Source organism: Clytia hemisphaerica, unplaced genomic scaffold (assembly GCF_902728285.1).
Source record: "Clytia hemisphaerica strain Z4C2 unplaced genomic scaffold, Clytia hemisphaerica genome assembly, whole genome shotgun sequence".
Taxonomy (NCBI): domain Eukaryota; kingdom Metazoa; phylum Cnidaria; class Hydrozoa; order Leptothecata; family Clytiidae; genus Clytia; species Clytia hemisphaerica.
In genome coordinates, this window is record NW_027103359.1 from 1,305,574 (window position 1) to 1,367,420 (window position 61,847).

At 33.9% G+C, this 61,847-nt stretch overlaps 3 protein-coding genes across 3 annotated transcripts; 2 read left to right on the plus strand and 1 right to left on the minus strand.

Moving 5' to 3' along the window:
- Window positions 1-17,436: 17,436 nt before the first annotated feature.
- On the plus strand, window positions 17,437-19,454 carry LOC136821503 (transcription factor ces-2-like). The gene has a single exon (XM_067077736.1). The coding sequence runs from the start codon at window positions 17,749-17,751 to the stop codon at window positions 18,685-18,687; it is 939 nt and encodes a 312-aa protein (XP_066933837.1). The 5' UTR covers window positions 17,437-17,748; the 3' UTR covers window positions 18,688-19,454.
- Window positions 19,455-23,670: 4,216 nt separating this feature from the next.
- Window positions 23,671-44,268, minus strand: LOC136822336 (kinesin-like protein KIF6). Its single transcript, XM_067078577.1, has 26 exons — window positions 44,169-44,268; window positions 43,824-43,936; window positions 43,048-43,122; window positions 42,658-42,700; window positions 42,285-42,389; window positions 41,444-41,553; window positions 41,153-41,235; window positions 40,919-40,965; window positions 37,963-38,081; window positions 37,455-37,542; window positions 36,855-36,934; window positions 36,507-36,570; window positions 33,238-33,324; window positions 32,823-32,926; window positions 32,238-32,343; window positions 31,825-31,883; window positions 31,348-31,502; window positions 30,793-30,956; window positions 30,012-30,090; window positions 29,573-29,672; window positions 28,971-29,026; window positions 28,336-28,386; window positions 27,661-27,742; window positions 27,205-27,355; window positions 26,280-26,820; window positions 23,671-23,750 (listed from the first exon to the last, which is right to left on the minus strand). The coding sequence occupies exons 1-26, from the start codon at window positions 44,226-44,228 to the stop codon at window positions 23,740-23,742; spliced, it is 2,733 nt and encodes a 910-aa protein (XP_066934678.1). The 5' UTR covers window positions 44,229-44,268; the 3' UTR covers window positions 23,671-23,739.
- Window positions 44,269-51,519: 7,251 nt separating this feature from the next.
- LOC136822442 (maleylacetoacetate isomerase-like) lies at window positions 51,520-58,843 on the plus strand. Its single transcript, XM_067078707.1, has 7 exons — window positions 51,520-51,579; window positions 54,509-54,570; window positions 54,670-54,882; window positions 55,254-55,332; window positions 55,689-55,741; window positions 57,266-57,315; window positions 58,583-58,843. Exons 1-7 carry the CDS (start codon window positions 51,528-51,530, stop codon window positions 58,707-58,709), a joined length of 636 nt encoding a protein of 211 aa, XP_066934808.1. The 5' UTR covers window positions 51,520-51,527; the 3' UTR covers window positions 58,710-58,843.
- Window positions 58,844-61,847: the final 3,004 nt, after the last annotated feature.

Below are 61,847 nucleotides of genomic sequence, written 5' to 3' on the forward strand. Positions count from 1 at the left end.
AGGGTTTTTAAAAACTTTTGCTTAATATCTCTCGCATTGCTTATAAGTAATAGAAAAAAATCAAATCATGAGCAATTTCTTTTTACAAAAATTCCTATGTACTCAAGTTTGATTCAATGTAACATAGTAAAAAAGATTGAGCAACATGGCTTTTTCCGATATATGGGGATGGAGTTGAAACTAAAATTGATTTTATCATCATGACTATTAATAAATATTACCAAAATACAATGACTGCTACTAAAGGGATGAGAAGCATCGAGAAATATAGGTCAGTGAAATCAAGGTCACTCTACATGACGTAGGCCTAAAAACTTGAAATCTAAAGGATAACATTATGAAAGTGATATTACTTGCTAATCATGACATTTGAAGATTTTAAATAACGTTAAAGTCTAGCTTCCAAAACAAAATTCATTGTTTATTTTAATTATGCTGATATCGCTATAATAAAATCTCAATCAATGAATTCAATTTCAGTTTGTTTTTTTAATAAACTTATTTATTAGATACATACATTTTTGGTACTATTTTAGCATAAATTCATTTTAAAAACTAAACTATTCCTAGAAAAAAAACTAGATTATTCAATTAGACCCTCTACCTTCACTCATATATCACTCTCTCTCAATCCAGCTGATGATCAAAGTATTGTTTACATCAAAAAGAGCTTAGTAAAGCTCAAATTTCAGATGGTGATAGACCCTCTACCTTCACTCATATATCACTCCAGGTCATTTTTCATACCCTTTAAGAGTTAGTTTATCAGACGCTGTCCCTCTTGAAATTACTAAAATATTGGTAAATCAGGGGTGATTTATTGGTTCACAATGTTTCTAGACACTTATGCAAACTGACAATCAAACTGTTGCCACAGCTTGTGTTGACAAATCCAATTAGATTTTCTCAATAAAGGACAATTTCCCTTTCTGATTGCTTTGAAACCATTAGGGTAGGTGGGCCCGCTGGCGGACAGGGCTAGTTGGCAGATGCATGATTTTGAATCCAGAAAAAAAGAGAAATACAAACTTTAAAGAAAAACCGTTTTGCTCCTTTCTTTATTAAACCTTTATTCTATCATCTGTGAAAATATTGCATTTTTAAGTGACCTGTCAAATTAGAAAAATACACATTTTCCTAGGGGTGATCAAAAAAGTCTGGCAGACAATTTTTTGCCAGGGCCATTCTAGTGTCACCAAAGCTTTGGAACCAAATTATTGAGTTGACGTTATTTTGTATGAAGACGTTGCATAGAACGCATCTTTTGATGAAAAATATACGCGAGCAATAGTGACGAATTTTTCCAAAATTACTGTATCTCACCTAAAGTCAGATTCTGATAAAAGTAAGTTTCTTGAGTGGAAGAAAAGACTATCTTTTTGGCTGAATATTCTACCCCTTCGCCAAAGTTGATTAGGATTTTTTCCTCTCTAAAATTTAAAAATCATCCAACGACTACCCGAGTGTCTGCCAATCATTTAAACAGAATCTTTTTCCAAAAATCCGGCTCGGACAAATATGAAAAACATCAAAATAACCCACAGAATGGCATAAATAAGTTTTATCTAAAATTTCATATTTCTTGAGAAATTGGCCTGCATACCAAACTTATCTTATTGAAAATATTCAAAATTTGTTGATACCAGCAGAAATTTAAGTGTAAAACATGCCTTGAAAGTATCCATATTAAAAGTTATGAAGGTTGAAAGTTTGACTGTAAAATGACAGCAATATAACATTATTGTAGCAATAAAGATATTTTAAACCCTTCATTGCTGTTTTGTCAGCCATTTTTACTTTTTCTAACGCTTTCATATTTTCTAAGCCCAGGCGATCTGAATAAAAGGAAATTTGATTGTCAAACGCAATTGAATTGTTTGACTGTATTCGATTGTAGAATCTCACCCTACATAACACCTCCTTTATTTGTTTCAATCAGTGATCCTAAGGTGTAGACTATTTCTCACCTCCAATTCTTTGAAGAAAGCGGAAATTTGATGCAAAAGTTAGATTGTCAACAAAGAGCCGTAAAAAATCATTGAATAAAAGAAGAACTTAAAATCTTAAATATATTCATTTTGAAAGAATTGGTACAAAAAAGTGAAACATGGAAAATGTTCAGTTTGGATTTTTGCACAAACCATTTACAGCTCTAGCCTAAATGATCCCCGACAATCATTGGATTAGAAGAAAAGAGCTGTTTTAGAACACCCTGAACACATTGAACATCAATCTAACTAATCTAACTTTACCAGAACTTCTTGGTTTGATGACTGTTTGATTTGGTTTGGTAATTTAAAAACACATTCGATGAAGTTCGATCGAGTTAGATTAGTTTGGTAACCAATCAGTTCAATTAACATCCCCTGGCAGTATAGTCCTAACTCTTCATATTGGACTTTGCTGCACGCAAGCATTTAAAAGCTAAACACCCGCAATAGCGGGATAAAAATCAGTTTTTTGAAGTTTGCAAAAAAGAACCCAGATTGTTCAAATTAAGTATATATAGCAGTAAAAAATACAACTTTTATATTCTCCTTTTTTTGCCAAAGTTATATTATATTTTCTTTTTCAAATTTCAAAAAGTCAAGTTGGTATTGATACCAAAATGAGGGGGTGGGTCCTCTTTTTTTAATTTTTGCTAAATTTGAAATTGGTATCTGACTTAAAATGTTGTATAATGTAAGTAAAGTCTGTTCAGGATATAAGTGTGCCTTCTTTTTTTACCTATAACATTTGATGGAATTCTTCAATCTTTATAAATTTGGTATCGTTGGAGAGATATTTGTGAGTGGAACAATTTGAAATAAAAGTCTTTAAAATTCCAAAAACGAATATGAAGCAAAAATTAAAAAAAAGAGGACCCACCCCCTCATTTTGGTATCAATACCAACTTGACTTTTTGAAATTTGAAAAAGAAAATATAATATAACTTTGGCACACTTATTGTGAATAGACTTTAGTATCCTATGCATATAAACTTCTTGCATTTTTACTGATTGCCAATTTAGGGGGGGGGGGTGGCTCCCCCTTTTTCAGAAAAATTGGGATTTTCAAGTTCGTATCGATACCAATTTAGGGGGGTGGGTCCCCCCTTTTTCAGAAAACAAAGATTTTCATGTTGGAATCGATACCAATTTAGGGGGGGTCCCCCCTTTTTTAGAAAATTGGGGTTTTCAAAGTTGGTATTGATACCAATTTAAGGGGTGGTGGTGTCTACTACTTTCAAATCTTGAAAAGTCAGGTTTTTGGGCCCTGGGTTGGTATCCTGCACCCTGACCCCCCCTGAAATTATTCCAGATTCTGTAACAGGTACCGTAAGTTGGTCTAATATCAACATCTTCTAATTTCGACACCCTTTTTAAAGATATGAATAGTAGGAAGGTTGGGATCCCTGATCGCTAAGCAAAAAAGATAGTTTCCATCAGCCATTCAGACCTTCATATTATTCCTATCTCTAAAAAGGGTGTCGAAATTAGAAGAGGGATGTCGATACTAGACCAACTTACGGTAAGTGTGGAAATGATGCAAAGACCACGCTGAATGTTGTTTGTTAAAACTGAGGTCTACACCAAAAAAAGTTCCTTGGGAGCGTTGTAAGCTTGGGGGCGTTGTAAGCCAGTGCCCCAATTGTGTTCGTGTTTAGGGGGCGAAGCCTCCGAAAGCCCTGGGATATTTGATTTTCTCACCCCTAAAAGTTGCTCATAAGCTTTATATTCTATTTATACTCTACGTCGTTATATGATGGTCGAGGGAGTGGCGACAAGCGAGGTGGATGCGCCCTACCATCATGAAATAGAGCGTTAGAATGTGCTTCTATTCTCTCTTGTCTTGAAAAGCTTTGACTTACAGCAGCCCCAATATCTTAATTTGTATTGGCTCCTTTTACGCCAATACGCCAAAAGCAATTACTGCCTCACTCCAGAATATATTCGCTGTACTGTGCACCATTTCCAGCCTGAGTACCAGTAACATGGCGGGACGACACCACAGGATTTCCGAGGCGCGAGGGGGGCGAGGTGAGGGCAATTAATTAAGTTTTCACCAAAATTTAAAATTTCCAAGAGTGGAATATCTGACACATTTTGCAAAAGTGCAAGGATTTTCATCAGAAATTCTGACCACCACTGGAGAAAAAAATTTGCTAGCTAAGCTTCTAGCTTTTTAGTTTTAGTAGACCTATGGCTAAAGCCTGAGAAAAGGAGCCTGGGCAATGAATGACACATCATAGTGTCCTCCTGGGTTGGTTCCCCCCACTAAAAATCAAAATTTTTCTCCATTCCCCCCTCTTTTATTTCCCCCACCATATTTCAAAATTTTTCGGTTCCCCCCTCTTTTTGGATTCCCCCAGCTATTTGAAGATTTTGCGGTTCCCCCATTATGGTTAACATAAAAATGCCTTAAATCAAGTTTGAAATTTTGGAAAGCTTGAAAAAATAGCCTTGAAAGTGCTGGAAAAATGAAATTGTATTGAAAAGTTGGTTTATCCCAAAAGATTTGCTGATTATATTGCTTAAACAGGTTTTGCAACAAGATCACCTTGAGATCAGTGAAGTTCCCCCAGTCAAAATCTCCTAAGTTTATGGTTTTCCCCCCTCTTTATTTTCCCCCAGCAAATTTCAAATTTTTCATTTTCCCCCATACTTTAAAAAAAGGGCCAAAATCAGAATCCCCCCCTTTATAAAGGGGGGGAGGACACTATGCACATCAATGTATACCTGATTTTTCCAAAGTGACCTCCCAGGCAGAAGTGAGGACAGATACAACTGCTTCTATTCCTAAGCGGTACAGTTGAAATCAACCCAGGACCGACTTCAAAATTAAAATATCCTTGTGGCCAATGTTTAAAAGCTGTAAAGAATTCTCAGAAAGCAATTGCATGTGATATTTGTAATCAATGGTACCACTGTGAATGTGTATCAATGGGGGACCAGGTTTTTGACTGCTATGTTGACGATGAAACCCTTGAATGGACATGCTCTCTATGTGTACTTAAAGACGTTACACCCAGTGTTTTTGACACCTCGATATCTACAATATCATCAGACGAAACATTCAACTCGGAAAACAATCGTTCATTTGATGTACCTCCGAAAAAATCCAAATCAAAAAGACTCTGCATTTGCATTTGTAACTTTCAAAGCATCTATAATAAAGGTAAACTTTTGCAGAATACTTTATTGGAAAATGACATTGATATCATGCTAGGATCCGAATCGCACTTATCATGTAACATCTTCAATTCAGAATTTCTACCAGAGCACTACACAGCCTCAAGGCAAGATAGAGCAGACGGAAAAGGAGGTGTTATTATTATCTACAAAGTCAGCTTGTTGGTTGAAGAAATTAAACAAAAATCAGGTGAAATCATTTCCATCAAAGTAAAAACATTTGAAAAGCCGATATTACTGACAGCATGTTATAAGGCGTGGTTACAGATGCTAATCAAAAATAGTGTGACATTGGAAAAAATGGCCAAAAACAACTTTTTGAAATAACTCCCCAGGTATTTTGAATCTAGCCTTCAAATCTCAGAGGCTTATAGAACTCAAGACGAGGATATGATTGAAAAAAAAAATTTTGTTAATTGAGCCAAAATTGTGGCTGCAAATCAAAAAATGTCGATTTTTTTAGAATGTAAGCCACATCAAAACTAGAGATGATACAAAAAAGAAACCTTCAACTCTTGACGGTAGAAAGATTGAATTTTACGAAAAGCATTAAATGTACATGATATTCCACTGTTAAACGTTCTATTTTGTGGCTTACATTAAATGGATATTTTTGTCAGAAATTAAGCGTTTAACCTGCTCCATACGCTTCTAAAACATTTGTAGCTACTCAAAATGATCTAAAATCCAATTTAAAATCACCAGAATACTTTCAAAATGTTGTGAAGTCGTAATTTGAGCACAAAATGTGGCTTACTTGGAGGTAAATGCAAGATAATACCGTTAACATGACAATACAGATAATTGATCCATTAAGAATGCAGGGTTGGTATTTTATATCAAATTTGAAAGGAAACCATCAATAGTAGTCTTTTCATGATTAGATGAGCAATTTTTGTGGCTGATAGACAAAATTAAGTTACACTAGGTACTGTTCTAGCTTCATAAACCACCACTGAAATCGATTTGAATCACATTGTTTGATAGATGCTTTACAGTCATGTTTTTTGATCTGTAAGCCACAATAATGTGCATTTATAATTACAAAATATAAGGCTATTCTCTTTATATTTGATAAATAATCAAAGAAATAGTTTAAGGCTTGATAGTCAATGGACTTCCAGCCTGTATAATTTCTGATTATCTCCCCCGCTGTAAGCCACATTTTTTACTCACAGAAGGGCAGTAAGCCACGATTTAATACAAAAAGTAATAAATAAATAAACATTCGGCTATCCATTACTTGGATAATCTTAATAAAATCTTTGTCAAAGATCTATAATGTATTTATATCCATTTTAATAGAGCTTCTTATCGAGTCCGTAAGCCACCAAAATGTACTTTATTTTACTTTTTTCCTTGATATTCAGCCATAAATTGATGGTTTTCCTAATCAAAGTGAAAGAAAATATTGAAACAAAAAAATCACAGCACTTTTATGATGTAAGCCACATTTTCTCTCAATTAACAATATGTAAGCCACATTTTTGGATTGAATATGAGAAATCCAAACCTTTTCTGAGAACTTGCAGAAGGAACTAATGTCATATCTAATTCCATTGCTGAGAAATAGCTTCTCAAAGATTGCAGGTAGGGTAAGCCACTCGGCATGTCAGCCACAGAATTTACTCACACTTTAGACAGCTATAGATCAATTTTGAGTCAGCCACAAAATTTCATTCTTTTTGCAACGGAAAGCTGAACTATTCAGCTTAACAACAGATGCATTTACAAATGTAAGCCACAAAATGGTTTCACTCTATGAGCAAAGTTGTGGCTGACTGTAAAAATGTCACAAAACAGGGGTTAATTTTTGATTAGCATCTACATTACATTAATTTATTTCAAAATTTCTGAAATTTTTTAATCAAGTCTTTATGATTAAAAAATTTACAAGTGTAACAGTCCTCTTTTAAAGAATATAAAGACCTATAAATTCTTGAAAAAGAAATCATTTCTTGCGATTCTTTACCATTTTTTTGGTAAAGAGTTTAAAGTTTTTTTCTTCACTTCTCTCGAGATCAAAGGCACCGACATGATAGTTCTGTACATTTTTTTGATGAATGGATTTTCTAGCGTTTGGAATTTTCAAACCGTAGTAATAGTATGGCTAAATATGAGATAGGGGTGAAAGATAGGATAAGAGAAAGATTTTGCATGATGGATGGATATCAGCCACGAGTTTCTGTGTTCATCCTGAGATATAAAATTCTTCTTTTCTTCTTGGTCACGTAGACGAAGAAGTTCAGCAAATATGTTGTTGTAGGCACTTTTTTCGTTCCTCAACTTTAACCACTTGCGTACCCAGCAAGACCTTTTAAGCTCGACATTTTCGAATATTTCCTCTCAAATTTCCGTTACAAAAGAATTAGCACAATACGTGCTGCAGCCTTCCTCCTTTAACTCATGTCGTTTGTTGAGTGAGAAAATGAGTTGAGAAAAACGATTGAAGATTTGATACAACATACAAAAATATCGAAAAGACTTTAAAGAAAATAGTTAATTTCTTTAATGTATTTTTGATTAAAAAATTTCAAAAATTTTAAAGATATTAATGTAGTGTAACCACGGCTATAGATCAACGCAAAGCACAAAAGAACAAGATCAACTACTTATAAACAGTTTGGAGCAAATAATCTCTAAACACAAAAACATACCAGTATGGATTGGTGGAGACTTTAATTTGCCAGATATCAACTGGGATTCAAAAGAAATCGGTACAAATCACTACTCAAAAGAGACAAATGAAATTTTTTAAATCTCTTTGATACCTTACCCAACACGTAAACTTTACCACACGTAAAAAATCAGTACTTGATCTCTTCCTAACCAACCGTCCAGGTTTGATCGAACGTTGTGAACCGCTACCCGGCTTTGGAGATCACGATACAGCAGTTATATCAGATATTTTATGTCACCCTACCAAAATTAAACCTATTCAACGCAAAATATATATTTGGAAGAGGGCAAACTTAACAGCTTTAAAAGACCAAGTACAGAATAAGATAAACAGACTTATTAAAATTGAATCAACCGCAACATCAATAAACACTTTATGGTTTCAATTCAAAGACATTCTTCAGACAGCTCAAGATGCACATGTTCCAACAAAAATGTCATCTTCAAGATACACCCAACCTTGGTTCAATAGAGATTGTAAACGTGCTACCCGAAAGAAAAAAAGACGTTACCGAGTATACAAACGTACAAAACTTGATAAGGACTATGATAAATACATTCTTGCAGAAAAGGAAGCTAGAAAGACATGCGACAACGCCTACAACAATTACATCCGAGACAAAGTACTCAGTGATAAAAAGAACATTAAAAGATTCTTCTCCTTTATAAAAGCAAAAAAGACAAACATTGTTGGAGTCAGTCCGCTGTTAGACAATAACGGGCAAAGTCAAACAGAAGATCTTAGCATTGCAGAGACACTGGATAAACAGTTTTCTAGTGTTTTCTCTGCCGATGATGGAATATCACCCGAAATTAACGACCCACAAGGCCCCCCAATTGGAAAAATTACCTTTACCAAAAACGGCATCACCAAACTCTTAAAAGACCTTGATCCAAATAAAGCGAGCGGACCAGATGGAATATCAACAAGGATCTTAAAAGAATGTGCTGACGAGATTTCAGACTTTCTCGTCTTATTCTCTGTTTATGTTGGGTATAGATTTGTTACTTTTAGCCTTTGTATATATATTATGATTTAATGTTATTTATGTAATATGAAGATGTTATATGTACATAATATGCTTGTTACATGTATTATATATTTTATATTATGGTATTATGTTACCCTCTACAATGGAGATCTCATGTTTGCATGTTGAAGAGTCTTGATCTCCATTGTCCCCAGTGCACTCCTTCTTTATGTCCTTGCTGGAAGAATGGGCCTGAGTGAGCTCTCCTCCTTGTCATGTGGTTTTATAAGAGCCTGTTCTCTCCAGCAAGGATGAGTGGAAGCCTGACCATCGACAAGACCAGATGAAGGTACTTTGATATTGATATATTAACATGAAGATCCTAGGTTATATATTAGGATTTATTCAGGACAAATGTCTTACAATGTAAATATATTCAGTCAAGTCATGTTAATACCTTTGGTCTCTCATCATATTAAAAGTTCAAAACAGCCACCCAACATTTACAGCATCATTACACCAAGGAAAAGTACCAAATGATTGGAAACAAGCTAATATCACCCCGCTATACAAAGGTGGAAACAAAAATCGTTCAAAGCCTGAGAACTATCGACCCGTTAGTTTGACTTCTACAACTTGTAAAATCATGGAACACATCATACATAGTCACGTAATGTCTCATTTTGACCGAACAAAGATACTCTCCAATAGCCAGCACGGATTCAGAAAACATAGATCTTGTGAAACCCAACTGATCCAAACAGTTCATGACATTGCTAAAGCAATTAATGACAAAGAACAAATTGATTCCATCTTGCTTGATTTTAGCAAGGCCTTTGACAAGGTTGGGCACAGGAAACTCATACTGAAATTGAAACATTACGGTATAAACGGTGACATTCTAAACTGGATATCTCCATGATAGAACTCAATGTGTCGTTGTTCGGGGAACTTCATCTAAACATTCAGCAGCCATTTCAGGTGTCCCCCAAGGTACCATTCTCGGCCCCCTCCTGTTTCTCGCCTATATCAATGATATGCCATTAGAAACGGATTCAAAACTTGCTTTATTCGCTGACGATTCCTATCTGTACCGGAAAATAATGTCATCCAAAGACGCAGAACAACTGCAAAATGATTTAAATAAACTCGTTCTTTGGGAGCAAAAATGGTCAATGGAATTTCATCCAGAAAAGTGCAAGCTGCTGAGGATAACAAACAAACGTAAGATCATCAACGCTGATTATCAAATCCATGGAAAAGAGATTGAGAAAGTTAATAAAGCGAAATACCTTGGTGTGACATTGCAAAAAGGTCTGTTGTGGAATACACATGTATCAAATATCTGTGCAAAAGCAAACAATACCAGGTTCTTCCTACAGCGAAATCTTGTCAAGAGTAACCCAGAAATGCGGCTTAAATGCTTTAAAATCTTCGTAAGACCAACATTAGAGTATGTATCAACTGTTTGGGACCCAGCTGGAAATGAAACTTTAAAAGCTAAAATTGAAATGGCTCAGAGAAAGAGTTTGCGCTGGATCTACAGCTCGTAGCAACAGACTGTAAGCCCAACAATGTTAAGAAGAAAAGCTGACCTTGAAACTCTAGACGAACGTAGATGCAGAGCTCGGGTAAAAATGCTACACGAAATATATCATTCAACAAAACAGGTAAATAGAGAAATGATACCAATAAAGCAAAGATGTGCTAATACAAAGTTTAACCCTATCCAAAGCAGGATAAAGATATACGCAAACTCTTTTACACCAAATACGGTGGGGCTCTGGAACAAATTACCAACAAAATTGACAAACATAAAAGACCTGGATATTTTTAAGAAAGAAATGGATAAAATATCAATTAGCGATTTTTAATCATATTAAAATATTCAAAATTTTAAACATTATCTTATTTATTTTTACCCACAATTGCGAATATAAACCTTTGTCAAGCTCTAACAAATTCACAACTCACTTCAGCTTTTCTCAACTTCTCGATTTTACTTTCCTTCGACCAACTATCAATGCCAGATTACACCCTTTCCAATATACTGAGCCACAGAGGTAATGTTTTTAGATTAGAGGCTAATATTTTTATCTAAATCTTTATATGTACATAATAAATTGATTTTTACTATTTATTACTTATTATTTTATTATTTCTATATCTTATATATTATAAATTTAGGCTATATACATTCTTAATATTTTTCATTTTATTAATCATATTTTTTGTTACATTGGCGAGAATAACTTTGTATAAAGTTTTTGCTAATCAAATAATAAGAATAGAAATAGAAATAAAAATACTGCAGGAGAAAAGAAAAAACACATCTGGTGAATGAAAACAGAACTTCAGACAGTCAGAAATAATTTTGGAATATAAGTTTGATAAAAGTTATTGATGAATACATTTTGAGACTTTGAGAACAATCTGATAGTCGAGAATACAAAATTGAAATCTTACACTTTACTTTAATGATCTACTACAACCCAGCCCAAACCGATAAACTATGAAAATCTTGAAAACACTTTCGATTTTTTCTGATTTTACACGCACACCTCATTTCGCCATTTTGAAAAGTAAACAAACAAACTCGTTCCGTCGGTTCCGTCGTTTTTGCCCCTTCAGGAGCGCAGCGACGAGGAGGCACTCATAGCTTCACGCATATATATTGGACTGGAATCTCGATTTTTTGCGAATTGTTTGTGCGTCGTAATCGGCTTTCCGGCCAATTAAGTGTTCCGCAAAAATATGGCGGTAAATTATACAGCGGTAAATGTTATACATATTTTCATATTACGTTATATGCTATTACCATTATTGCGTATTACATTTTATTAGTTTTGATTTAGCATTGAAAAGCTGAAGCGAGTGTTATAAATGCAAATTATAGAAAAAGTATAGTCATTACACCATAACACGAATTACAATATTACTTGTGCAAATCACATTTTGTTTCTTGTCTTTGAAACTGAATACTAAATACAGCACCTTACCCCGAGAATGTAGTAAACCCCGAGAATGTAGGTTTCTCATTTTTTAGCATGGTAGCCCTAACGATAGTTCAACTTCATAAAAAGTTGTTTCAGAGCATACTGTTACATATTACTGATTATTTCTAGACATAAAATTTTAACTTGAATTGATTTTTTCAGGCGAAAATCTGAATCGAAGTTGATTGGATACTACTCGAATTGAGACATTTTTTAAATAAATCCTCTCTAAATCGAAATCTATTGGAATTAAGTCATGATGATAGGGTATTTTCTTATTCCTAATGAACTAAGGAAATGTGGAAAATAGTCCATTTCAATATTTATTGTTCTAAGTTAGATATTTTAACGAAAATGTTTGACCTACCTATTGGGGTTAGTTGACCTACAATTTGGGAGCCTTCTTAACCCGACATAAAAAGTCTGTCAAATTATATAAAACTTTTTTTTTTTTTGAGAGAGAGATTATTAATGTTGGCGTTTTAAGCTTTTACGACGTGTCCCAGACCCGCTGGGACCCCAGCCCAATCAGAAAATTTGCCTAAGTTTGGAACAATAGAACTTCTATCCCCATTGGGAATTTAGTAGAAATTTTTTGACCCGATGTGGGAAAAGTTCCACCGGGGCTGTGAGGCAGGGGTGTTGTTACATTATTCACATATTTTAACATAGAATCTTCAACCTACAAAATAAAAACAACTTTCTTGTCTCTTCTTTTCGTCCTTTCTTTTACTTTTCATCATTTGTAGCACGATAAAATTAATACCTTTTTATTTTTTGTCAGAGTATATTTCTAAAGTATGAATTTCACTTAGAGAACAAAAATTCCGATGAATACTGAAATTTTGCTCTCAGCAACCGAATCTTTTCACCTACATTCTGGGGGTTAAAAAGCGAAAAATTCCAATTTTCAGAATAACAAAAGCTCTTTAGAATATTGTTTTGGCATAAAATATTTCTAAAATTTCCTGTTATAATTAATTCAATCGAAAAAAATATCAACATTTTACTATTACTAGATTTAAAGCCATAAAACCAAACCTACATTCTGGGGGTTATAACGAAAATGGGAGTCAACTTCAAGGACCAAAAAAATTAGCCTATCTATCAAAAGTAATGAAAGTAACCCCTGGGAAAGGATTTTGGGAGTTCAAAATTTCGTTTAAAACATTCAATATTTTTTTAAATGCAAATCTACATCTCTCAGGTCTGATTCAAATTTCAGCCACATTCTCGGGGTCAGGTGCTGTACTGTAATTTAGTCAGAAGTTCATTTCAGCAATGATTTCAATTCTTTTTATGGAATCTTTAAAGAAGTTTGCTCGAGTTTTCAAATGTACATTTGATATTTTTGTTCAAACTGTAATTTATCTTTGTCTGTTATTATATTAATAACTAGCTTTATTGTTTATAGAGCTTCTTGAGCTTTAAAGACCATCATATGGTCGTAGCTCGAGAAAGTCCTTCTTAACTTGGTAAAACAAGATACCTGCAAAGTACAAAAAAGTTGACTGTACACATAAGTAAAGTTGAATCCAAAAGTGGTTGAATGTGTTGAATGTCAATCAAAGTTTTTTTTTTTGGTCTTCAAAATAGATTTACCTCACTTAGAGTGTTTTCACTGTTTGTTCAGTGTGGTAAATCTATTTCAAAAACCTGAAAAAAGTTTGTTTACATTCGTTTAATTTTGCATGCGCACGTTCAACTTTTTCATGCAGTTGTGATAGCGTAAATAACTTACGCTCCAGGGGTTTGGTGAAATAACTCCAACTCTAGCTTTCCAAGTTAAGGCATTTAATTTTAATGGTGCTTTAGACTAGGCACACAGACAGTAATAGTCCGTAATACAGGAACACCATAAAGTGAGAGTATATAGCTAAAAACTCAAAAAGTCTAGTTTCCTAAAGGCCCGTCTCTTCATTGTCTGCAATCATATCTTAATGGCTTCAAATCTTTCAGCTTGGAGAAAAGATTTCATCTACTATGCACTTGAAAAAAAATTAGGCACATTTTAAGTTTTCGACTGTACGTCTGAATGGACCACAATGACATTCCTATATTTTTCTTTTGACTGTAATCACAGCCCCGGGGGGGGGGGTACTTAGGCAAAAATAGGTGCTGGGTATGTGCGGACGGTAAGGGTCGGGTTTTTCACCTTTCAAAGTCTCTCTAAGGGTTGCAAAAATCAGGAAATTTCAAAGTAGTCTCTCTAAGGGTGGGAAAAATAACGATTTTTAGAAAAAAATTTTGATTTTGAGAGAAAAAATTACAAAAAAGTCTCACTAAGGGTAGGAAATTTTTGAAAATCAGAGAAAATTTTTCAAAAAAGTCTCCCTAAGGGTCACTTTTTCACTAAAATTTGATCTCTCTAAGGGTCAGTTTTCGGAGGTCCCGTCCGCACATACCCCTCATTCACCAACCCTAGTACCCCCCCCCCCCCCGGGATCACAGCGCACGCAAGTGGAGCCTGGGCCTTAACTAGGATTGGTCTATTTCAGATGGCGCAGAACTTTTTGATAAATTTTATCATCTTATCATCTTACAACTGTTTATTAGGCAAAGTAGCAAAGAGAATTGTTGAAAAATATAGAAGCCAATGAAAAATAAGCAAGCTATTTCTGATTGGTTACCTTGTTGATTTATTCACCGCTATATATTTTGCCTACAATCTTAAATGTCTGCAGCATTATCGGAAAAGGTCTATTTAGTGAATGATCATGACATATATTGTTGTAAGAAAAAACAAACAAACAAGGAGATGTGAAAGTCAGTAAGATAATGACACCATGATTTTCGAAATATGTTTTTGAGAAGCTTTTCCAGCTTTTCCTTGAATTTTATTAAATTGTCAAGCTGCGAATTCTTCAAGTATTTTGTTAATGGAATATGATTTTTTTTTCAACCAATCAGTAAATAATTTAATCAATCAATTATTCCTGATTATTTTTTATGCTTTAATTTTTAAGACTGAGGATGAGTGAATGTCATAAAAAATTGTCAGCATTCAGAGTTCATTCATAAGTAGAATCTAGTCTAGTTTCAAACAAGTACCACCACCAGCATCATCACCAACATCGATCAAGGATGAAGAAGTGATCGATGAAGAGGTATAAAAAGAGGTGAAAATAATTCGTGGAATAAATTATAAAAAAATCACCATACAAAAAAAAAGGTGAAATGACAATTCTACATTCGTTCCTCTAAGAATAGACAAACTTGATATTGTGCTGGTGCAATATGGCAAGACCTTCATTAAAGCGTATAAACTTTATACTATTTTTGTAAACAAATTCTCAATGACATACAATTTTTCAGTAAAATTTATACATATTTTATACACACTGACAGAAACAGCTGTTTTGTCCAGTTTTTGCGCTTTTTTGCGCTCAATATCTCGAGTTAGGTACTGAAATCACCTATACTCGCAATATATCTCTAATCTTAACTTTTTGAGAGGTATAATAGGTCTCCGTTTTTTAAGCTAAAAATTTTATTAATCTTTGACCCTATGATTTTTGCCTGAGACCGTCATATTTGTCCGAAAATCACACTAAAGTGTCCGAAAAAGAAAGTTGGCACCCAAGTTATTTTGATTCCCCTACCTCTTAGCTTTTCAAAAATGTATAACAAGTGCTTTGACTAAAAGAATCCAGCGATTTTACTAATTTCCCCCTACTATATGGTTTCGGTGATCCCGATGAGGCCAGTTAGCGTGGTGGCAGGGGGACAACTGCCCCCCCCCCCCCCCAGGGGCCAGTTTTTTTTTTGGGGGGGGGGCGCCGAAAGACAACGGTTGGATAAAGGCTCCTCTGAATACTAATTTTGGCAGCTCTTTGCCTTTTATACCTTAGAATTAGCATTTTTCCGACTAAAAAAAGGAAAAATATCCAAAAAATTTCGTGCTCGCTTCCCTCGCGCCATTTCAACAAAAATATTTACTTTTGAAGGGTGCACCAAAATTCCAACTTTCGAAAGAATTGCCTCCCAAAACGGTCTGAAGAGCTTGTGAAACTAAATGATTTAAAGAATTTTGTGAAACAGAACTTTTGCGAAAATAGATATTTTGTAGAAGTTGTGGAACTAAATGGTTTGTAGAAGTTGTGGAACTAAATGGTTTGTAGAAGTTGTGGAACTAAAAGGTTTGTAGAAGTTGTGGAACTAAATGGTTTGTAGAAGTTGTGGAACTAAATGGTCTGAAGAACTTGTGGAACTAAATGGTCTGAAGAACTTGTGGAACTAAATGGTTTGTAGAAGTTGTTGAACTAAATTGTTTGAAGAACTTGTGGAACTACATGGTTTGTAGAAGTTGTGGAACTAAATGGTTTGTAGAAGTTGTGGAACTAAATGGTCTGAGGAACTTGTGGAACTAAATGGTCTGAGGAACTTGTGGAACTAAATGGTTTGAAGAACTTGTGGAACTAAATTGTTTGAAGATCTTGTGGAACTACATGGTTTGAAGAAGTTGTGGAACTAAATGGTTTGTAGAAGTTGTGGAACTAAATGGTCTGAGGAACTTGTGGAACTAAATGGTCTGAAGAACTTGTGGAACTAAATGGTCTGAAGAACTTGTGGAACTAAATGGTTTGTAGAAGTTGTGGAACTGAAGAAATGTGGGAACTAAATGGTCTGAAGAACTTGTGGAACTAAATGGTTTGTAGAAGTTGTGGAACTAAATGGTCTGAGGAACTTGTGGAACTAAATGGTCTGAGGAACTTGTGGAACTAAATGGTTTGAAGAACTTGTGGAAATGGTTTGAAGATCTTGTGGAACTAAAAGGTTTGAACTAGATGATTTGAAAAAAATAGCGAAGCTTTAATATTTATCAGGAAATTAGTGAAATCGAGAAACCTTCTTAAACAGACGGTTTTGGAGTATCTTGTGAAACTGACGATTATCAAGAAGTTGATTGCTGAAATGACATCTTTGTGGTTATGGTAAAAAATCCTTTGCTGGAAGATTGTCTATAAAATAAGATAGATTCACAATATACGGTGAGTATAGAAAGAACTGTAAAAATATTCGGTTGTATGTAAAGACTGGTTCATTGGCCGTTACAGGACCGTAATATTTTGACCTTATCTAACACATAGTCGCATGACGTGTCATTACGTCATCAACATGAACAAAAGGACAGACCAAGAAAGCGGAACTAAAAATGTTGGCAACTAATTCTTTTTTACTACGTCGTGTTTGACATTTCAAAGAAAACCATACTTAAATTATGATGAGCCATAGAGAAGTAAATGGGAAATTAAAAAAACAAAGAATAAAGAAAAATGAAAATTGAAACAATATCTATGATTTGATGAATAAACAAACAGCTAACCCAAAAGAGCGGTATAGGAAACTAACGTCGTCGGGTTTTTTCAATACGGCTTAACTGTAAACGACGGAAAAATGTCAAGAAATTATTTCTCCTTTTAATGCTAAAAGCCAAAACTCGATCATCCAAAAACAATTCCACCATACTTGACTAATCGAGGTACAACAACAGCAATTTTGAAACAATAGCAATTAGTAATTAAAGAGATCCGGTCCTCTATTATCAAAGAAGCTCATTAAGGTATCATTTTCAGAAAATGTTCTTTTTGTAATTAATTAATCAATGAAGAAATTGAACAGTGTCAACATACATACAAAGTAAAGGGGATTTTTTTATAGATAGATATCACATCAGTATCATTCTATTGCAATTAACGTAACTCGAGTACTTTCGAAAGAGAGAGAGAGAAAACTATCAAAATTTTATTGAAGAAAAATTGAAAACAACAGACTAAATGTAACGAACTTGGAAAACTCTACATTACTGTATCTTAACTGGATTTGAACACTTGTATAAGTTTTGCATTGTCATCCACTACAAAAAGAGGGCGTGTGAATCATCATTAAAAATCTTCAGAAATAAAATACAGAGAAGAATCAACAGTAACGATGATGTCTCAACCTATGTTAGCGACGACCAGTCACCCACAGCACTTACACCACCCACAACAAACACAACAGCAACAACAACAACAACAACAACAGCAACGTGATAACAATGACATTGAAGATTTTCTTAACATTCTCATCGACGATAACACACACAAACACAACAACAATAAATCTCCACAACAATTATCCCCATGCAACCAACAACCATCACCGTCATTCAACATCCCACAACAACAGCAACAACGCCAGCCACAACATTTCGGTGGTGGCTCACCCATAAATAACGGACAAATGCAATTAGCCACAAGTCCACCAACGAATGTCCCAGAGGTGAAAATCAAATGCGAAGATAACAGCGCCTCAGATTATCCACTCAGTGATGGAGATGGTTTTATTGACGATATGTCTCCTTTCCATAGCGGTGTCTCTTCTCCTGGGAGCTCTTGTAGTGCAATGAGTGGACCAGGCAGTCCCATCTTAATGGACTCAAACAGCCAACAACCTTTTAATCAGAATTACTTAACACCTGAAAGTGCTTTCTACATGCAGCCAGGTAGCCCAACACACAGTGGAGGGGACAGTGCTGGCTCCTCGTATAAATACGACCCGAGACCGTTGGGACGAAAGAAGCGCCGTACCTTGGTGCCAGATGATAAGAAAAATACAGAGTATTGGGAAAAACGAAAACGTAATAATTTGGCCGCCCGTCGATCACGTGAAGAGAGGCGTACAAAAGAGTTGCAAACTTTTGAAACAATGAAACATCTACAACAAGAGAATAATGCTTTAAAACAAACAGTTAAAATGTTGATGGAAAGTCAAAATGAACTTCAAAAAGAAATCTTCAGTTTGAGACATTGTTTAGAAGTCTCACAGGCTATGCTGAATAATAAACAAATCCCACAGCCTAATAACCACCATCCTAATCCATTATAAACATATTGCTGATTACACAGATGATGGTATAGCCTTTATGGTGGCTGAGTTTCAAGGGGAAATATGGAGTTATAGACCTAGTAGTATAAGAACCTAAGAGTATAGGACTATTTAATCTTAGATGGACATATGCAGGCCACATGTATAAATCTCTTAAAAATTGTAAGTAAAAAAACCATTCTTCTTTTATATGAAGCTTGTACAGGATTTTTGAAGCAGTTTGTCAAAATGGGTTTTAACTTTTTTTAAATGGTATGTCTTAAATACTCACATCATTTCACCAATTAGCGAGAAAAATCTGAACCCTTTTCGGCATTCCTTAATGATTAGTACATAGTGTATATATTTAATAAGCTTTTAAAAAAACAACAAAATTAATAGCCTTTCTATTGTTTTCCATGAAAACATTCCGAATTCCGCATCGGATTAGACTACTTACCGGCTTTCAAAAAATTCGGGAAAATCCCGGGTTGTCCTTTTTATTGTTTTAGATTTCTTCTTTCGGCATTCTTTTCTGTTTCATTTTTGTTTTTTCCTTTCTATATTGTTTTAAATTTCTTGTTTTTATCAAATATATGATATGTTTTAGTTTTGTTAAGTTTTCTGAAAGTATTTTCTGACATTGATTTTAATTTAGGGTATAAAGAATTTTATATAAATATTAGAGGCCATTAGACAGTAAAAAGTTTTATATGACAATATCATACATTTTAAACTGAAAAGCTAAATTATTCAGTAAAAACCATAGATGATTTTGTTTGTACTTATAGCAGCATTTTTTAAGAATCCAAATTTTGGATAAATTCTATATTTATCAATACATAAATTTCATAAAAAGGTTGATTTTTTTAGATAAAAGTTCGATTATTCACTAGATAGACAATAGAGCCCTACTTTTCTACACCCCTGTCTCACAGCCCCGTTGGAACCTTTTTCCTCAGTGGGGACAAAAATCCCTATTGAAATCCCAATGGAGATAGAAATTCCTTTGTTCCAAGGTTAAAAAATTCAGTGGTAATGGTTTTGAAGTACAATTTTTAAACATTGAATTTCGAATGGGGATAAAATAAAAAGTTAATTTCTTAAAAAGCACTTCCCTAAAAACAATACATTCTATAAAAGGCACAGCTGATTAACTGACACCTTCCTCACTCACATATGTAGTCCAATTGGAGATTCAGTTTGTGATCCCTTTTGATAAAGAGATTAAGTCAATAGGTGAGCCCACGGATCTTTAATCAAACAACGAAAACTAAACACGCCCTTTAACCATAGTTTGCTCAGTTCTCGTTTGAAAGAGCGTCAATATTGATTAAATGATTTCTTTTGGGCACCAATCAATCACTTGCTCGGGTAATACTGCACCTAAATAATGGGCTGGTGTGAAGAATATCCGGCGTCTGAGAGGTAATAAGTAAAGGGTTTGGAATAAAAATGTCATAAGTGGGACATTTTTGTAAAGGAGGCTATCAAAAAGAAACTTTCGACAAAATTAGCGAGTGTAAGAATGAGAATGTCTTACGTGGAAAATTTTCAAATATTAGGCTTTAATTCACGTGACATGCGATGAAATCAAAAAATCAATAAAATGAAAAGATTTTCAACGCAAAGATGAAAATTTACCAAAAACTAACAAAATTATATATTCAATGTCAAAATCATCAAAAATCATCAAAATCAAAAATTCCTCGCACATTTTTCGTCGAGTGACTATACCACTCAGGTGTGGCGCTGAAAAGAGGATTACACGATGATATGCACTTTAGATTTTTTTGTTCCACTGAAACCAAATTGGGCATATATTATGATATTTACAAGGCATATGATCAATCAATGAAGAAAAAATGCACCAAAAAAAATATTGAAAAGTACATGCAAACAGAGGGAAGGAAATCATTTTTCGATGTGTACCAACATTGAGCGGAAAATTAAGAACAAAAAATACGGATAACGGTCGAAGGATACTCAACTCTTTCCGTATGGAAATATTCTTTATGTTAAAAATAAATTTCTAAAACAATAACAAATACATTAAAAAGATTTCTTTGTCGGAAATGATGACGGTAATGAAAAATGATGAATATTTATAATTAATGAATTAATGAAGTATAATGATTTGAAAAGTGCCTGACCATAAATAGTCAAAAATGGAATTAATTAATACAGAAATACATGTTTCCATGGTAACAAACATTAAGTAAAACGTTATCAGGTTTCGTTACTTTGATATATGTATTTGAATAGTTTAAATGACGTATAATGACGATTATGATTTCATTGATTCTTTTTTCAAGTAGAATGGAATTTTCCAATATTCTGCTCTATTCTACAGTCTGCTCAATGCAAATCAAATTCCCTGTAAAAATTATACAAGGGATTCAAATTTTTGCCATTCTCGGATTTTCAGCTCTACATAAACAATAGAATTCGAAGTTTTCCATCGTAATTTGATTTAATTTTCCAGCCTCTTTTTAATCTTTTTTTACAACGAAAAAAAAGTTCTCACTTGGTCAATTTTCCAAATACAATTTCTTAGTTATAAAAAATATCAATGTTTGACAATATTTAACATTACTACAATTTTACAATAATCATTTCATAGGAAAGTTGATTTTTAGGGGTTTCGACCTCCCACATAATCTAATTACTTCCATTGCGGTAATTATCTGGTATTGTTAATAGTTCCTTATAATGATTCGAGTCGGTTTTTAATTTGAGTTGATATTGTTTCATGTGTGTAAAATGTGAGTGTAATAGCATAACACTTTTCATATTATATTGTTATAAATATGCATAGAACTCTCTAGCTAAGGATATACACTTTTTTTTTAAGAATAGTTTTAAAAGAACAATCAGACTCAAAATCGTCAAAAATAAGAACAATTTAAGAACAATTCTTAGCCTGGAATTACTCAATTTCAAGCAATTTAGGGGTCAAAGTAGTAAAAATTGGGTATGAATCCTAGAATACTTCAATTTCAGAACAATTTGAGGCTCACAGTATAAAAAAATTAGAACAATCGAGCCTTATCAAAAATTTATTGGTTCTTAGAAAAAAAGTGTACAACCTGATACATTCTTTTTTTGCAGGAACCGGTAAATGCTGCTTGAGGCTCGGGCTGTTGACTTTTTTTGAAGCACTTTAAGCCACAAGTTCTTATCCCTTTTTTTATTTTTAGGGTATAAGTGATGTAATTTCGGCTGACTAATTTTCCGACCCTTAAAATTTCCTTAAAAATAGGATCTAAACATCAGCCTGAGCCCTTTTTAAGTGTGTGAAGTACTAAAATAATAGGATAATTTTTACAAAGTTTTGGGTCTTTAAAAATCAGTACAGCATTAATGCTAAGAGGTCAGAAATAACGCCGATAAAAAATACTTTAGGAACCCTGCTATTGTCAATACAGTAAAAAAATTGATCGGCACAATGGTGTAGTACCTTTGTGTAATGTAGAATTCGGCGAGGGAGAAAGAATACATACCAGCTGTTTGACGCCCCCATCTTTCCTTGATGTTATTGGTGGTTTCATCTAAAGAAAAAATAGCCAGTAGTAAGAATACAGGTTATTGTTGAGCAGGTGTTTTTATTAATTACCATTAATTGTTGTTTAAGCACAATTTATTTGGTCGAGGTCTCTAGTTTTGGAGACTAACAGGAACAACTAGTCTAGTTTCTATAGTAAAGAGAATACCGCCTTCTTTAACTCCTGCTGAATTTCAGGAAATCAAATTATTAAAACAATCAACAAGGGAGAATTTGATATTTCAATCTAATGGAATGAAAAAGTTAAACATTTACCACATTTTAGGACTTACCGGGAAACTTTCTTCCATTCGCTGAGATTTTAATTTTCGTGTTTTTTTTTTTTTACTTTATAATCTGAAATATAAGAAAGTCAATGTCACTGAACTTTACTACAATCACTGCAATAATATTTGGCAGTAAACACCGATTTTTCTTATTTCCCCTCCCCCCAAGCTACAATGGTCGAGTCTGCAGCCCTGTTGCCTTCTTCAACCATTGAAATTAAGGGGGGGGTTTAGGAGAGGGAAGTGAGTAAATCCAGTGTTTTTTTGAGGCTGGTGCCAATATATTATTGCACTGATTGTAGCTAGCGTCAATACCGAATGGAAATCAAATACATATTTCGAGAAAAAATGAAAACAATAGGTATTTGATGACTGTTATGGCGCTACCTTGGTTAAAATTGAATCATTGAACAGCTCAAAGATTTTTTTAAGACTCGATGAACAAAATAATTAATGTGAATAGTTATGATTTATAATTATTTGCAATAAATTATTAAATTATATGTAATATATCTGTAAGATTTTGAAATAAAAATCTAATTTAATGTATTTGTACAATGAAATCTCATAGGTTAAGGAAAGTATATAATGTCTTGTCATGCCACAACTTATCGTATTTACAATTTTCCAAAATAATCAATGAGAATCTTAATGTAATAAAAAATGTTTTCTGGGTTCAAATTGAGAAATACATCAAACTAATGGTGCAGGTTTAGGTTATCAAAATTTAACGAGGTTTACAATTATCCGAAATTAAAAAATACCTAACATCGTTTTGACATACATACTGGGTATCTTAAAAACGCCTTATTCTTCAATTTTTGTCACGTGATTCTCTATTCAACTAAAGTTAATTAAAGGTCCATGTGAATCTTGTACATTTCATCTCCCATTTTTTCTCGAATTTTTGGCAAAACTACCTCAAATGCTCAAATGAATGGACGTTAAATGGACCTTGTGACTTTATGAACGTTAGAACGGCGTTATTATGACGTTAAAAGTGCTCAGCTAGGGATTGTAATAGCAGGTTGGTTATCATTCAATAAAAATAATACTAATGCATTATGGCACCATTCAAGTGAGATTTCAGCCAACAAGGAAATATACTTGATGATTTGAATCGGAAATATTAATCGATTCTACGTCATCATCTTTTAATGTAATGACAAATATTTCTTCGTGTCATGTTTGCTGTCTCTTGGATCCATTTGTGCTCGATTGCTCAATTATGAATGCCCTCTATCACCTTTGACCTGCAGAAAAATCAAAATTTACGCAATGTTTATGGCATCGTGATTAAAATGACGTCACAGAGACGTGACGATGACTGCCACTCCATGAGTCAGTAATACAGAAATTGTTGTATTAGTTTTTCAACTTGTATACTCAACCATAGTTTTCTACAATCATGGACAAAACATTTGACACAAAGGGGATTTCCCTGCGAAAATTTAAACACCACAAATGATTTTTAAGCGCGTTAAACTGAAGTTGGAGAGTTTTAACATGAGACTTAAGACTTAGAAACTTAGGATCTCAGGATTTAAAAGCTCAAATTTGCTCCAATAAGGCTTGGAATATAGCCTAGAAGCCACCGAACCCCTCCAAAATCAAAATATTCGATAAAAGAAAGTGGAAGTGCTAAAATATCAAATCTCACCCGAACTTTAAATTCTGAAAAACGTTTAAATACACTAAAATCTCAATATGTTTCGACCATGATTGTAGGTGGTTCAAACCCCCTATATAATCAACCCCCATAAAGGCCAACCCCCAACCCATATATAGATTTTTCAGACCCCCTATAATAACCGAGGTCTTAGTCTATCAAAGCGAAATGTAACTTTTTTTCTTCAATGGTTGCTTGATATTCAAACGGTGACAGCGCAGGTTAATGAATTCAGATCAGACTTTTGACCGAGAATGACACTTAAAATGATAAATCTATTTGATAGAAAAATTTGAACCCCCCTAATGCACGATAAAATTGACACTTAAATTCGACTCTGAAGGGACTACCACACATCATTACACGCTTTTCTTATAAAATATCTTAATTTCCGCTAAGCCTGATTTTATTGATAATTTTGAGCCTCAAATGTTCTTATTAGCGGTCTTGAAATTGATTAACTCAAAATATACAAAGTTACCTTGGATGATAAATATCGGCCCTCAAGTCGAACAATTCTGCTCTAAAGTCTAATCACGATAAGTGTGCACTCTTTTTTCTTTTACCTATAACTTTTGAAGGAATTCTTCAATCTTTATAAATTTGGTATCATTGGAAAGATATTAGTGAGTGGAACAATTTGAAATAAAAAGATCTTTAAAAAAATTCTAAAAATGAAGATGAAAATAAAGAAGAAAAAAACGAAGATCTTGTTGAAAAGTGCTATAACTATCATTTTCACTGAAGTGAATCCTTAATCATCGAACGTCATCAATGTGAAAAGATTTCTCAAAAATAATCATTCAGTCGAAAGATATCAAACAAAGTTATAAGCTGATTGACGTCTAAAAACGCTGTTTTCTGCTGTTTTCTGCTGTTTTTTGGAGTCAATCACTTATTAACTTTGTATCGTAACTTTATATTGAATAAATATTTTAGTGAAATTTCTTCACAGTGATGACCTTCTAAGATCAAAGAATTTCTCCAGCGAAAATTAAAGTTATAGCACTTTTCTACAAGATCTTCATTTTTTTCTTCTTTATTTTCATCTTCGTTTTTAGAATTTTTTTTAAAACTTTTTTATTTCAAATTGTTCCACTCACTAATATCTCTCCAACGATACCAAATTTATAAAGATTGAAGATTTCCTTCAAAAGTTATAGGTAAAAGAAAAAAGAGTGCACACTTATCGTGAATAGACTTTAGTTTAAAGTTGAAAAGTAAAAGCATCACTGCGATTACGAAAATTTCTTATAATTCAGATAATTTTGACCAAATTTGGAAATTTGGTAATGTTCTTAAGATGTTCTAATTTTTCCTAAAATTTCAGTCTCAATGTTCTCATAATCTTAGACCAAATAAAAAACGTGTATTGTTTTGCAGGAGTCTTTTGTATGAAAGGGGGCAACCGTTTTATTGATTCGAATTAAAGGCAACTTTACAATTACTAATCATCGACAGTCGAGACAAAAGGTAATTCACGTCCAAAATGTCATAAATCATATGGAAAATTGTCGACTTTGATGGGTTGAATTAGTTTGTTTACGTTTATATGAAGTGGTTTTTGACAGTGTAAAGTACAACCAATTATTTCGATGAAAATAGACCTACTTGATTTTTATAATTTGATTAAACATTGGTTCATTTTAGATTTTCAATCAATCTGTAGCATGAGCCCCTTAGACTATAAAATACACTTTTTATAAGAGCCTGTAAGTTAAGAAGTTCGGCTGGTCTTATTTTTTTGGTACTTTTATGATGAGTGTGCTAATGATATCACAAGATAATAATAGCCCACGGTCTAAGAAATCTTTCAACTATAACCGCTGCTAATGGAGTGTAATCCCCAAACACTAAAGGAAAGACTGGACTCTTCACAGCAACTTCAGCTACAACCTGAAGCTTCCATTTCCATGTGTCTCAAAACGGTACTAATGAAATTGCACTGTGTTATGTTACTGATTATGGATTATCAAGTATGTTGGCTAATTTTTCACCTTCACAAAATCAGTCTTAGCTTTAAAGTTCCTCTCATCGAACTCTAAAGCTAAGGCTGATTTTGCGAAGGTAAAAAAATTGCCAATATACTGCCGACATACCATGTAATACTTACTTCTCTTTAATATTTCTTGACGTGCTTTCATGAAAGCCATTATATCGTCATCAGTGTCCGGATCACCTGTCAAACGTAAACCTGACGATTTCGGACGTTCTCCATTACCAGACACACTTGAATCACGTGATTGCATTTGATTGGTTGATGATGCTGCTGTTATTGAATGTTTTTGTTGTATACTTGAGAGTACAGAATTTCGAGAATTATTCTTCGAATTTTGCTGACTTGATAGTATTGAGTTTCGTGAATGTTCTTTAATATTACTGGATGGATTCGAGTCATATTTAGTGTCATATCCAGGTGCTAGTCTTTCTTTGCTTCCGTTGTAATTTGGGTTACAATTATCGTTATTTATGGATGAATGACTTTGTCTGTATTGTTCATTATTACTTAGTGAAGAACTGCCTGATTTTTCACTTTTCCTTAAAGAATGTCTCTCTCCTTTCCTCGTTTCGTCATTGGGCGCAAAGGGTGTTGATTCGAGTGGTGTCAAGGGCGGAGGTGTACGCCACGCTTTACGAACGCCAATATCGAGTGGCTGTTAAAATCAAGAAAGGATTTTTTGAAATGATCCTCTTAACGGAAAAGGCAATACCGATAGAAAAATAAATCACATATTTTTGAGATGTCCATTTTAGAACCTTGCTCCTTTAAAAGATGTTGTTTTATTTTCAATCCTTCTTAGATCTTGGAGAAACCATATGGCTTTTTTAACCGGCTGATAAGCTAAAAGTCCGTCCAGTTAAAGGCGGTTATTTTCGGACTAGCTGAAGATGACAAAAAATCAGCATTCTTACCACCCTCGGTTTGGCGGGTCAAAACTACGGGTTGTTCCACATCACTACATTCACTATCCCTATCCGCAAAAGCGGTGTTTTATAAACTCGCTAATGACGAATATTTATAAATAACAGAATTATACGTTTTGTATGATTTCGTCTTGAGATATCGTTTGCTCGTTCCACCACGTTTCAAAATCATTCTGCAGTTTCACTTTCGATTTCTCTAACAGATATTGCATGTGTTCGATTTCTGTCTTCAAAGCTTTCAATTGGTTGAACGATTGTTTGTACCTGAAAATCGTGAATATGAAAGTCTTCAACAAATTTGCATATTAGTCAGTGATGCACTGGCAGTGGCGCTTCTGGACAGATAACATTGCAAAAGACCTAATTTAGTCGGCCTTTGGTCAGACTTCAGAATTCAAATTTAATTTGACAGTAGCTATCCTACCAAAATCTAGGAGGAGCCAACATTAAATTTGAAGAATATTTTTGTTCTGGTTTTTCTCGATTTTTTTAAACGTTCTAAAAGAGCCGAAATGAAATTGAAAGATATAATGATACCAAATACAAAGAACATTTGATAATCAAAATACTTTTGTTTTTGTTGATCGAGGTTTTGTCTTATTTCATTTTCTTCTTCATCTTCTTCTGACATGTTCTTCTTACCACTCGCCGCTGAAACGGAAAAAAAAGTGAGATTAAATTATATACTAGTTTCACCTAGGACCAAAAAATTAAGTTGAAAACAAGCTCGGTGTCGAAATTACAAACAAACAGGTGAAAAATATTCTTTATCGACAAATTTTACAAAGTAAAAATACTCAGTCTTTGAATTAAGAAAATATAAAAATATCTTTTAAAAGCTTTTGTAACATTGCTTCTAATTGAACACATCTTCGAAACACCGAGTAACATAAAATGCTAATCTTACGACTCAAATCAAGCATAGCGTTCTAAATCTATTTAAGGGTTAATAGATGTTAACTATATGTAAAAGAGGGGGTTCACGGTTGGCGGAGTAGCGGAATCATGCTTTTTTTCGGGCGGAGTGGCGGAATTTGACGAAAATTTGGACGGTACTTCGAAAATTAAGTCCTATGTCGAAAACGGAAAATTGGTCTGTCTCAGCCCGTAAAAAAGGAATTTGGCACAAAAACGGCCGGAGTTTCGGAATTTGGGAAAAATATTCTAAATTTCCGGAATTTTAGACGGAAATCGGGAATTTCAAAGGAATGTTCGGAAGAAAATTGAAAAAACGATAATTTTACCTTGCAGTGATCTTCGCATTTTTAATTTTTCTAACTTCGTTTTCAACACATCTGTAGATCAAAAGAAAAACGGTCTTAAAACACTTGGAGATTAGAACTTTATGGGTACTAAAAAAAAGACTCCTTTACAATTTTTAAGAAATTGACACGATCTTCATTAATACAATAATGACCGGTTAGTGAGGGCTGTACTGAGAAATATTGCCCGAGGTCAAGTAACGACCGAGCTTGCGAGGTTGTTGCGTTGACCGAGGGCAATATTTTCAGTACAGCCCGAAAAAAACCGGTCATTATTGTATTTGTTAACCGTTTCCTTCAACTTTGATTGATTTTTAGCGCTTTATCCAGGAAAAATAGCGAAATAAAGCAGAAAAAACAAGCGAAAAGAGATAAAAAACTCTGGACAATGTAGGCCCGTCGTCATGCGAAAAGAACCAATTGCATTGCGCAAAAAGCCATGTAGCCCGCTTCGAAAAAGTAACCGGTTAACAACAACCAATAACAGTCGAAGTAAAAACAGCATATCGACGGAACTTAACAATTAGTTATCGAAATTAATAGTCTTTAAAATATAATTATCTAAACTATTTGCAATAAGATCTTTGCAGTTACACACACAAATGCTAACAACTTACTAATCTGTGACCTGGCAGCGTTCACTTGCTCTCCAAGCCGCTTTGCATCGGTGTATCTAAATAGTGAATGAAAAAGTAAGAAAAATGACCAAAAAATATTTTTAGAAAGAAAAATATGATGACTGACCATCATAAGGTGATGAAACAATGCTTCATTTCATAGACTATTACATTAAAGGAAGATATTTTGGCGGGAATTTAATTTGGCGGATGGCCGAAAAAAATTTTTCGGAGGGAATTTAATTTGGCAGATGGCCGAGAAAATTAAATTTGGCGGGAATTTAATTTGGCGGTTGCAGGATATTTAGGGTCAAAAATGATAGCAAATTCGTTGAAAACCCAATTTTGGAGATTGAAATAGGACGAAATTTGGCGGTACTTATATAATTTAAATTTGGCGAGAATTAAATTTTCTTCCGCCAAAATTTCTTCCTTTAATCAAACGAATCCTTCAACCTCTCGCCAAAGCAGCAATCACGCAATTTCTAATCATTTTCGTAAATCCAGCACATAGTAATAAATTCTTCGTACATGCTTACTCACAATAATAAATAACATTCAAAAAATCAAAAGCAATAAATAACAGTAATCAATAATCATACCTTGATTTTAATCCCTTTTTGTTTTCTTCGATTAGCCCATTTTCTGCATAATCTCTTTTGAAAAGTTCGAAAGCCTCTTGCCTACCAAGCGACATCTGATCTGTGGAGACGAAGACAAATTTCTAGTTTAATTCTAGCTCGCTGCTCAGAACTTCAGCTTCATATATATTATATCAAACCGAAAATTCGTTTCCAATTACAGCTCGTTGAAAAAATATTCGCGAGTTCATTGAAAGTAAGTACCGGGTGGCCCACGAAAAACTTCGGTCAATTTTTGACGTCGTACTTTGTTTAAAATGATATATAAGCAAAATAGTGTTGTAGTTACGTTAAATAGTTAGTATAAAGTACTCTAGATATTGGATGTTTTCTTCGAGGGCTTGCGTAGAAGAGAGGGCTTTTGATAGTTTATAAGGGTGAAAAAGAGTAGTTTTTATACCTTTTTGCTTCTTGACATTTTCACGAAGTATATGATTCGCATTTCTTTGGTGCTGACGACCTATCATTCTTGATGATTCCTAAAAATACAAATACAATACTCACTATAATTAACACAATGGTTCAAAACATAGCCCATAATATAAGAAGGAGATGTTCAAAGTCAAAAGAAAGAAGAAAACATCCATCAGAAACCAGTTTTAGTCAAAAAGCCAAAGTTAGGTTTCTATTGACCCCTAAGAAATGAGACGTGACTCCTAGTTCACAAAAATTACAGTTCACAAAAATAAATTCATGAATACTTTTAAAGATAGAGTAAAGAGATTTTAACATCTAGCCCGCACCGTAAACAAATTTCAAACACTACCTTATCGGCCAAAACTTAGTCGGCCTTAATTTTAGTCGGCCTTGATTATTAGTAGGCCCTAATTTTAGTCACCTCGTCAAAGTTTAGTCACTAAGGGCCGACTAATAATTAAGACCGACTAAAAATTTGGGCCATTTCCAAATTGACAAGCAGATGGAAAATAGGAGAAAGCTTAAAATACTGGAGAATAAGGGAAGCTTAATTATGAACTTTTAATTTGGCCCAAATTTTTAGTCAGCCCAAATTTTAGTCGGTAATAATTTTAGTCACCAAGCCAAAATTTAGTCACTTAGGGCCGACTAAGTTTTGGCCGATAATGTATGCGACTACTGAGATACTAGGTGATCTGTAGGCCCATGAGCAGAGAAAGGGGGGCTATATATAATATAAAACCTATTTTCAACAAATCACCGACCTCTTCGGGAGCACTAGATTTTCCGCTTGATGACCTGCTATTGATATTAGATGAGTCAAATTTACGCTCGGAAGACTGTTTCAAAGTTTGATTGACAAAAGAGGACGAAGAAGAAGTCTTTCCATTTCTTTGTTTCTCCTTCTTTAACATGTTCACAAGGATATCTAAAAGAAGAAGATAAGAAATTAAGGAAACTTTCCAGATATCTAAAAGAAGAAAACCTTGGTAAAACTTTCCAGAACTTTCATACAGCTGTTTAACGGAAGAGGAGGACACCACTCCTTTCCTTGGATTATTCCACTTAGACGACAATATATATTAAGCAGAAAAGCATCAAGTACCATTTTATGAATATTTAGTATGAATCTTTGATGACCTGGCAGCCGAATGATCCAACTTTAAACTACAGTCAAATATAAAAATACTAAACTTTACTATTTGAATGTAAAATTTCCAAAGTCCAACTGATGATTGCATTAAAGATGCATGAAATCAGCGGTATTGGTAAAGAAAAATTATGTTTCTTTTAACGAAGTTAAGTATTGGTTTACTTACTTATTTCATTATCACGTTGCAGTATGAGATCTTTAAGTTTTTGTAACTCTTGTGTATCACCTAAGTAGGTGTTGTCCGTTGGATGATGTTGTGCAGGTGTCGTTATTACGTGTTGGGAAGGCGATCCTTGTTGTTGTGAACAATGTGAAGACTGCCTGAAAATAAAGAAAAGAACATAGCTCTTTGTCAATTCTGAAATAGTCTTTCTTCAACCTAGAATTCACTCAAAGGATAAACAAAGCCGTTCAAGTTACGGGATAGGTTTTTATAAAGATTTATTACGATATTTTCAAGGTTTCAATGAATTTGTTTGTTTGTGTTGAGGTGACATTCAATTTATAGAGATTCGAGTCTAGGAGACTCTATACGAATTTAGTTGTTGTAAAACCAGGGCCCATTGAATAGCAGCAAATGAATTGTTATGAAAGGTTATTTGATCGTTGATGATCGTTCGATATACTTTTGCACAAAACATACCCTGAAGAACGGCCTTCAGTTTGTGGCTGTTCATTTGTGTTATTGTTGATTGCATATCCCTAAAACATTAAAATCATATAACTTGTCAAAAGGTCTGTGAGCTACTAGAAACAGCTTGGTAAGTTGCATTTTTTATGCAACAGGAAGACTTTGAAAGTCCACGATTTCAATTGTATCATTTGGATCTTGTTTTCAAGCAAAGGTCCACTTGAAAACTTGATGATGATAACACTTAGTTGGATGCGTGATGTCTAAACTTTCATGGGTGCTTCTTATAGGGTTTTAAGTCTATAGATTAAATTGCAAAGGGACTGTGAGGACCAGTTTGGAATAAGAAAAGTCCTATAAAATGAAGACCTTAGTAGTTTTGAAATGAAATAAGTTTGAAACAGCCAATCAAAATGGATATATACCTTGAGAAGATAGAAAGCATGGTTGATTTTGCGCATGTCTGAACCGACATTCAGAACAGCTTCTTTGTCTGTATTTTTCACGTATGCTTCAACTAAAACTCGCAACCTGAAAGTAAACAATCGAGGCTGTGATCTTCCTAAAATGGAACTAATTTTCTCAGAATTCTCAGATTTTCGCCGTCCAATTCTAGGTTTAGATTGGGGTTTTACAGATATTTAATGAAAATTTCATTGATCGTGGAACTAGCTTTCGAAAAACTATGAAAATTAGGCACCGCGAAAATTTTCAAAATTTTGTTGGAAATTGATTTTCACATGTATAAGACCATGTTCACGCGCTACGGTTCCGTTCTTTTCCGAAACGAAATGAAGCCATTATATTGGTTACATCCAAGTGTTACGTCACTTCTAACCAATATAATGGCTTCATTTCGTTTTGGAGCGAAACGGAACCGTTACGTGCGAATATGGTCTAAAAGTTCTTTATTTTTCACTTAAACGAATCAAACTTTGAGAGCTTCTTCAATCCTCGATACTCTAATTTTAAAAAATACAATAATATTAATTTTGTTTGGACATCAAAACCTTTCTTTCTCGTCTTGTGTTAGGTCGGTCTCATATTGTTCGCCTGTAGCCAATGATAATTCATCTTTCAATTGTTGTACTTCTCGCTTTAATTTTGCTATCATCTAAAGAAATTAAAGATTTAAGCCAATCACAGACAGCCAACTTGCTAATTGACCGACACTGATGTTACCAGTTTCAACTTACAATAGTGGATCGCACCCCTCCAAGTCATACCTGGAAAAATTCAAAATTCAATATCATCTGCTAAGGTTTACCCCCACCTGGATATTGACGTCCCACCTTCTCGGAAAGTCCCAATTGTATTTTAGAAATTAAATCCTCAAATTCTCTGAACAGACAGACATTTCAAGGACAACGAACCCGTTCGAAAAAACGACTAGGCACTAAAAACGTCATATAAAACTTTTCTGACCAGCTGAGGGTCCAGTTCTTCATTCAAGATGGCGTCATTCTTGATCATGGCGACTCGTTGCGCAAAACGGCATGTTGATATCGACTCCTAAAAAACGAGAAACGATTGCAGGGTTCACTTTATTTAGGCCCGGTGAACGGCGAATTTCACCGTCCAAGGCACAAAAGAAATTTGCTGGCCTGAAAATTCCGTTCGCCGCCTCAAGTACATATTCTTGCTAATAATATACTGGGCTTAATAAGAATTCGCCGGCAAAAATTCATTTGATGGTCGGAAATATCATTTGATGGTCGGAAATATCCAAAACTCTGAAAATTTGAAAATTTAATGGTCGGAAATATCATTTGATGGTCGGGAATATCTTTTGATGGTCGGAAATATCATTTGATGGTCGGAAAATTTAATGGTCGGAAATATCCCGCGCTTTTAAAAATGCTTCATCAGCAAAAAAATGTAAACAAAGATGGTAGCAAAGGTGGTGTGGTGTGGACAACTTGTTATGTGTGCCTAGATTCTAGAATTAGCCGGAAATAATTTTTCATTTGCAAAGTCTATCAAAAACAAAGCAAAACCCTTGGATTGTTATTGATAGTTATTTCTCCTTTACTGACTCAACCTCGTATATGTTTTAAGCAAATCTCAACGAAACGAAACGAAAAGAAAGTTTTAAAGGTTTATTCATCTTGACAAAATGTTAGGTCGCAAGTGAAGTGGCAATAAGTCTTTGACCTATCCTACAAAGAATATCGAGTTTATGTATCGGAGGATATCGAGGGCGACGGTAAGTGAAATGATACAAAACAAAGTCGATAGTTGATGTACGGCTCTAAATGTGGATTTTGAACATACGAGTTGCGAGTTGGTCCTACGAGTTGCGAGAAAAAATAAAAATGCGAGTTGCAAATTAAAATCGCGAGTTGCAAATTAAAATCGCGAGTTGAAAAATTAAAAATGCGAGTTGCAAATTAAAATCGCGAGTTGCAAATTAAAATCGCGAGTTGAAAAATCAAAAGTGCGATTTGAAAATTAAAATCGAGAGTTGAAATGAAATTTTGTTTTCGTACTTTCTTAGTTACATGAATTTCACATTTTTGCAGTTTGATAATTGTCTTTATTTTGCAGAAATACGGTATATTTTGAGGGTAAAGAATTATTTTTTAGACCATCAAGCGTCTGATCTGAATGGATGTTTTTTTGTCATTTCATTTCTATTTTATACCGAAAGATTCGAAAATGTTGCAATCATAACATAACAAATATTTGAGTTATTGTGATTTTATTATTAAAAAAACTTTAAGAATGAAGTAAAATTATAAAATTTTATAAATTTAGATTTGATTGAAAGAAGTATCTATCTATGTAGGGGAATGAAATGCTTTGTTTGCTTCAGTTTTCACACACAGTAGACTTTTCCTGCCTTCGAAATTCAGTTTTCGAAGGGAGCCTTTATTTATAAAAACTTTATTTTCATCAATGGTGATTCATTTTTCGACAGCAAAACCTCCCAAGGATAACTAGTAAGTTTTTATTTAATTTGGAGATGAAAAATGCCCGAAAGAAAATGAGTAGAAAACATATCCCGTCGGCGGTGATTCGTAAAAAATGGATTTCTTTTTCGAATTTTCTTTCTTCCATCGACACTATCAAATTCTTTGCAAGCTTTTTTGTGCGTAACGTCAATTTTCACAAGCAAGATTATTTTATATAAGTGAAAGTGACGGTTATAGATATTTATAGCTTAATAAAATACCCTACATATATTCATGCATTGAATTGGTGATCTAATTCTATTGATTTTTTTCAGTTTTGAAATAACAAATCAAGCGAAAAATAACTCGAGAATGTTAATCGAAAATTTAAAGGAACGCTAAATAACTCGATAATCTACAGGAAGGAAAATAACTCAAAAATTTAAAGGACCGAAAAAAAATCGAGAAATAACTCGAAAATTTAAAGGAAGGAAAAATACTTGAGTTAAAAAAAAGGAAATAACTTGAAATTTTAAAGTCACGGAAAAAAACCGAGTTACGAAATTTAGAATGCTGTCATAAAAGGTACAAAATGACGTCATAACTTTGTTTTTTCGTAACTCGGTTTTTTAACTCGAGAAAAATAGCTCGGGTTTTCTGAGCCTCTATTTTAAATGCTCCTAAAAGTAGATCTTCCCATTAAACAGTTTAAAGGGTAGAAATTCTAGGTAGGTAGTAATTCTCTATTTTCTCTTGCTAGTAAATTTACTATGGATTGCTCCACATCTGGGTCTATTCGAAAAACCATAAGCGATTATTCAATCAAAAGTGTCCGGATAACATGGTGTTAAATTTATTGTGTAAGTGTAGTCGGTCGGTGTGTAAAACAGTGCGAGAGGAGAGGCGCCTTGAAAGGGCAGCCTCATTTTGTTCGAAATGAACTTGCGTCGCAAAGGCCCAGTGGATCGGTGAGACGGGATTGAGGTCAGCAGATCTCAGTGTGCAGTTCCACTGTTGCGATAAAAGTGTCGGGATTTTCAAAGTAGCGCAAGGACATGACAGAACGAATGAGAGCTATCGAGCCAATGCTCACAAAAGAACGAGTACAATTTATTATTTCCAATCTAGGATTTTCTTGTTGTTTTCCCGAGCGAAAACAGCAATTCTATCGTAAATATTTATTATACCACCTAATAAGGAAATTTTAAGATTCGAATTACACGAGTTTCACAGTATAAATACTTTTTATATATCAGCTTTTAATCTTTCGATACAAAACTTTTCTCCAATTTTGAACCTAGACATGTCGCCCTAACGACAAAATGCTCCACACTCGCAATTTTAATTTGCAACTCGCACTTTTGATTTTTCAACTCGCGATTTTAATTTGCAACTCACGATTTTAATTTGCAACTCGCACTTTTGATTTTTCAACTCGCGATTTTAATTTGCAACTCGCGATTTTGATCTGCAACTCGCGATTTTGATGTCTTAACGTGAAATTTTCAACTCGCAACTCGCACTTTTATTTACTTAAAATAGCAACTCGTAACTCGTAACTCGCAACTCGCACATTTGATAGCAACTCGCAACTCGCAGGACCAACTCGCAACTCGCATATTATCAATTCACGCTCTAAATCACCTTTGCTCACCTAAACAGACGACGGTATTTTGGTGATTTTACCGTCGTCGAGCAAAGTTCAACTTTGCTTTATACCGTCCCCCTCGATTTATCTCGAATACATAAACTCGCTAATATCGAGGATCTTACGGGAACCCATAATTAAAGTTTCCTTACATCAATGTTTTTCTTTTCAACGGAACAAGTTGCTATCATACTTGTCATACAGTTCCCACCTAAACTGAAAATAGACAGAAAAACAAAATTATTTAAGAGTTCCACATTAAATACAGTCCATTATCTTATAAAAACATCTGACATTTCCAAAAAAAAGGAACGATTCCAAAAAATTCATTTTAGCTTCTAATGGACTAAGATGTACATGGACTTTTTTATAGAAACCTTGAAAAGGATAATATATCTTCGAAAGAGTATGCGTTTTTAAACCCATTTTCATCGATCTTTTTTTTCAATTCCCTGTTGATATTAAATTCGGCTTTTGGATGTTAATAAATTAATAATTACCTATCCCTGAGAACAGAAGTCATCATAGAATTACGGTACGGGATGTGGCTTCTTGTCTTTTCTGATAAAGCTATGATCACCTGAAAATATTTGAATGTTTAAAGAATTTTCAATATCAAAATATAAATCGAGTATAAAAGTGGTACATTACAAAACTTTATATTGAGTCTCAAAATAACTAAATCAACTTATATATTATTATTCGGGACAATTAGACTAGTATTTGTTACAACTTTTATTACCACACTAAAGCAAAAATGAAAAATAGTACAGAGTGTCTCGGAATAAGTAGTGTGTTTCCTAAACAGTACCCTTTTGAATTACTTATGAGACACTTAATGTGTTGTTTGAAAAAAACATTCACAGATGAAATCTTTGTGACATTTTTTCAAGTTTATTGTTATTTTGCGTTCTATGTTTCATCGGTGCCTTGGTGATTTGCAATAGGAGTTCTACACTCGAAACGAAGAAAGATATGATGTAGCCTAAATTTATTTTTCAATTTGTAGAAAAAACTGTCATAAAGACGAAATATTTCTCTACTTATAGAAGTGGTCTGAAACAGTACATTTTTTCAGGACACCCTGTATAGATTCATACTTGTTCAAGAAAATGCAGTGACAAATTGATGTACTTCGCTTCTTTCAGTAGCGTTCCTGCAACACCAGTTTTTCCAACTCGCTCTGATCTGAAAAAATTAGACAAACAATTAAAATGACTCTCATAAAGATGTTACAGAGTGTTTTTCTTCAGATGGTGGATGACATTCTAACTACGTTAGACCTATAAAATAAATTCATACTGAATTGAAGAATAAAATGCCCTTCTTAGAGGATCAACCATCTTACGAAAGTCTTTAAAGACCAAAAATGATTATAATTCATGTCAACACTTATTCAGTTCTTTACCCAGTGGTCAAAGCATGGGTTTTTGTCTGAGACGGAAAATGGATTTTCCACAACAAATTAGCATATTATTCTGAAAATTGGAAAATTGGAAATTGAAATTTTGGTAAATTATACAGAATTTTGAGACAGAAAAGCCTCTTTATATACTTCGCTGAGAGGTAAATCCGTCTGAGACGAAGGATCTATTTATCATTGTTTACCCTGCAAGATCAACCAGATGAAGTTTAGCTCTTCGAATAGTTGCAGAATCATTTTCACGAGCCGAGATATGAATTGTGAATATACAATGTGAACGCGTGGAAGCTTGATTCATTGGCGTCTAGAAAGTAAACAAAAACATTATGAAGGGTAAATTTAAACAAAGTTACAGGAGGAAATCTATAATTAGTGTTTCTTCTAAATAACTGAAAGATTTCAAAATACAAAACCTTATATTAGAGCTAAAATTAATTTCGAAAATAGATAGTTAGAGGGCTCATATACCACAAAAAAGAGCAGAATGCAGAGGAATTTTATGATTGAAATTGTTCCTTAAGTCTAAACAAGAAGCCCAGAGGGCATGAAGGCCCAGCGAATAAAAGTATGAACTGAACAAGACTTGTGTAGCAGAGGGGATTTGAACCTGGAGTCGCTTATACAAGCCATAGACGCCTTAGACCATTCGGCTATCTCTTATTAAATATTTCCCGTTTTCCAAAAGGGAAATATTTATTAAAACGGGCTTTCTCCATCATAATTTCCCGTGTCAAAACGCCTTCCGTACGCCCTGACTGACGCCCGTTTTTAATTTCACAGCGAAAAATGCACCCAGTGAAGTATAAATAATGTATCATGATTCGAGTCGACTGATAAACTATATATATAATATATGTTACAAGTTCCTTACGGATTCTCAAGCCCGGTTATAATAAAACTATTACATGTTAGTAGCAGACCCGACTGGCAATTGTTATGTAGCAGGTTGAAACATGAGTTTTTGCTAGAAAGATGCAGTTTGTTTTCACCAAGTTAAATCTTTAAAATAAATCAAACTGTGTGGGTTTCTTTACTTCCAAACAACCTACCAATAGTTTTGGAACACTCCATAATAAAGGAAGATGGCTGTTCTTGTGGATTGACTTTCTGGTTACCCCATATAAACACAATGTGACATGAAAGTCGAGACATGATTTGTTGGTTATTGTTTGATTTCTTGACTTGTATATCTCATGGCAAATGGGATAGCAAATTACTTTTCATGTATTGATTGGCTCTACATATGATACCTCTAACTTTGAACACCTCCAGAATGTTGAAAAAAGCATTTTATGAGATAAGGTTTCGATTGTAATTTTCATGGAAATTTTTAAGCGACAGATTTGACTTGGCGTCAGTTTTGTTTGGTTGATAAATCTTTAGCTTCACCATGACCGTGGGATGATTTTCAATAAACTTTTGTTGTTATACACAGTCACTCTTACACATGATGACTCCAGCCATGATTACCAGAATGTTGGAAATAAAACTTTTTACGAGAAATTGTTGATAGAAATTATATTGACTTATTTTTACAATTTTGGTGGTGTGGGTTTTGTTGGTTGATAATGTTTACACCGTGGGATCCTGTTACGGTATATTGATTGTTGTTTGTTGGAATACACCGTTTAACAGTCTCGCCATCTCCACCGTAGAGGGCGGTAGGTAAAAATAAATGCTCACTTTAGTGTTCATACGCGTGCGCAACCGACACCTGTTAAACGGTGTATTGATTACCAAAAAAATGAGAACCTTTTTTTGATAAATACTTTATTTTTTTCATGAACCGTGTGGATGGTTGACATCTTTCTCTAGTCTAGTCTTGTAAACCAATGCGGTGTCTGTTTTCAAATCTTGAATTCTCTATACCTACCTACTGAATTTTTGAAATATGCATGATACAGTAATTATGCATGGCTGTATCATTGTTATGCTGGAGTACATAATTATTCAATATGGCTGCCTCTTTAAAAAAAGGTCTACTGTTTACAACCTATTTAAATGCTTTAAAACTTTGAGCCACATTTTTTTCTTTGTTGCTATTAAAGATAGATTTTTACTTTGTCGTAATGTAAATTTATTGTAAAGTTTTAGTTTTTGAGTTTAGTTCATCTGCAGTTAGTATTTTTTCAGTAATCCTTAAATCTTGTGAATAAAGTAACATTTAACCAGACTTATTGCCCTCATTATATTCAAATTTGTATTTTTTTTAGGACTGATAAGTACATATTTTTAAACACCAAATCAAAGCAAACAACATGCCAGTTCTTTCTGGACAAATATACATGTATACTTTATTATGTATGCTTTTTTATATATGTCAATAATGACCTTCATTTTTAAGGAAATATTTAGTCGCAATTTTGCGATTCTTGTTTACAACAATAAGAAATAATTCATAATATTTAAATCTTATATACAGAGATGATTTTTTCCTAACACGTGAACAACTGAACTGTTCACATGATAGAGAAATGTAAAAACAACTTTTTTTAAAAGAACATCTTCCTAAAGAGAAGAAGGTTTGTTACGGTTTGTTACATTGTTTTTCTTAAAACACACTACATCTGTTATGTTCTTATAGTTATAGTTTTAATAGTTAATTGTATTTTCTCCTTTTATGTTTTTAACCAATAAAGACGATTTCAATTGTTTTTTATTCTGTCAATCATGTTCTAACAGCCAATCAAATCCTTCACAATCTGAATTAGCCTGTGCTTGAAAACGCCATATATGAAAACGCGTATCGCCTAGTAAATTGTTACACACTGACACCGGGCAGAATGCTAATGAAAGGCCCAGTACGCTAAAGCTAGCTGGGCCAAAAAGGCCAAAATTTAAGAGGTGTGGCCTGGCGTGCACACCTGTTGCCAAAGAAAGTGACGTCATTAGTTACCATAGCAACCAACAAATAAAATTAAATTTAAACAGTACCAGCCGAAAGAGCATGAAAAACTGATCAGGGAAAATGACGTCATTATGCCTCATTTCTGTCATATCTGGAGATGTATTTATCATCAGAAGAAACAGTGACCTTTTCTTAAAATTAGTTTCTTATGCTCTTTCGACTAGTATAAAAATTTGAATATTGGTCTAATTCTTCAAAAAAGTCTTTTATAAAAAAATAAAATAAAAACTCACTTCAGCAATCATTCTGTTTGTATCACCAAGAAATAGTAAGTTTAAAGCTAAAATAAAAATCAACGGTACGTAGTTAATAATAAATTCAAACATCTTAAGGACTTCGTCTTTGAGCATTAATTAATCCAATCAGGTTTCAAATACCAATGTGTCGAAATATGTCCGAATCTGTCTTTTTGAAAAGCGTATAGTAACACGTAGTTGAAAAAAAGAAATATACAGATATAGCAATACCTTCTTCTTCGTTCAATGCTTGTTGCATTGACAAATTCTTTAAGTGGATATTGCCATCATTGTCCTCCAGAAAGGAGACTTTCCTATACAGAAGAGGTGAAAGAGGTAACGTTTTGTCAGAAAAACGATTGTTTTTATTCATTTCTTGCCAAAATTGAATGAATTAAAATTTGCTTTTGAAGGATGTAGATGTGTCTGTTGAAAGTGAAATTAATCAAAATTTCTAATCCCCAAAACATCAGAGTAAAATAGCAGGTATATGAAAGTTAAGTGTGAATACATAGTCCTTACGGTAAATCTTCTAGTTTTGAAGCCTCGTGATTTGGGTCGAGTAAATCAAAACCACTTTCGTTGTAAATCTCAAGATATGAGACATGTATGGAGTAAACATTGTTGTTGTTCTAAAATAGAAAGAAAAGAGCAATCCTTTAAACCCAATAACAATATAGTTATTAATTTACTTTAATGGGATTAATTGTCGCGTGGATTTAATTTCGCGGTCAGGCTCATCACTATTGGGTGACAATAATTTCACGATTTTGTGCCTTGGTAAAAAGAGAGAGATTTCATAATTATTAAACAGGAAAGTCGATCTGCTTTTTTCCTTCAGAAAATTTTATCAGTTCATTAGTTTTATCCAGTTTATCTATACTTGGCTGAAATACGATCTGTTCTGAGTATAGAATCTCTGTTCTAAAAATCGCTGGCGAAAAAGAGCAGATATTTGTGAGTTATTCGGAGAAATTTGTTATTAAAAGAAGGATGGGAGGGGAAACAGAAACACACTATCTACAGTACGTCAAAAATTTACTCTCCTTCGTTTATTTTCTCCATAGTAGAGTCAAAACAATAAAAATTAAAATTTGAATAACTCAGCCAAAAAAAAAAAAAATTTTTATTCCTTTTTTTTGCAATCACTTTTTTTTCATCGTAGGTATCTTCTCTAAAAAAAGGTAAAAATGATATAGAAATGATAGAAAAAGTGAGGGGTTATGGTAGTAACTCACAATCCTAAGGTACAAAATTGCAGTTCACCTTTCGATAGTAGGCTAAAAATTGTGAGGGTATAGAAAAAAATGAGGGGTTGGAAGTTGCTGTCAAAGTAATCTCTGGAGCACTCGTTTGAACAAACCTTTGTTATATGTTCAAATATGTAAGACAAAGTTCTTGGTATGATTCCACGATCAACATAACGTTCAGCTCCACCAGTAATTGTGAATGTTTTCCCTGACCCTGTCTAAAGAAAGAATATCAATTAAATAGAATCTCCCACTATTTTCAATATGTAAATTTGCTTAATAACGAGATCTTATTTTTATATAAATTCCCTATTCAACGAATCGCATAAAAATAATTAGGAATAGGATCGAGAGCGAAAGCGCCCCTTCTTCTGAAAGGTCTTTATGATTCGAATAAGATTGATTGCTGATATATTGATTGAGTAAATTTCCATTTTTATTAACATTATCATATATCATCAGTTAGACAAGGCTAAAGAGTTTTACCTGACCATAAGCAAATATTGTGCCATTGAACCCTGAGAGCACACTAAAAATAAACACAACATTTTCACAATGACATCAGTTCATATAAAATCTATTGTTTCACTTTTGTGTCCTCTTATAGTTTAGTTAGTAAAGCATAATGGTATCAGGACTTGAAGGTTCACCATCAAATTGTTTTTTTTTTTTAATTACTTTTTTTTTTGATTCGCAAAAGACACACTTGCTCTTTATAGTCCTTGTCTCTATCAATTGACCTGTCAGAGCTTTTTAAAGTGAATATCCAATCCCCCTGAAATGGAATGGGTTAACCCCAGAGCAGGTTTGTTCACTTTTCAAGGGATCCATTGCGCGTCAATTGGAACAAGTGTTGTCTGAACAGTAGTTTTTCACCTGTTTATGACTGGCTTTGCAACAGCATTGAAAACTTCATCTTGCTTTGTGGTTTGATTGAAAATCTTATCAAATCTGAAACATATTAGGAAATAAAGATGTAAATTGAAATGAGGGCATCTTAGGCCAAAGGAAGGACATGGGAGGAGAGGTTTGGATGGATATTCAATATGTTACAAGAATAACATTTTTTGAGGAAAAAAGGTAATGATCATGTTAGCACTTCTAACAACTTGATCTAATTAAAGCAAAGCTAGCAGAAAGGGTGGTAAAATCACTGTCAGCAAATAAAAGTGTTTCAACTTTCTTCAGTAAAAATGGATCGCATGTCTAAAATTACACATAAATTGCACAAAGCATATTTCTTCAATATTTGTTATCCTGCCTCTCTTTAGGAGGGAAATGACAAAGCAAAAGAAAAATTTTGGTCTATGGTTTGGTGGGTTGTTAAAGCCAGGTTTGGTGGGTTGTTAAAGCCAGGTCTGAATTGCTTTGAAAATAATGCTGACCAAAAGCATGGCAAATTTAAAATGAATCATGAAAAATTAGCACATGTTACCTCAGTTGATTGTTCTAATTGACAATAAAAACTTTTTTTTCAAAGGTTATATACAATAATAAAAACAGAACATAAATTTAAAAGTTTGACGTTAAAAATGTTGAGTTAGAATTGAAACGAATGGTCTGTTTGATCAAGTAAATTTTCTTCCACTGCTGTTGCAGATCAACACTTAGCTTTTTACAACTACAGATAGGCTTTAATAAACAGTACTTACAGAAATTTGTAATTTTCTTTTTTATTATTGATTAACCCATCAGCAATATCCTTGGGAATAGTGAAGGAAAGCAATGAACGGTTTGAATCTTCATCTTCATCAAGGTCATAGAGCTAAGAGAAAAAAATGGGGAAAGAATAATAGTATTTGAAGGCTATTTGAGCACAAGAAAAGTCGGTGTGTTGATTCTTACAACAAAAGAATGGAGCATTTTCTTTTAATTTAGAAACTTTAATCCAAAAAAAGTATTGGTTTTCAGTGCTGAGAAGACTCTGTTTAATGTAAAGAATAATGTTTAAAAAAATGAGTTTAGGAATTGGCACCAAAAGTAGAAAACCAACTTACCCCTGTCTGACTTTTGGTTGGTTTGACACGACAGAATATCTGAATAGTCTGTTTTACCATGCTTTATAATTTTTACAATTTCCTTTTTGCTTAAAAAACAAAAAAAAGGAAATAAGGCAATCAAAGCACATAAGTATATTATTGAATATTGAATCTAATTGCTACCAGAGAAGAGATGAAATAATTATCTTAAGGGAAGAAATTTTCGCGGAATTTAATTTTGCGAATTAGAGTTTCAAAATGGCAAATTTCGCGGAATTTAATTTCGCGAATGAGCCGATCTCAAAAGTTTCACAGAATTTAATTGCGCGATTGAGAAATTTCAAAAGAATTTTTTTTACAGAGAAAAAGTTTTTTCATAATTTTCATCGACATTCAAGACAATTTCAGTCACATTAACAAACTTTAACAACAAAATAATAACATCAAAGATGAATGTTTCCATGATAAGTCATGATTAAACTTCATCGCCGTCTTCTTCCTCGAATTTTGCGAATTACGCCCAAAATCGCGAAATTAAATTCCGCGAAAATTTCTTCTCGCAAAAATTTCTTCCCTTTTAAGGTACATGAAGTATGAGTTTGTTTGTTTCTTAGACTAGAAATACTAGACCTTATACCTTATTGATATTAAAAAGATTTTTTTGAATCAAAAAAAGAATCAGGCGAAAGAGCAAGATAAAAGTCGTAGTTCTACTTATTCAACAGACTGCTTACTATTTATAATTTGTAATTTTTCATACTTCTCATTGGTTATTTACCTTTTAAAAATTGCCTTATCAAAATAATTTTTGTAATTAATTAAAATGATCATATCCTAATTTACTTACTGCTGAAAAAGTGTTGTAACCAAACCCCCCTCTACGTCCAAAGATTTATAAGAAATTTGACTTGCATCTTGGAAGATTATATTGTTTTCTAATCTTGAATGCATATTTATTTCATGCTCCAGATGGCCGTAATCAATAAAATCAATCATTGGTTTAAATCAATAGATAATTGTTATTAAAGGAGCGATCAGTTATCAATTAAAATTTATAATCGATAGCTAATCGAGTTAAAACAAATTGTGAATATTGATTAGTGGTTAATTAGCTAATGATTGATATCGATAATCAATCGATTATTTTCAATGCTTACTTTACTTAGATGCTCAGGCCTGAACAGGCCCCTTGGTTTTCTTTCAATGAGATATCAATTAATATTGATTACCTTGCGGTATCAACTATTATTAATTATTCATCAATTTTTAGAGCTATCGATTGTTATCAACAAACTATCGATAGAAATTGATTACCTTATAGTATTGATCTTATCAATGTTCAGTTGATTATTTTGATTAGATTTTTCTTATCCGGTTTTATCAAAGTTCTTTGCAATAAAACTTTGGATATTTGCCTATGTGAAAAAGGTAGCAAAACCGAATTTCAAAATTCCAATGCAAACACAAAAAAAAAAAAAAATTCAAATTTCGAACTGGGTCATACAGGCTTTTTTTTCACATTATGGTATCGATTGATAATTGATACAACACAGTCATCCATTGAGTAATAATCAATGACATCTATAACTAACCGATCACATCGTTTGGATCGATAGCAATTGATAGCTAATTGAGGTCAAAAAATTGTGAATATTGATTTTTAAATCAATGATTAATTTTAGATCGCTTATGACCGTCTGGTCAACTATCTGACTATAAACAAAAAGAGCCTCTTTTATTTTGTTTGTTAGCCTTTATCTAAGCTGTAGATTTTTTTCTTATTTTGATGGTATTGTATTTAAAAACAAAAAAGACCAGGCAGTAAAAACAAGAAACATCATAAATAAAAACAAAATTTACTGCCTTGATATTCAGGCTATTTGTCTTATGTTATGTGACTGATTGAGTGCAAAAGGCTGAAGCAGAACTAAAACTACACTGAGGGGAGAGACTCCCGGGGGTGTGAGTAAAATGGGTGGGTGCTGGGTATGTGCAAGCCTAGTCTGTACACAGACCCGATATATCAGCTTGGGAAATACCATGTGTTTCCACTATGAGAAATGATGCGCAAATCATCAATGACGCAAAAAATCTACAAAAGAAACCAATAAAAGATCAAAGAGAAAAGTTGTAAGTGGGAAAAATGATTGTTTGCCAATCTTGAGGATTTGCCAATCTTGAGGATTTGCCAAACTTAAAATTAAGTTGGCGGGTTTCATGATCTTTCCTGTGGCCGTGGTATATATATGAAGACTCCCTGGATTGGCAAGCATGAAGAAATAGAAGAAAAAATAAAAATTCACCCCCTGGAAAATATTTATTGCGTGTTTTATTTTGTCCAATCGCAAAGACTCGTGAAAGCGCAAAATATTTCAATATCCAATCACGGCGATATCAATTGTTTTATTTTGTCCAATTAAAAAATTTCCATATGTTTGCGATTGAAGTACCTAATCAAATGATAAATTAATGATAAACGTCAGTGCGGCTGGAACTTCTATATTCCAGGATTAGAAAAAGCTATACCTATCTTTTTTCTGTAAAGAATCAACAAGCCATCAACATCGATAAATGCAGGGGGGGTCAGTGTACTAGAAAGCGGCATGTATGTGTACTACAAGGTATTTTTCAAAACTTGACACCCACCCACCCCTGAAGTACACCATACTACATGGAAAAATCCCAAAACCACCCCATACCCCCTATTTACTACCGGGTAGTACCTGGAAAAAAAACAAAACCACCCCATACCCCCCATTTACTACCGGTTACTACCTGAAAAATCCGGGAAATAGAGAAACTTTTTTCCGAAAATTGGGTAAACATTTTTCCAAAAATCAGGAAATCGGGAAATCGGGAAAACTTTTTTTCGGAAAATCGGGAAATTGGGAAAACTTTTTTCCAAAAATCGGAAAAACAGGAAAAAATTTCTCAAAAATCCAAAATGCGTGAGAAATCAAACTTTTCAAAAATTACGGGAGACCATGTGGAAATGCATGTCTCACAACCAATGCGTGAGAGTTGGCACCTCTAATGTACGAATGTTGAATGTTTAAGAATTCAAATGTTCGAATGTTTACATTGACTCGATAAACCTTCATTTCAGTGGGATCTGGTAGGATTTCAATTCATTCCAAGAAGTTTGGAAGAGTGATCTTGGACAAACTTGGCTTGATCAATTTATAATACAACAACTTTACATTTCTATTTTAGCAGATAATTTCTGAACCTTTTTGTTTTTACACTGTTAACATCGATTTTGGACCCAACACCTCTATTTTGGTACACAGGTAGTAAAAATCAAAATCGATTTTTGACCCAACACCCCAATTATAGTACACAGGTAGTACATGACAAATTTTTTTCTCAAACACCCACCCACCCCAGGATACATGCCACCTTCTGGTACACTGACCCCCCTGATAAATGGGCCATTTCAGAAAAAAAATTACCCCCTAATGGACAACATCAATTTTCAAAATAAATTTTGACACGGAATTCCAGGCAAACTTTAAAGAGAAAGTATCGAAATTCCATGAATTTTACTTAATTTTGCATTAAAGTTACAATTACAGTAACAGAATTCCACGGTTTTGATAGGTATTTTGTAAATTTGTTATGGAAGTTCCGGACTTTCTTGAAAACAATTTGCTACAAAAATTCCATGTTGTCCATTGAGGGGTAACCCAGACCCCCGCGCTCGATAGGATCGATCATCGGAGCGGCTCGATGACGGATCGATATGTGATCGATGGATTACTTATCTTTGTTTATCTATCTGTTGCGATTTCGCGCGCGGCCGAGTGGCGGAATACTACGCCCGCCCCAACAAACCGCGTCTTCTGGCGCTAAAAGGATACAGGAAATGTGTGTAATCCGTTATCGGAAGTAATTTCCCGATTTACATTCCGAATTTGGCTTTGAAAAGAAGCTAATATACGGTGGCGGAGCAGCACAAACTTGTCGAACAAAATTGGTTTATCGAACTGATCGAACCGAAACCCATTGATCGAACTTAATCGAACACTCACAATCTTTAAAAAAATCTTAGAGTTCCATTAATTTATTTAATCGAACTTTAATCGTTCGATGGAGTTCGATTAGTTCGATTGCTCGATTGGTTCGACAAGTTCGATTGATCGGGTCTGGATTACTAGCCGGTACCTGGCGTCGCACGCCGGTTTAGCTGTTTGCTGAACGCATTTAAAGTCCTTTGAGATGTTGGGAAGGTGGCTTAAACACGATGAAATAAAAACTAAAGGGAAGAATTCTCTTCAAAGTTTGACTCTATCCCTCCCGGGTGACGTATCTTTTAACCATATTTTGAAAAGGATTTTTGTGGCAAAAATGATCAGAAAACAGAAAGGGCGTCATTCCCAAATTACACCATCCAGTGACCAGCGACGTCCGAGACGGCTCTGCAATTAGATTTGTTTTCTCGCTTCGCTCGCGTTATATTTGCCGTAGTTCTTGATGTTTAGGAAAACTTTGATGTCAAGATAAGGGGCGACGTCCATATTCAATCTTGCCACGCCTAACGGGAAAAGACCGTTACTTTCAAAACATACCTACCCACCACCTTAACGGTCTTCATGATTTGACCAAAATTTTACCGAATCTTTCATTCCCGCTAAAATCAAAACAAACGGCCCGCTACAAAGGTCGCCATTTTCAGAGGTTTACAACGGCCGAATTCCATTACAATTTTTAAACGGCCTTTGTTTTTAAAACTCCCAAGGCAAGAATGTTATACTCTGAAACCACCCCTAAATTGCTCAGGGAAAGGATTTTGGATAGCATGCTAAAGGAAAAAGCGAAGAAGTGAACGCTACGATAAGCGATCTTTGATTTTTTCCTTGGAATTTTTAGTGGAGTTTCATTTTGGTCATCAATGCCACAGCTACTCTCAACATTCCGATATACCTACCCACTAACGGTCTTTTCCCGTTACGCGTGGCGACTTTGAATATGGACGTCGCCCCTAAGCGGAGTGAAATAATAGACATGACACGCGATTCGTCGAAAAAAGGCAGCCGAGGGGGTGGTACTTAGGCAAGAGAAGGGTATGGGTATCGGTATGTGCCGGCCTTAAGGGTGCCTTTTTTGAAACATGGCAGTTTGAAAAATCGGAAAATCAAACTTCAGTCCCACTAAGAATTGGAAAAATAGGAAAATTTCAACTTTTTGCCCCCAGAAAGATAGAAATTTGGTCAAATTAGTTCCAAAAGTGAATTAAAACTCACACAATTTCCCTTGTTTCTTCTCCTCTTTATTCGGATAAAGGGTCCGAGGGGCAGGGCCGAAAGTCAGCTCGCAACCATAGTCCCCCCGGAAGGCAGCTAGGACACGCAGACAAAAAAGCGTGATAGATAGCGCAATTTTATGTTGCTTTTTATAAAATAACTTCAATAATTTTTCAAATTCAACAATGAGTTAGATTTACAGCAAAATAATTATCGACATACATGTTTAAAGGTCCCTTTTTACGAAGAAAGAATTCTAGTTTTTACCGCTTTTGAATGTATTTTTAATGTTGCTGTTGTTCTAACAAACTTGTTATGTGATTCTTGTGTTTTATTTTAAATTTGTTCTTTTCTTTAATAGATTTCTTTTGTTTTGAAAAGAATTCGAATGTCTCAAATCAAAGAAGGTCGTTAATTACATTCGAAAACATAAAACAAAACAAAAGAAAAGAAAGAAAAAAAGTCTAATCTAAAATCGTCTTTATAAAACAGCGCGAATATCGTTAAACAAATTTTTGGAGCAAGAACAAAATAAAAGTCATCTTTTGGAAGAACAAAAACATTGCGTGCGAAAACGAAAGTAGCACAGACAGAAAGAAAGACGACAAAACGACATACAGACTACCGCTATTAATATATAGATTAAGCGGTGCCGGCGGTGTAAAGGCATAATAAAAAGGGCCCAGCAGTGTTAGAAGTGTCAACATGTTTTTCTATTGCAAAGTCACCATACATATTTTTCAATATTTACAACCTTAGAGGACATATCTAAATTTGGTGAATTTTGACAAAATTCGGCAAATTAAATCCCCACCAAATTTTTTAAAATTTCCCTATTTCGTCAAATTAAATCCCCGCCAAAATTAAAGGAAAATCATGTTTTTATCGAGAAATTTCAGAAAACTACCTTAAGGGTAGCTAGGCCTTATTTAATTAATTTCTCGGCTATATAAATTGTAACTAGAAAAGAGATGTGTGTTTTTTCTTAAGCCCAATTGAATCATGTAACCATATACCGTGAAGTTGGGTAACTTGCATCAGTGGAAGCAAACATGCATAGCCATCAAATAACTGACCAATCAAAGTAGCAAAATTTCAAAACAAATGGACTACTCTCGAGTACCTATTAGCCGTCCCCCCGCTAATTAATTTTTCAAAAATTTTCCACCCAGGACATTCTTATTCCAACCCCCCCCCCACCCGCTTATTAATTTTTGGGAAAATGTTTTTGAAAGTTTTTGTCCTAATTCTGCTGTATTCAAGCCTCCTTTTCAAAAATTTTCCACCCAGGACATTTCTATTCCATCCCCCCCGCTTATTAAGTTTTGAGAGTTTTTCCAATCTCCCCCCGGCTATTAGGTACCCGAGAGTACGCAGCTCCGCTCGCAGCTCTACTCTACCATTTTTGTTTTGATTTAAGTTTGTATTTTAATGACCAGACAGGTCATTCATTTGAGGGCTATGCATGTTTGCCTCCACTGAAGCAAGTTACCAGACTTCACAGTACATTTTAACAAACTATTTAAACCTTTATAACTGATCTTATGTTACATGTATTATTTTTTTCTATTCTGAGCTTCAATAAAACACCTTAATAAAAAACACTTTTTTTGTCTTTCCCCAAATTAAATCCCCGCCAAAATTCTCAAAAATCGTCCATTCGCCAAATTAAATCCCCGCCAAATTTTACAAAATTGAGCATTTGACAAATTAAAAATCCCCGCCAAAAATTGCATTTTGGTCATTCGCCAAATTAAATCCACACCAAAATTTATCCACTTAAGCTGGGTGTCCACTAGAAAAAATAAGTTCATTGCGAATTTGTTTGTTGCAAAAAATAAATCCAGACATGTCTGGAATTAAAAACCTATTGTTTTATTTGCGATAGGGCAAAAAAAAATAAGCAATGAAAAATGAAAACGTTTTCATTCTATATCGTTTATTATTTTTTACTCTGTCGTTAAAAAGAACAAAAGATTTTTAATTCCAGACATCTGTCTGGATTTTTTTTTGTCAACGGGTTTTTGCGACAAACTTATTTTTTTTCAGTGGACACCCAGCTTTAAGGTACCTTATCAAAAAAGGGGGGTTTGAAGTATACTTTTATAATTGTTTTAAAAAAACTTTGTTTTAGATGTTGCTGTACTCTTACTTCAGAAGTAGCTGTTCCTGGAGGGTAAGAATAGGTAAGAGTTGAATGAGTGTATTGTAAGTTGGTCTAATTAATGTCGACATCCCTCATCTAATTCTTATATTGAATATTTCTTAGTTTGGCAGTCAGGATAGAAAAATTTTCTTTCAACCAGTGAATCCGACCTTCCCTTTATATCTCTAAAGAAGGCTGTAGCTGAATTAGATGAGGGTTATTTACATTATACCAACTTTAGGTATTTAGCTTGGAGTTAAAACTCATTTGCATATGAATTTGGCCTTTTTTGTGAAAGATCAGAAATCTGAATTCTGGCTAAAAAAAAGTAAAAAAGAGGATGATTAACGAAATTTTGTCAACCTGAAAAAGTCTATGTAGAAATTTACGTTACTATAGTAGTGCCCAAATCCTACCTTTGTTGCCCAAATATCAAACAATATAATTGATACAATAAAATTGTTGATAATTACTCTAATTATATACTCCTAATAAACACCCTCACCTCGGGTTGAAATTTTTTATTTTTCCAGCCCTCCTGGGCTATAGCAGGGGGGGGTCAAGCAGTTAGTACAAGACATCATGCCGGTTAGTACCGTGGTGGTATACCTACAAAATTTTCAAAAATCAGTTAGTACTTGATGGTACTAAGTGACTGCTAGGGTGGTGTCAAGTAAAAAATCTAGGAAAACAGTTAGTACAAATGAATACTAAGTGCTACTTTTTTACCTTTTCTAGAAAAATATTAAAAATAAATACTAAAAGCAATCAGGGAAATCCCCCTCCATAAGAGAAATCAAAGAACCTAAGACATTTAAGTCTTCCCCTTTGGAGTTTGTTTGGTATTACCCTTTAGTTAAACACTATATCAGGGGAATTCCCTAACTATAGATTTGATAATAAAAGAAAAAGTCAGTTGATTTTCCCCTAATGTTCGTAGGGTAATTCCCTGTACTTAAGAAAAGTTTTGTGTTTAAATGATCATGAAAAAGTATTTTTTTCTGCCTTGATTGAACGCTACATATTATGTTTATGTTTTTGGTTTACGGTGTTTCATTATTGTATCAATTGAGAAGTACTTCGTTATTTGAAACTCTTGTACATATATCGCTGTACAGCGTTGTGTTAAAATAAAATTTTTGATTCATTTTAATTCATCATACCAAATCAATAACTGTTTCAAAACAATTTTGGGAACATGGTTTGACAAAAAGTAAATATCACACTCTCGTTTGATAGGTTTTAAGGGGTGGTCCTTAGTGAATTTCCTTTGAAATAGACCTTTTCGCCTTTGCGTCCGCCATATTGAATTGTATGCAAAAATACAGGAACGAAAATGCCGTGGTTGGATTTAGTTGGAATGTATGCAAAACATATGCAAGTTTACACAAAGATTAAAAAGACAACAAAGCATCTTATAAATAAATATTATAATCATTAGAACAATAAAAGATGGAATTTCTTAATCCAAAAGGAAATATTTACAGAACAACAAAAGCCTTTTAGGAATTTGTTCTTAAAGACATTGCATATTCTGTTTTCATGCCATAAAAAAATTCCACAAAGACGGAGTACACACATCAAACTTTCAAAACACGCAAACTGAAAGCAGTAATTATGACGTCACACTTTCTCAATGTTTTGATTTGATCATTTGGCGTCTCTATTCCCAGGAGAATAATATGCCGTCAGCCGAATAAGGATTGTTTTTTACCTTCGCGGGTGATTTTTCAGTTTGAGTTTCTGTCTAATGTTATGGTCTTTTGAAGTGCTTGTTCTAAGAGACGAGTGAATATAATTGTTTTTAGTTTTCAAGAGAAGCAAATTTAATCTTTCTTCTACAAGATTACACTTTAATATAATGCAAATTATGCATGTAAGTTTTTAATTCATACTTTCTTTTTGCATATGTTTTGCATACTTTCTAAGGGAATTTCACCACGGCAATTCGGCCACCATAATTTTTGCATACAATTCAATATGGCGGACGCAAAGGCGAAAAGGTCTATCACTTAGTATATTTCATACTAACTGTCAAAGGGTGGTGGTGTGGCCTCTTTCCTCCAAAGAATCACTTAGTAGGCATGATGTCTTGTACTAACTGCTTGACCCCCCCCTGGCTATAGGCCCATTTCATTCATTAGTTTTAGAAATATCTTCAGCTGTCAATTTATTTTGCTCTAAATAGCCTGATTTTATTCTATAAACCTTATTTTGGGGATATTTAGAGGTACAATTTTCAAGATTTCTATGTTTCAACTTAAACCCCCGATTTTCTACCTAATATAATTTTTAAATTGGAAAATCTTTTTGAAAACCATAAGAGATTTTTTAAACAAAACTACCGGATGTAATGCTTTAAAACTCGATGTTGATGTATTGCAAAGGTGAGGCATTCAGCAGAGGCAGCCTCATTTGTTTACAAGAGCCAGTAAAATTATCAATTGCTGTTAAGTCATTAAATTAGTACCATGTTCTACTGTTGTGACAACTACTATATAGGAAGACCCTTTACGTTTCATAGCATATTTTAAGTGGATTATTTTTCGCATGGACTTTTTTCGTGAATCAAGAATTTAAAATTTTTGCGTGGACAAAATTTCGCGAATCAGACTCTTTTTCATCCAATTTCTTTCATTGTCCTATGGGTTTTTGCCAATTTTGGGATTTCAAATATTTTGGGATTTCAAATATTTTGTGAGAACTAATTTTCACAAAAACGGCCAAAATTTGCGATTATCACAAAAATTAATCCCCGCCTCAATCCTCTTAAGGTACTTCTCACCTCAGAAATTTTACTAGTGAAAAATCGAAATATTGCCAGAAGCAGCTAGGAATTAGAGTTCTTTTTTCATGTGACAGATAAAATTAGTGGTTTAAAAAACGAACAGGAATCGAGGTTCTTTATAAGACACCTGGTAGAGATACTTTCTGTAAACACTTTTGATATGTTTTGTTTACTTTCATAGCATTGGCGTTAAAGAACATCAAATATGAGTACAAGCCTATCAATTTACTCAAAAGTGAGCAAGTAAGTGTTTAATTAAAGAATCACATGTGTTTTTTTTTAAGTAAAATTATTAGTCAGATCAAGGCGCTAAAATAGTCTGTAACTTTTTTGATAATTTAGCAAAGTGATGAATACAAGCTTATCAACCCATCTGGTAGTGTTCCTTGTCTGGTTACAAAAGGACATACACTGACTCAATCACAAGCAATAATGGAATACTTGGATGAAGTTTACCCAGATGGACATGCACTTCTCCCGAAGGATGACCCCATTAAGAGAGCAACTGTCCGAAAATTAAGTAATGTCATTGCTGCTGATATACAGCCTGTACAGGTCAGTGTTCAATCATACAAATGAATTTGCACTTATAATTTATTTTTATAGCATGGATAACAAACGCACTTAAGATTTTCTTTGATATTGTTCGAACTAATTTCTTATGAGATTTTACTTTAATAATAAGCACTTCTCCACTGGCAGGGTAGATGTCTCTCCATGCCTTTTACCTATGTTGGTTTATTTTAAGACGTAATGTTTTCTATGATATCACACAAAATAGCCCAGGCGTTTGCCACATCTTTTATTGCTTAAATTCAAAATTAGTGGCAAACGCCCGGTCTTACATATAAAACATTATGAATATTATATTATCAATTATAGAGATGAAAGAGCTTTTTCATTCACCAAGGTCTATTTTTTTTCAGAATCTCAGAATATTGAAGAAAGTTGGAAGTGAAACAAAAATGGAGTGGGGTCATTGGGCCATTCATTGCGGATTTGTTGGTAAGATCAATTTCCGAGTAATTTCCGTGGTTTTGGGTGTCTACTGCGAAAGTTAGTGGCTAATGAATGGTATATCTGCTTTCTATCATAGGAAGTCTCTATTTTGATACAGTTTCTAAAAGTGAAGTAAAATCATAGTTGATAGCACATGAATGTTACCTTTTGCCCTAAAAAGACCTATTTAGTGGTAATTTTTTAGATCCTGAAAATATTTCTGATTAGCGGAATTTTATTTCGCGAAAAAACTGCGAAATTAAATTCCGCGAAAATTTGTTCCGCAAAAATTTATTTCTTTAAGGGGTGCTGACGATTCATTACAGTGTTGTTTACTAGAAACATGTTCTATTTCTTTGTAGTTCTAGAAAAGATGTTAGCAGAAACAGCAGGAAAATATTGCTTTGGTGACGAGGTACGTAAACATAGTGAAAACCCTCCTTTTTTTAAGGGGGATTCAACTTGGGCCCAATAAAGTAAGGGTGGTAACAATATTTTGGTCGAAACAGAAAGAGCAGAAACTTGCGTAGCGAGAAAACAAAAGAAAGTTTTTCTCGGACAGGGGTGCTTCCGCTAAGAAATTGGCGCGCGAAAGGTAAGGAAAAATCAATTCTTGGTCAAGGTCAAGTAACAACAAAACAAAACAATGAAATCGATTTATGAAATTAAAACAAACCAATTTTTCCGAACAAGCCCCCCCCCCAAGCCCCCTGGAATATTTTTCTCATTAACAATAGTAAACCAATATTAATATGCAACTTTTGGCTTGTTCGAACTTTTCTAGACGACTAGAATTTTTCCCTCCATTACTTTTTGCTTTATTTCTACTATGTCTGAATTCGTCGTCTAGCTTGCTTGGGTAAATAATTTGGTAATTATGAACAAAATAGTAAAGAAAATAGTAATGAAAATAGTACAAGTTTTACCCTGCGGAGCTATTTACACCAATTTACTAAGAAAATTTGAGGCCTTCATTTGGACGGATGATAAACCATAGCTTTAAATAGTGGGGGCTCGTGCGATTCTAAAATTAGGTAAGATGCAATATAAGTAGGAGGTTGCAATATAAATGGGAGGTTGAGACTTTTCTGTACACCATGGTAAACAATCTGTCATATAGAAAACAATCTTATTTCGAAACCGCGACCTAGAATCAAACAAAAAAGGGTAATTCCAGGAAATTGTCAACCACGATCGGAGTCTATGCCTCTATGCCTGATTATGTACATGTTTTTTTTAATAAGCATACAAAAATCCAAAAGCTGGCTCGGAAATGCTTAGATCGAGAGTTTTACAAAGCTGAAAATTGCTTTGAGCTTATAGCTTAAGCAAAATTTCAGAGAAATTTTGAGAATCCGTAAAATTCCAGTCAAAAAGAAACAAATTCTGAGTATGAAGGCTCAAGGTAATGTTTAGCATATGCTTAAATGTTTGCCATATATGAGCCTAGTTATGCTTATAAGCGCAATGCTTATAAAGAAAAAAACATGTATGGGTCTTGGCCTTACTCTTGTCTCCCGAATAGACATCTCCCCGCTAATTGTTAAGAGAAAAAAATTCCATCCCCTCCGCTCTTATCAAGACCCCCCCCCGCTAATTAAATTCGAATAATTCAATATTTTATTAGTGTAGATAGACCTTAAACTTGTTAAAATTTTCCTTTTTGTTAGTATTGATTCTTATTTTACAAATGTTAAAGTTTCTTTTGTTTTGTTGAAATTGATATCAGTTAAAAAATTCTGTCTTCAAATCCCCCCCCCCCCGCTTATTAGAATTTAGAAAATTTTCCTACCCCCTGCTTATTCGGACCCTCTCGTCTATTCGGAAGACAAGAGTACTGGCGGTATAAAGTCAAAATGAGCGTGACGTAACGTACCCCTTCCTTGGGAATGGCCGAAGAACGAATAAAACTGACATCAATCGTGTTAATCATTTTTAGATCACGATGGTGGATTGTTGTCTTGCTCCACAAGTCTACAATGCTAACAGGTGAATAATAAATTATTTGCTTTTCAGTAAGGCCAAAGGGTCTTATTAAGACAAATACTTCTCCCTTACAAGAGACAAACCCTTATAAAAGAGAGATTTTACACAGGGGTGTAAACCCCCCATGTTTATTCCATCCCCCTATATACCCAACCCCGCTTCTGTAATGAATTCTTAACCCCCCTCCTTTTTAACAGAAAATCTGTTTTTGAGAAAAGTCGCTCTGTGCGGCACCAAAGGGATCAAAAAGTATAAAATGTATACAGTCTCGAGCCATCAATTTCACAATATAACTAGCGTTTTAATAACTAGCGTTTTATGCACTTTTGTGTTTTGGTGGTACCAGTGGATACCCCTTAAAACCACATACCCCTTAAAACCCACAATGTTGCATTTTTGGCTTTCATAACTACCAGATTTAATTTTATGTGGTATGTTTCACTTTTTTACAACCTCTTATAAATGTTCTTTCATAAAATACCAAATTTTAAGGATTTTAAAGATGCTAAAGTATCTTAAAATTCGAAGTTATTCAAAATCTTTCAAAAATCCCTTCAAAAAATCAGGTTGTTTGGACCTAGAAATTACACAATTGAATTTAAGGTCATAAAACCTATACTTTTTAGATACCTATACTTATGGTAGGTATGAAAAAATCATTTTCATCTTCGTGAATAGACCCCAACGAAAATGACAGGCCCTTAAAATTCTACTTTAAAGCACTTTTATGGTGATGATCAATAAAATCTGAAAATTTGATTTTAACACATATTTTTGAGATCATTTAGGTACTAATGGTATATTCATAACATTAGTAACTTTACAGTGAATCACTGTTCAAAATTGAGGTCAAAAGAACTTTTTTGTAAAAAGTTATTCGAGAAAAACCATTTTGTAGGTTTTAAGGGGTAAATAGCTAAAACTGCACTTTTTCACTTCCTCGTGAAAAACTGAAAACTGTTTTCTACAAAACATCACTGCTAGGGAAGACAATCATAGACAACGTACTTTCAACACAAAAAGTTTCAGCCTTACACTCCAACTAAACAATGAGATAGAGGGTACCACTTTTTATTGTGGGTTTTAAGGGGTATCCACTGGTACATATTTTACTTTAAAACAGACTGCGAACATTTGTATATGTGAGTAAATTGACCCAATTTTCAACCCCCCCCCAACCAATTCATATTTTATCCTCCTTATATTTCCACATCTCCTATTAAATAGATTAAACTATTTTTCGATACTAATTTCATCGTTCGATTTCTAGGTTTAAAGTGGATATGTCCGAATTTCCGATCATCTCTAGGGTGAATGAGGAATTAATGAAACATGATGCTTTCTTAACATCGCGCCCTGAAGCACAATCTGATTGCCCTGAGGAACTACGATCATAATGTTTTTGAAATATTTGCCATGTACGATTTTTTTTATATTTATAATTTTTTATCTTTATATAATATTTACAAGGTTTACTAGAATGTGAATTAGAAAACAGAAATATGTACTTTTTAAAATACTACATACAAATTGCGGTTATTGTACCTTTTAGAACTCGTCGTTCATTGTTCAGTTACCCTAAAAAAGTTTCTTTTCAAACAAAGGATTCCTAGAAGCTGCAGTAAAACCTGAAAACACGAACACGTGAGCAACTTAAGATTTTTTAAACTCAATTACAGCAACTGAAATTCCGAAATCTCCTGAATTATTAAAATAGGATTGAACAGGTGTTAGAGAAATTCATATCATTATCCGACCATAAATGCTGGTTTGAGCTTCGAGGAATTAGCCCTTTCAGTGCCGATGTTGGTATATACCAACAAAATCGTATTCGATTTCTTTGCCGATTTCGGCATTTGCCGACATGAACATTTTTCTTCTTTTTTTTACTTTATTGAAAGTTTGATTTGAACTAAATTTCATTTAATAGCACAGTTGAAAAATTAAAATTTATTTCATAATTATACATTTTTCAACTGAAAGGCTTACTGTATTTTAAGAAATAAAATATTTCTAGAAATAAAATATTTCTAGAAATAAAATATTTCTAGAAATAAAATATTTCTAATTTGTAATTTAGGAAATATTTTATTTCTTAAAATACGAAAATGAGAAATACCCTTATAACTTATCAATGGATGATCCAAATGACATAACACTCCACTGATGTAAGGCACAGGTATTGACAGTTTAGAACACAAAAAATTGACTTCATATGCTGACGTCAGCAAATTCTGCTAGAACATTACTTAAATTACGAAAATGAGAAATATAATGAACCTAAATGGTATCTGCACGAAATTTTGCTCACAAACTTGTATTGGTAGGAGAAGGGCTTCTGAAAAATTTCATCTCGTTTTGCTGACGTTAGCACTTTTTATAAGAATATTTCTTAAATTCGTAATTTGAGAAATAAAATATTTCTCAAAATACTAATTTAAGAAATATGCTCGCAACTTTTGATTGGTAGATGACAGCAAATTCAAATTTTAGAGTCTTGTACCACATCATACTTTGGAATCTCGGTCCAAATTTGAAATCAATCCGATGACGTCATCGACTTATATGGCAAAATCATCATTTTCGATTTATGCAGCCAAACGTGTACACTTGGCCGAAAGCTAGAAATGGCCATAAATTCTGAACTAGGAATAGCCAGTCGCCAAAATTTTGCTCGCAAGCTGGTATTGATAGGAGAAGGGCTTCTGAAAAATTTCATCTCGTTTTGATGACGTTAGCAGTTTTTATAGGAAGATTTCTTAAATTAGTATTTTGAGAAATATTTTATTTCTCAAATTACGAATTTAAGAAATATTCTTTTAAAAAGTGCTAACGTCATCAAAACGAGATGAAATTTTTCGGAAGCCCTCCTCCTATCAATACCAGCTTGTGAGCAAAATTTTGGCAACTGGCTATTCCTACTTCAGAATTTATGGCTATTTCTAGCTTTTGGCCAAGTTTACACGTTTGGTTGCCTAAGTCGAAAATGATGATTTTGCTATATAAGTCGATGACGTCATCGGATTGATTTCAAATTTTGACCTAGACTCCGGAGTATGATGTGGTACAAGACTGCAAAATTTGAATTTGCTGTCATCTTCCAATCAAAAGTTACGAGCATATTTCTTAAATTAGTATTTTGAGAAATATTTTATTTCTCAAATTACGAATTTAAGAAATATTCTTATAAAAAGTGCTAACGTCAGCAAAACGAGATGAAATTTTTCAGAAGCCCTTTTCCTACCAATACAAGTTTGTGAGCAAAATTTCGTGCAGATACCATTTAGGTTCACTATATTTCTCATTTTCGTAATTTAAGTAATGTTCTAGCAGAATTGCTGACGTCAGCATATGAAGTCAATTTTTTGTGTTCTTAACTGTTAATACCTGTGCCTTACATCAGTGGAGTGTTATGTCATTTGGATCATCCATTGATAAGTTATAAGGGTATTTCTCATTTTCGTATTTTAAGAAATAAAATATTTCTTAAATTACAAATTAGAAATATTTTATTTCTAGAAATATTTTATTTCTTAAAATACAGTAAGCCAACTGAAAGTAAACACATATCACTTACTCTCGGGTTCCTAATAGCCGGGGGATTGGAATAAGCGGGGTGGGTGGAAAAAATCTCAAAACTTAATAAGCGGGGGGGGGGGGCTGGAATAAAAATAACCTGGGTGGAAATTTTTTGAAAAGGAGGCTAATACAGAAGAATTAGGACAAAAGAGGGGTACTTTCAAAAATATTTTCCCAAAAATTAATAAGCGGATGGGGGGGGGGGTTGAAATAAGAATGTCTTGGGTGGAAAATTTTCGAAAATAGGTCGAACCTTAAAAAATACGTACGGCAGTTACTCTTAGGTGCCAAATAAACGGGGGGGGGGGGTTGGAAAATTTTCAAGATTTTAATGAACGGGGGGACCTAGTTGCCAGGGGGGGTTGGAAATTGTACTTCTGAAACCCCAAAAATAAGGTAAATATTAGCCCCGGGTCCACTTAAAGCTTTTTTTATAGACTGGATTAAGTGGCCCGGTAGTATATGATAATATGCTTTTGCTTAGGCGGACTGTAAAACAGAAGGTAAAAATAGTATGAAGCAATATTTTTATTTAAAAATAAGGGATTGCAAATCTGTTAATCGTGTTTGTTTCCCATTTTTGGTTATATCTTTCAACTCCAAGTAGTTTTATTGTTATTTGGATTTTTAATTTTTTTTCAAAATGGCGACCTCGCCAAATGCTCCTAGTCTACTTCACTGGACTCAACGTCATAAAAAACTATCAAAAAGCTTAGTTCAGCCAAAAGTAGACTCTAGTCTAGGTAAATATAGGCTAAAATCAGGTTATTTAGAGCAAAATAAGGGACTTTCTCTTTGACAGGACTATTTCAGGCTAATTTCGCCAATTGTTGCAATTTAAGTATATTTAGCTTTATCCCCATAAACCCCTGTATGTAGGAATCTAAGATCTGTTTTTTCTTATGTCTAATGAGTAAATTGTACAACAAATATACCCAGAGGGTTCTGAGGCAAAA

Bases quoted from the DNA above. Each gene is read 5' to 3' on its own strand.
- LOC136822336 (XM_067078577.1), bottom strand. From the start codon at position 44,228: ATGGTAAAACAGACTATTCAGATATTCTGTCGTGTCAAACCAACCAAA. The intron at 30,091-30,792 runs GTCGGTGATTTG...TTGTATTTTTAG, and splicing joins AATCTAGTGCTCCCGAAGAG to GAATCATCAAGAATGATAGG. The intron at 27,743-28,335 runs GTAAAATTATCG...TTTCCGTTTCAG, and splicing joins AATGCGAAGATCACTGCAAG to CGGCGAGTGGTAAGAAGAAC.
- LOC136822442 (XM_067078707.1), top strand. From the start codon at position 51,528: ATGTTGCTGTACTCTTACTTCAGAAGTAGCTGTTCCTGGAGGGTAAGA. The intron at 54,883-55,253 runs GTCAGTGTTCAA...ATTTTTTTTCAG, and splicing joins CTGATATACAGCCTGTACAG to AATCTCAGAATATTGAAGAA. The intron at 55,742-57,265 runs GTACGTAAACAT...AATCATTTTTAG, and splicing joins AATATTGCTTTGGTGACGAG to ATCACGATGGTGGATTGTTG.
- LOC136821503 (XM_067077736.1), top strand. From the start codon at position 17,749: ATGATGTCTCAACCTATGTTAGCGACGACCAGTCACCCACAGCACTTA.